Source organism: Sesamum indicum, linkage group LG7 (assembly GCF_000512975.1).
Source record: "Sesamum indicum cultivar Zhongzhi No. 13 linkage group LG7, S_indicum_v1.0, whole genome shotgun sequence".
Taxonomy (NCBI): Eukaryota; Viridiplantae; Streptophyta; class Magnoliopsida; order Lamiales; family Pedaliaceae; genus Sesamum; species Sesamum indicum.
In genome coordinates this window covers 4,430,684-4,502,772 of record NC_026151.1, presented here as the reverse complement: position 1 = coordinate 4,502,772, position 72,089 = coordinate 4,430,684, and the positions used below count along the sequence as shown (strand labels likewise).

Sequence of the window (72,089 nt, the reverse complement as noted above, 5' to 3'; positions counted from 1 at the left end):
AACGTGGGCAATTATGGGTAAGTATAGTTTAACAATTTCATCTAACCTTTTGTGTTTTTAATTAGTTGATTTAAATTAATAGGTACCATTTACCAAAAAAGATATCGACGGGTACCACTACCCACCAACAACACTCCACACCTCCTCCTACATTTACATTTTTAACCTTCCCATTTATTGTTCTAGCAAATATCCCTTTATTTATTAACACTTCAAATCCAATAATTAAAAGTGAAGAAAAACAAATATTTTATTTAAAGAAACTTTTTGTTCGAAATTTTATTTTAGAAAATAGTAATTGACTATGCATTATTTTGAAGAGAATCAAGCACCACAGCAAGCTGTTATGAGGGAAATTATTGTTATATTTTATATTTTATGAGGTTAAATAGAATATAGGTATATTTAAGGGTGGAAAGTGTAATTAGCCCAATTATTAATCCGCTACATGCAAAATAAAAATATTTTTGTAAAATTTTGATATACAAATGTGTCCAGGGTTCATTTTGTCATTTTGGAATAACAAGAAACGTCATTTCAGTTCCTCTCCTCCCCGACCTTAAAATTCCACCTCCGTCCCAGAAGCTCCCTCTACTGGACTGGAGCAGCCTCTAGTTTTCTCTCAAACGCCGACGCGAACATGGCGGTGACGGACTTCTTCGCAGGCGAGATAGCCACCGAGCTCCTGAAACAGCTCATCACCATCTCCAGGAAATCCGCGAGCTGCCGGTCAAGCGCGGAGCAGCTGATCGTGTACATACGGGAGCTCCTTCCCATCATCCAAGAAATCAAGCTCACCGGCAACGAGCTTCCCCAGCACCGCCAGCGCCAGCTTGATACCTTCTCCCAGGCACTCTCCGGCGGCCTGGAACTGGCCAACAAAGTCCTCAACTCTCCCCGTTGGAATGTCTACCGGAACATACGATTAGCCCGGAAAATGGAGAAGCTGGAGAAGACCATCTCAAGATTCATGGAGGGGCCCGTTCAGGTTCGTACTCATACATAAATATCTTTTCTTTTCTTAGTACTTTTTCTCAACCAAGAATTCTCGTCCCATGTCACTGCCGCAGGCGCACGTGCTGGCTGATGTGCATCACGTGAGGGTGGACATGGAGGAGAGGTTTGATCGGCTGGAGTGGCAGTTGGGAGCCATGAAGATTGGTGCGGACGGTGATGGGGGGTGGTTGGGAGCGGCGGTGAAGAGGGTGGAGGAGGAGCAGAGGTGGTGCGAGGATAATTTGGTAAATTTGGGTGGCACTGGATTGGAGCTTGGGAAGATGAAGTTGAAGCAGATGCTGCTGACCGAGGAATTCAGTGTTGTTGGGATTCATGGGATTGGTGGAATTGGCAAAACCACTCTCGCTAGAGAAATTTGCAAAGATGAAGAGATCAAGAGTATGTTTTTCTATCCCTCATGTCGGATTTGGGATAACCTTAAAAGTGGAAATATGAGAGTTTTAACAATTGATTCTGTTATTGTCAGGTTATTTCAACAACAGAGTCTTCTTTCTGACAGTATCTCAATCTCCAAATGTGGAGCAATTGAGGTCAAGAATATTGGGAATGGTAACAGGAAACACCATTGTGGGTCATGGAGATAGATCTCCACAAATGAATCTACGGTATGATGTGGGAGCTTCGGCGCGAGTTCTTCTGGTTCTTGATGATGTTTGGACACAGTCTGTTCTTGAACAACTACTGATAAAGATTCCTGGTTGCAAAATATTGGTAGTTTCGAGGTTGAAATTCCCTCCATCGGTTGTCAATTGCTCCTATGAATTGGATTTGTTGACTGAGAATGAGGCAGTGTCCTTGTTCTGCCACTTTGCTTTCGGACAAATGTCGATACCTCTTGATGCTGATAAGGAGCTGGTTAAGCAGGTAGTGATAAGATTATAACTACTTTTGTGAAATCTGCCCTTTTCTTGGCAAGTTGTATATTAAAATTCTCGATGTTTGATCAATAGGTTGTGGATGAATGCAAGAGACTTCCATTGGCTCTGAAGGTGATTGGAGCTTCACTAAAGGGCCAGTCGGAGATGTTCTGGACGAGCGCCAAGAACCGGTTATCACGGGGGCAACCTCTGTGTGAGTCCCATGAAGTTCAGTTACTCGAACGAATGAAACTGAGCATTGATTATCTGTCTGAGAGGGAGAGGGAATGTTTCTTGGACTTAGGTGCCTTCCCAGAAGACAAGAGAATCCCACTCGATATACTCATCAACATGTGGGTGGAGCTACACGATATAGATGAACAAGAAGCTTTTGCTGTCCTGGTTCAGCTTTCCGACAAAAATCTCCTTACCCTTGTGAAAGATGCAAGGTGTGTTGCCTTAAATTTCGAAATTTGAATAAGTGCCATTCTTTCATATTCTTGTCTGTCTCAAAATGATTATGAACCGTTGATTCAGCTGATTGGAGAATGTTCTGACAGTTCTTCATATGCTCATTTTGCAGAGCTGGAGATAAATACAGCAGTTACTATGAGATTTCAGTTTATCAGCATGATGTATTGAGAGATCTTGCAATACATCTAAGCAATGTGGGCAGTGTAAATCAAAGGAGGAGATTACTCATGCCAAGAAGAGAAGCAGGGCTCCCAAAAGACTGGGAGAGACACGTTGATGAGCCCTTCAGTGCCCGAGTTATTTCAATACATACAGGTGCTTCCTTTGTTCTCTGTGGAAACTTCCATCTTAGAGGGTCCAAGCTATATGTTCATCTATCAAACTTTCAAGCTTAGAGGCTTCATGTGTTAAAATTCTCCGTTGCAGGTGAAATGAGTGAGATGGACTGGTTAAGAATGGACTGCCCGAAAACTGAGGTCCTGGTACTAAATTTTGCATCAGACGGGTACTTTCTGCCTCCATTCCTTGACAACATGCCCAAGCTCAGGGCCCTGATACTGATAAACTGCAGCACTTCCAACAGCGTCCTCCACAACACCACCGTTTTCAGCAGCTTAACTAATTTGAGAAGCCTCTGGTTCGAAAAGATCTCTCTCCCTCTACTACCCGACACCACAATTCCCCTCAAAAACCTGCAGAAAGTCTCGCTCGTGCTATGCGATATAAGTAAAAGCGTTAATCGTTCAGCTGTCGATCTCCCTCACCTCTTCCCCCGGCTGTCAGAGCTCACAATGGATCACTGCATCAACTTAACCGAGCTGCCCTCAAGCATCTGCCAAATGCAGACACTCAAGAGCCTGAGTGTCACCAATTGTGACAGTCTCCAAGAACTGCCGTCGGATTTGGGGAAACTCAGCTTCCTCCAAATCCTAAGACTATCCGCCTGTCCGAATCTGAGGCGGCTTCCACCAGGAGTTGGCAACCTCATTCAGCTCAAATACCTCGACGTTTCACAATGCGTTAACATGGGATGCCTGCCTGAGGGAATTGGTGGATGTGCAAGCCTGGAAAAGATTGATATGAGAGAGTGCCCACAGATGAGGAGTTTGCCGGTGTCGGTGGCGTCGCTGCCGTCTCTCCGCCGTGTCATTTGTGATGAAGAGGTTTCTTGGCTGTGGAAAGACGTGGAGAAGGGCCGACCAGGTCTTTGTCAGGTCCCACAGGAGTGTTTTACCTTGGACTGGCTGGCTGAGTAATCCATTTCCAGTTGTTTGTTTCTTTAGCAGGTTGCCCGGAATCTAACCCCTGTTCTTGGGAGTGTAGGCTGTAAATATGGATAATCCCATCTGGATAAGAATCAGTGAGTATCTACCTCACTGCTTTGATTTTACTCTCACAACTGCATTACCTCATTACGTCATAATACCTCAACTACCGGAAATACGTATTAAAACTGACCACAAAATCTTCATACACAATAGAAAATTCAATCCGAATAAAACAAGCCTGAACAAGAATCGACAGCATCAAAACCAATCACACGAGAAATAGACAATAACTATGCATTTGTCATGCAATTTGCGTAAAATATCAAATTTGGATTTGTTTTTATGTAACTTTTGGGCAGCATCCTGGAACCTACCCATGTCCCACTCATCGTACTACAAAGTCGTGGGACTTTTCGGGTAAGAATTCGAGTCTTGTAAGAGGAAAAACAATATCCCTAAAATTTTAATTTGGAATCTTTTTATTATTTGAAAAACTATAAATATCTTGTTATTTTAAAATTCGTCTAACAACAAGCTCATTTCATTAGTTCACTTTAGGTTTTTATCCAATTTTTATGGTAAATTATGATTAGAAAAAATTATATGATGCATTTTTCTGTTGATATTCCTATATTATTGTGATATGATATTTGTTCTTGGGTATATTTGTGTCGTTTTAGGTGTTTTCTTGGAACTAAAGCATGTAAAATCAAAAAATTCCAGTAGCACCGCTACTAAAATAACTCGTGACCTACGGGCTTTAAAAAATTCAAGTGACAGAAACCGGCTTCACTTTTTCCATGACTACGGGTTATCAGACATGCGATAGGTGGAAAGTGAAGATCCTTAATTTGATTGCTGATGAGAACCATATTTTGAAGCACCTTATTTTTTTGTAATTATTTTGAAAATTTTAGTAGGAATAGGATTAGGAAGGAAATAAAAACTCTTTGATGGTATGTGAATTCCTTGAGAAGATTCTGAAATTCACATAGAAGCACAAGAGAAGACGAGTCGACGAAAACAGATGCACATTAGTACGTAGATGTCCAAATTGATGATTGGATTTCTAAACTCTTGTCGGAGTATGTTATACTTGGAAATATTCCTGAATTATCAGTTGTGAATGAAAATCGGAATATCTCAAGGGTCTAATTAATAATGTGAACGAAAACCTCAAAGAGAATTGCAGATATTGAAAGTCTAAATTGTTATCAAAATATGTTATCTCGGGATATATTCCTAATAATAATGTATTGAAGTTTGATAAAATTAATTTTGATAGATTTTTTATGCGTACCAGAAGGGTGAAAATTAATATGCCATGCTACTTTAGTGTAACATATAACTTTGAAGATGGAAAAATAATTATTTGATTGTTTTTGTAATATAATTATTATGTTATTTAAAAAATACAATCGAAAACAAATATGATCTTTTACATTCGTTTTGAAATAACTTTTATTTCTAATTAAGTTTTAAATCTTTATTTGTGTACGATTAATCTATAAAACCAAGCAAGATATTTAGCTGACAAATATGTTTTAATCCTACTGCTATAATAATAAATAAGTTCTAAAATAATTTCCTGATAAATTAGTTGAACAAAAGTTTATCTTTTTTTTTTTTTTTTGAAAAACACATACAACAAGGACAAAAGATTTTAAACCTCCGTCCAATAATTATATAATTTTATCAAATATCATAAATATTAATAATTTTTTAAACAATAATAATATTGATAATTATACCAAATCTCAAGACAACACTCCGTAATTTACCCAATTCGGAAACAAAAAAATCTCATTTCATCACAAGCAATTACACCCACACATTCTTGACTTCAGCTCTGCATGTAAAATGTTTACAAAAATTTTGTCATCAGCCAACACAAGGCAGTGCTCTTTCTTCAAGGCTCATTTTAATGAAATCAAAGTATACAAGAAAATAAGAAACTGAAGTGCATTCATACATCCTGAGTACCTCACTAACTTAAAACTCTGGAGAATGTACAAGCATACAACTAATCAGAGGAACCTGGTTGGGATATACTCATTTATTCTCAGAGGGAAGCTGTAAAATTCCTCGTTTCTGCTGTCTCCCTTCCGACGTTGGAATGGGACCAACCATGGAAGTCCTCTGTCGTCAACAGTGTGCCTGGCTTCTAGCGTGTTGTCCAGAATCGTCCCGACTATCAGTGCCACAGTAGGTGGTGAAGAAAATATTGTATTCAATATGTCATTGAACTGCAAAAGGATAATAAGATCGATTGTCATCGCGTAAATGAAAAACACATATCCTGTAAGTGTTTTGATTTCAAGAAAATTAAGGAAAGCAGACAGGTTCATTGTTATTACCCATCCTCCATTTGTTCTGACAGGTCCATGCCCAGCCACATCTGTGTTCATGATGAAGTATTGGGGTATTGATATACCTAAGAAGAGGGAGACGCCCAATACGTAGATGTTTCGCATGGAATTGTTGTTTGTGAACTGTACGAATGAAATCCCAATAGCGGCTGTAGAAAGAAAGGGAAGAACTAGTAACTTCTCTAGTTAAAAGAATTGAGAAACGAAGAAGTACCAGTATCGGCAGTCAGGAAAACTACTTACCAACAATACCATATAAGATGCAGTATATGGCAGCAAATATCGGCAAAGGAATTGATGCAAAAAAGGCTCCGAATTTTCCTGCAAAGCAAGAGAGCTCGAGTATAAATTTACAGAGAAATAATACAACTGTTTGTGCCCTTTCCCCTTGGTTCTTTCGCTCTCATTTTCTCTCCTACTATCATAACCAGCCAATGCACCAGAAAGGTAAATAATATAGGGTGGGCAAGGCGACGAACCAAATATTGAGAAAAAGATCATGAAAGCAGTGGATATCTGAACCACTCTTCTGCTCCCAACACGAGTTAGTCCCAGGAGGCCAACATTTTCCCTGCAGAAATGAAGAACCAGAACAATCGGACGACTTTATGGTGAGGTTTGTAATGCAAGAAAGATAAGCGCCTTCTATGTAAGAACCATTCGATAAGCGTATGTATGTATCACATATAAAGACTGGCAGGCAGGTCCAACTATAGTAGAAACAGCATCAAACCATCATCATATTTAGATATCCTGACCTATAAATCTCTATAACTATGAAATGAAAAGTTCAGTTGTATTATACACTAAAATTGCACTGGACCTTCTTGCAATGCTAAATGACAAGATAATTTAAAATGCTAGAAGCGTGTAAAACAAAACAGGTGTAAGAATTTGAATGTTTCAAATGCAAGGCACCAGGTTCTTACACAGAAGCAGTAGAGCCTACGGCAGCACCAAATATCCCTTCAAGCAGCTGACCGATACCCTGAAACAGAACGCGATAATGCCATGAATTATTTGAAAAGAAGCATGTCAGTTATCTAAACAGTATATTGTAAACATCACAGACCTGCAGACCAATGCTCCTGGTCAGCACATGCCCAGGAGGTGAAGTAGCACCAGCAAGCCGTGCAGCAGCATAAAATGTTCCAGTGGACTGCAATATGAAATTTTATGGCATCTAAATACCCGTTGACAGTCAAAGTAGTACTGTAGTAATACAATCAACTTGTCCCAATGAGATTGAAGAAGATATACAATCATCAGGTACAATAAAAAAAAGGGTTAATCACAATGACATCCCCCAAAAGTTAGTATAATTGCAGATCCTCTCTCTCATTTTCCAAAAAACAAAAAGCATTTCCATTGTCAAAAACCCAAATAGAAGATGCAAAAATGCCAAATTATCCTTACTTGAAAATAAAATAAAAAAGATATATCAATGAAAATGTTTTCCCTTGAAAGTGAGCAATAAGCAGAATAATTTGCAACCCACCCTTCCCCTTTTGAACTTACAAAACCAAATTACTACGAGGGCAAGTAATTGTAAGGTTTTAGATATATTGTAACATCTTACTCTTCTTTTAAGAAATTGTCTAAGGAGATGTACTTTTGAAATCATCGGATCGGTAATATGTTAATGTCATGTCTACTTGTGTTAAATAGAGCTTAGAATATCCTTTTTCTTGTAATGTTTGCAAGAAATAGATCCAATTATGAAAAAGGATACATTGCAAATGAGAGTTTGTTACATCATTTTGTAAAAATCATGATAAAAATTTTAATATGATTAAAGAACTAATACTAAAAGATTAACCAATAAATTAGCTAGTCCAATAATTTCAGCTAAATTACAAACTTTAGCCTTCTCATATAATTTCACAACATTGTTTGAGATAGTGAGATGAAAATATTCATTAGTTTTCATATGCAAAGTATGGAAATATAAACAGGAAATAAAAATAATAATAATAATAATATAAGACTAATGCGACATCCAACAGAACGCATAATACAGACAACACTATGACCATTGACCCCCTCGAAAATTTTTATTCACTAGGAATTCAAGTACAACAAACGATAAATTGAAAAAATCAATTAAAATTTTTACGTGCTCTCATTATTCTCCATCCAAAACCCCAGTGGAAGAACGGACAAACAGAAAAACAGAAGAAGGTGTCAAGTAAAAACAGTAAACTTGGATGGAGGTATTGGCAATTTTAAAAGGGGAAGTGTGGCATTCCATAATTACAGGTTTTTGTAATTAACCCTAAACAAAAAGCTTAATTCTTTTATGCAATCATCATAACCACAAAGAAAGCTTATAAAATAAAAAGTTCAAAATAGGCAAAAGCTGGAATAAATGGCAATTTACAGGTAGCAAAAATAAACAAACCTCAGCAGAAGAAACAAGTGCAGCACCCATCATTCCAAATACATGACTTGCTCTGAATATAGGAGTACCCCATTGAAAAGGATATGGAATCTTGATCCTGCAATGAAGTAACATTAGCAATGGGTGAGAAAAAGGTATATTTCAGGAGACAGAATCCCAAAATTCAGAACATACCATGGAGCGGATGACATGAGAAAAGAGCGATCTGTACGGCAGCTTAATTTGGTCTGCTCCCGGACGTTGTTGTAAGCACCAGCAACAGTAAGAATTGCAGCAAAAGCCCAGACAAATCCAATGCAAACAAGCAAAGCAAATCTCTCAAGCATGGGCCGGGCAACTGGATGGATGTGTTGCAAGTACTGCATGTAGTGCATGCTTATTAATGAACCTCTGTTTTAGAAGAGAACAAAGACTCCAAAATGAAACAACAAAATGATTCTTACTTGTTGCGAAATAACCAGCAGTATCAACATGGGTAAGCCAATTTCCACACAATTACCAAGCTGTACAGGATGTAGCAGATAAGTGTAACCAACTAGATTTTCTCATACTTAGGATTAATGTCATGGAGTGAAGCTTTAAGGAAAACAAAGAATACCTGCGGGAAACCTCTAGCAAATAAGCCAAGACCCACTACACAGACAGCTGGCACTAGAACTACTGGACTCATGAACCTGTCAAAAGTAAAACCTAATTGATGAAGGAGATGGTGAAAATGACGGAACCGGCTTGAAAGTGCTTAAGAGAAAAAAGAATAGAGAAAAACTCATTTAAGTCTAGTGCAGACGACAAACTGAAGTCCATATACATGCATTTACCTTGTAAGGTTTCTCCAGACATTGCCGTATCCAAGTATAATGTTCACAAATGAAGATACTATCAGTGACCCTTGAATGGCTCTCATGGTGTGAGTGAATCTCTACAAGCACCAGCAGAGGTTAAGAATAATATCCCGAGTCAAGCAAAGGAACAGTGGTAATTATCTACTTAAAGTAAGCATGAATTCTATTAATTAAGGTAAGAGAACTCAAGGTGGAAGTCTGTAATCCGCACTTGAAATAACGCAAAATTCACCTGTAACTATTTCAATGTTTTGATTAAGAACGCAAAAGGATAATTTTGTGTTAACAGCAAGATAAAGTGAGAATGCATATATGGAGGAGTTATAACAAAAACCAGACAGTAGGCTACTTGTATGCTTCGGATATATTTGACAAAGTAAGAGATTATATTTAAGAAGTTCGAAAAAGGCTAACTAAGAATGTCGGAATGGACATACCAATTCTATCTTTTGGCCTGAAATGTATAGGAAATGAACAAGCAAAGGGAAAAATATTCATGAACTTCAAGCCATTTTGGGACAAAATTTGAAAGGTGATACCGTCAAGTTCAAAAGAAGAGTTAAACATAGCATCAAAAGAGTTTTTACAAGTCAAATATAGGAACATATCAAACAACAACTAAACTTCAACAAATCCAGGTTATTTCCAGTACAGCATTATTAATTTTAAGTAGGCCTGTTAGGGATCAAGAAAGCGTGATTGTCTACCAGTGTAGAAGTATGTTACTATGTTATTTAATGCGTCACATAGATATTGCAAATTCTAGATCACACAGCCAGGAAACCGAAGGAATCTAATCCACAAAAACGATGACGTTACCCTCTTATGACACGTGCAATACAAAATATTGACTCGATTACAGTAATTCCATGATTATAGTCAATTTAAAAAACAACCACATTTGCATACATCTGCAGAGTAGAAGTATGTACCATGTTATTTAATGCTTCACATAGATATTGCAAATTCTAGATCACACAGCCAGGAAAGGGAAGGGATCTAATCCACAAAAACGAAAGTGTGATGTTATCCTCCTATGACACGTGCAATACAAAATATCGACTCGATTACAGTAATTCCATTATTACAGTCAATTTGAACAACCACAATTGCATACCTCATGCTCGCTTTGAAAATCACTATCAGATAAATCATTGATGATTGCCAAGACCGATATAACATAAGCAAATGATGGGCCCATCACGGTCGGAAGTCGCGTGCCAAACCATGTCTGCAGAAGAGTATTCACTCCCGACATAAAGAGCAATGCTTGGATCACTCGAGCTTTATCGCCCTGTTCATAAGACATGGTGAAGCTTCAGCTACCATATAATATGGAATAAACTACTACAGTTAATTTCTCTGCGTTTAACAAGATTTCCAGAATGTGAATGGACGTACAGGGCCACCACCCATCCGAGGCACAAGCATGGAGGCAATCATAACCGTTGTCCCAAGCATAACAATGTAATGTTGGAAACCCAACACCGCTGTTTGTACTGCAATAAGTGCAAGACATCAACAGCTATCAACAGGATTACCATATATAAGTACATACACACTCGCATACGCGTCTGCACAACTAAGGCTACATAACAGTCTGTGTAAGAGATCATGAATACACAAAGAGGTCCTAATTCCAATTCCATTTCTATTTTAAGAACTCCCCTTTCTCATATGCAGACACTTTCTTGGACGAAAAATTTTCAATTGACCCAAAATTCAACAAAATAATGTACTTTGATCTGTAAGTAAATTAAGAGAAAAAGTCCCCACAGGAGCCAATTTATCAAACATCAAGGGCCACCAAAAACAACCCAAGTAAACATGCAAGCCGGAAAAGGTTGTCAGTGAAAAAGGGATATGCCTTTTCAGGAAAAAAGTGAATAAGCATATACTTTCTTAATTCTCTTTGACCAGTTTTAAAACTAAAAGTTAAAAGTTCCCAACAAATCTTTGAGCAGCAAAACCGCAAACCCCAGAAGAAAAAACAAATCCAACCAAACCCATCACACGCCAAAGATGAGTAATTTCGAGTGCAAGAACATGAGTTTTTATATACGCAGCCGCCTGTCAAGAGAACGATTACCGACCCCAAGAAGGGTTGGAGTGGATGCAGTAGTGGAGCTGAAGCAGCTGTTCCGCGGGAGGGAAAAGAGGCCCTCTGGCAGCACCTAGAGGCGGCACAACGGCCGGCGGGGGAGCCGCCTGACTCGGCGGCGTCTGGTGGTTGTGATTTTCTGTCTCCACCATTTTTTCTTCTTCTACACTTGAACTACAAGTCCTCCTCTTCCTCTTCTGGGATTTTTCCTTCTGCCCCAAGAACTCAGAACCCCACCAGCGTACTTAATCACCGACACCTGAATAAGATTTTCCTCTAGCACATGTACACAACCCTGCAGAGCTTTTACTGTGAAATCTAGATTTTCTTGAAAAGGCAGAAAATTTCAAATAAAAAGCAAGAAACTTTATAGCGGAAAAAAAAATATTGTACAGATCAGATGAGTGCTGGATGGTATTAAAAGCCAATTATTATACTAGTTGATTTCTGACATATGATGAAAGAAAGAGAAAGAGAAAGAAATAACGCTGAATTGCTTTCAACGAGTGAGTGATTGATGAGTGAGAAGAAGAGAGAGAGAGAGAGAGAGAGAGGAGGGAAAGGAGGTTGGATTACGTTAAGGTTTTGTCCCTTTCCAGGAACATAACGCATGCGTGTAGCGCGTGGGACCGGGAACTTCGATGTCTGAGTTTCCAAGAATACCCCTCACTCCTGTCTCTATCACTCTTTTGCCCTCATTCATGCATACATACATAACATTTAGATTCATTGTCCGAGCGTTTTGTTATATTTTATGAAGATAAAAAGAAAAATATAAAAATAAATAAGTGCGTGTTAGAGATAGTATGTATATTTGAATTTATTTTTATAAATAATTAAAAATAAATATTATATGTTTAATATTATATTTTTGGAAATAAGAATTATTATTTATTATCAAATTATTATCAAATCATATTTTTTAGATATATTTATGTATATGTGTGTAATTATTATTTATTATCAATTTAATCTCGGAATAGTACATACCCCTATTTAAAAAGCAGGTTCCCTCTTATTTTAGAATGTGAATGTTACCCTCATTTTCCCAACAAAAATGCCATTATTAGACAAGAGAAACTTTATTGGATTTAATTAATCTTCTACCACGTATTTGCTACTTCCCTAATATTATACCCTATTCCAATATTATTTCTAATCCGATTAAGGAAATGAGATGGCTCATTTTGTTATTTTCAGCAATTGGAATAAGGTTTCCATGTAAATTAATTATTACACTTCTATTGAATCTCATGTGATTTATGATAAATTTGAAATTTGAAATTTGATGTGGGAGCCACATATTTATTGGGTTAAAAGACCAAAATGGCCCTAAACCAATTCTGAAATAATCTTACACTTCATAGATCTACTTCATATTGAATAATCTTACCCGTTCTGACGATGCCACTGTATATTTGAATCTATTTTGAACTATAGTGCGTAATTTTTCACGTTAAAGTGATGTGACAGGTTTAAATGAAACATTACTTATTTTTTAATCGATCTATCTGTGTTAAGCATCATAGGATTATTATAATTAGAGCTTACCCAAATATTCTTCTGCTCTTGATCTATGAATTATGATTGCTTGTTTTCAGGTCTGTAATGAATTAAGAGATGCTATACTATACCTTGTTATGATCATGATATTCTCAATAAAAGCGGGAATTAGTCGAACTGACGCTCTTTATTATGCATAAGGAAAATTATACTTTTAATCCCACATGATAAGGGGTTCAATAATTTTAGTTCTTTGCATTACGAGATTTTTAAAATGATCCCAAAATTGATAAAACTCGATACATTTAGCCATTTGCTTTATGGGGTTTTCAAGATGGTTTTAAAATTGAGAAAACTCGATATATTCAGCCTTGTGCTTTATGGGATTTAGGGAACTAAATATGTATAATTTTTCTAATTTTAGGATCATTTTAAAATTTCATAAAATAGATGATTAAAAGTGTTGAACGACGTACTTTATGGGACTAAAAGTGTATTTTTGTTTCATACACATAACCAACTTACGTATTTCAATATGTATCTATGCGTATATATATGTATGTTATCTACCAGACGATTGTTTTTAACTGAAATAGTGTTAATAATAATCGAATCTCGAATAATAATATATTTTATAATATATAAAAAAAATAATTAAAATGGAAGTAGTCCAAGCATACAATCATAAGCTCTCCAAAACTCAAGTGAACCAAAGAGTATTTTAATAGAAAGTTCATGAATCAAGTGTCCATACTATTGATTTTACCTAATTATTAAAGAATCTTGTACTAGGTTTTACCATGTTGATTAAATTCTTTATGTCCTGATCATGTCCAAATCATGGATGATGTGTTAATTAGGACAAATTAGCTTTTGTACACACACACACACTTTTTCAACTCTTCACACAACTTTGTCTGCCAATCTCAGTAACCATATATATATATATTATTATATATATTTACTATTTAGTCATGTCAAATTCATATACCAAATCCTTATCCTTAACCCATAATTAAATATTACCCAAAATACTGATTAAATCAATAATTGAGCAATATTCATACATACTCCAAATATTCTATTCCTAATTTCATTTCAATTGGTCAATAACCCAATCACATACCCTGTAATATCCACAGATAATTAGTTGGTAAGTATTCAAAATTTTAAAATAATTAATAAATAAATTATAGATTAAAATTCGAATATATTAAAATTTGAATTTGGGAGCAAATTATATATAAAAATAAAAAATAGGAACGTAATGAGTATTTTTAAACTCAAATATATACATACACACACATACCCACACACACACACACCAATACACACACACAGCGTCTGTTCGTCAATAAGAATTAAGGTAAGAAATATTCATTTGAATTAATATTATTTATATAATTATATTATTTGATTACTCTATTTATTAAATGTAATTTATATTGTTCAAGGTAGTGTTTAATCAAAAAATTTGTGAGTTTGACTATTTAAATTAGTGTTGAATTAAATATTTTAATTGACTTTAAAATATTATAGTTGGTTAATTAAATTACTAGATTTGTTGTATTTAATCATTATTATAATTAATTTACTCAATTTCTTGGCCCTATTGACGAAATAATTAATTAAGAACGAAGTTATAAAAATATGAGGGATTTGAGTAAATGAATTATATGAGTTGGTTAATAAATTAAATATATACCTGGAAAGTTTAGAAAATTTAGTAAGTTAGATAATAAAGGAACGAAGATTTGAATTTTGATAGAAATAAAATATTAAAAGATTGTTGGAAATTGTACGAATAATATTTAATATTCTATTTAAAAATTACGATATTTTTTATATATTCATTATATTCATTATAACTTGTTATAGGATATAGAGAAATTACGAGATTTTTTAGTATATTTTACTATTTTTACACTAGTTGAATTGAGTTGGAGCCGAACTCGCAATTTTTCATGTCAAGTTTGGTTTGTTAATCGTAAAAAATGGAGTTCAAACTAGCTTTCATCGATCGATTCAAATCGAGTATCGGATAATTTGATTTATTTTTAAGTCCTACATGAGTTCCTAATCCAAATTGGAGTGGGAATGAGTGGTTATATCGTGGTGGCAACTAATGGTAATTTGGAGACAAAAGAGGGGTAATTTGGGGAATAGAGAGGTTGGGGTTGGGGGAGGGGTGGAGGATTTAAAAGTTCGCGCCAGCACGTGAAGGGGTGCATGGTGGAAATGGACTACTCGACTGCACCTAGTCGCATTTTTAATTGATTAATTAATTTATATTATATATCAAATCTTATTTTATTTTTTAATTTATTCTTTGGCACTTTGCTTCTTTTACTAAATTTGACTAAAAAATAATACCCTTTTTTTGTCTGCCTTTGCAAAGTCGACCGAATAAGGTTTTTTTATTATAAATAAATTTAAATGAAAAAAAAAAGAAAAAGAACCGGATATCGTAAATGATTACAGTTTAAAAATTATAATAAAAAATATATTATTTAATAAAATTAAATAAATTAATACAAAATTTTAGATTTTGATTATGATTAATTAAAAGTTTACAATGGTTTCTAGTGACGAGACAAACATCTGCAATGATTTTTAGTTATGATTTATGTTTTAATCTTACTTGCAGAAACAACGATCAATAGTCATTGAGAAATTATGGTGAAACAGTATTTGATGAGATTTTTTACTTTTAGTTACGATAATAATTGTAAAAAAGAATCTTATTTCTTCTAGTGTCGTTTCAAACGTGACTGCAAATATTTCGATCTTCTAAGAAGACACGATGTGTTCCACTCGAACTACCTCCTTTACATTGACCAAACAAGAGTTCGGACATTCTTGCACCAAAAAGTTATTTTCTCGATTTCAGTCATTCTTTTGTGTCGGCATTCATCTTTTTTATTGAAAAAATGCACATACATCTCATGCTATCTTTTAAATATGAGCTACTATTCTTGTTGATTCATTTTGCCAGCATTTTTGTTTTTAACTTTCTAGGACAATATTTCGTTCCTACATATTTTTAATTTTGTAATTACGATTATTTTTTACCGAGTTCACCCTTATCGCTAGTGGAAGTGAAACCCGGTGAGAAAAAAAAATTTTTGAAATTGCGAAACTTAGAAAGATGTATAATCAAAATTCTACCCTAAAAAGTTAAATAACGGAACGCCAAATGACCTAAGTTATGGATTTAAAAATGCATTTAAACCAAATAATTATATTTTTATCGCATTTAATCAATAACGGATTATTAAAGTAATTGTTAATCCATTTCTAATAAAGTTTAATAAAGAAGTAGCCTCACAAATTATTCTGGTGTGTTTTTATGCGTTATGACAAAAATACCCTTAATATTTTGTTCATGTAAGCATGCATACTCCCATGTTGTCACTTACACACCACTAAAATGTCATGGGGCCCCGGTACGGTCACTGGATCATGCTTTATGAGTTATTCCGCCTTCAGGGTCGGATTACTTCTCGCCCGGCCCACTTTTTGTCCAGGTGAGTGTTATGTCTCTATTGTCTCTTGGGGTAATAAACAAAATTTAAAATTGTTTAAAATCGCTCGAATCAAATTGAATCGAATTATTTTTTATAATTTATTTTTTTTAAATTATAATTTAAATTTAGAGTAAAATCGTACCACACCGGTAGTTTGGTTTTAATTTAGAACGTAAAAAATCGTTAAAAATAGAATCGCACCGCTAAATATATTTTTAGATAAAATAATTATTTTTTTAAAAGAATTTCATATTCAAATTATATAATATCAAAATTTATATGTTATCAAATATTCATATTACAAAGGCCGTTTTTGTAAAATATATATTTAGACTTTATACAAAAAAATATATGTTTAATATTTTAAATCAATTTGACAATTGTCTCAATTATTTATTTATTTTTTTTCTCCTCTATTTTTTCCCCATTTTCCTCTTCTATCTTTCCTCATACTTTGTTCTGTTTTTCTGCTCTTTATATCTGTTCTTTTTAAAATCGATCATGGGCTTTGGATTAAGTGTTTTCTTATTGAATTAATATATATATATATATGATCTTATATTTTAATCTACTTAAAGTTGTATAAAGTATTGGTGGTGTATGGTGCATAATGTTGGTTTTTTTTTGCTTGCTGCATACAAACACTTGTTTTATTTTTTTTATTTTTGTTAGTTTTAATGTTTTATTTTTGTTATAAATATTAAAATAGCCAAACCTCACAAATCCGCACCTTTGATTTTGGTTTTAACAGTGGCATTTTTAAAATTATTTTATAAAATCGCCAATAGCAATTCAATGCATAATGTGCTAGTTTGGAGAACACGCCCATGTCACAGAGCAAGGCTAGGTCATATTTAATTTATCTATTATTTTAAAAAAAATACATAATGACTAAAATAACCCCTGCAGCTAAGCCATGTGCTAGTTACATGACCATTTTCTAGATGCATTTTCATTGAAAAAATAGTCAGATGATCGATTAAAATAAAAACTAAAATTAAGAGATGGTTGGATGCTAATGTTAAGAAATGAACTTTATTTAATCACAAACTTAAGGGACCAATTATAATATTGTACTTTCATATAACCAATTCTAATATATTATTGAAAAAAGTACTTTAGTAAGGGTACATGTCTTTTAACAATCTAATAAACACTTAAGACATTCACATTGTGATATATTTTATCATGATCATAAGTTACAGTTATTAGTATTACTTTACCTCCAAAATATTATGGTAGAAACAAAAGTACGAGAAAGTACAATATAAAAAAATAATTGTCAAATCTTAAAAGTAAAATAAAATCATTTAATTAGAAGTTACTCATATTTATTTTCAAAAGCTTCTAATTAATGAGATTGATAAGTTTTATTTAAAATTTCATGATATTAATTTATTTTTGTTTTAATTTTATGAAGTTTATATTAGTATTTTATATATTATCCAGACGCTATTTCATTTTAAATATTACCGTGTCCTAGTAAATTAATTTTTTCTTAAAATATTTAAAAGACTCTTCTAACAAATTAACCGCTTAGAAATATTATTATTTTTTATTTAGTTTTTGGTAATGAATATATTTATCATTGTCTAAATAGTTTAGAGGTTTATTAGAACTATTAAATAGTCTTTTATAATATTTTACACTTTCATAACCAATTCTTATTTATTATTAAAAAAATTATTTAAGTAAGGGTATGAGTGTCTTTTCATACTTTTATATATAGAGATAGATATAGATTTAATCAAATTGATGTGTGAGTTTATAATATATTTTAAATAAATAAATATAACCAAATAGCCTCTTAGCTCCAAGCGGTAGTAGGGATGAAGTGAAATCCACAAATTTGATTGAAACTGAATCACAAATAGTGCCAAAAACCTACAGGGGCACCAGCTCTCTCACCATATATTTATGCTCAAACTCCTAACCAAAGCTCAGTCAGAGGCAGTCTATGCTTTGAGTAAGTACAGAGATAGTTTCACTACAAGAGATGCATTTCAAAATTCAAGTACTAACAAACTCTGTTCTAGAGCAAAGTGCTCCATTAAGCATCAACTGGATTAAGAACTTGCCCGATAAACAGCACGACCCCGGTCATATCTTCTCTTATGAGAAACAGGAACGGGTGGTCAGCGACAAAATCCAACTTTTCGTCAACCTCCAAGGCCCTGAGTTTAACGACAGCAGCAGATGCAGCTGCAGCTTCTGTGCCTTCCTCATTCACCTCGATAAACGACTTGTGGAATATGCTTGAAACATAGAGATTCTGACTAAGAGGTGAGTCCACCATGTCGTTCAGACCATCACCAGAAAATGGATGGTCCAAACCCAGTCCCTTTAGAACGTCGGAAGCGTCAAACCTGAAAGTTATTTTGAACTTTGGAAAACGGAAATCACCAACTTCCACCTTCTGATGTGGGAGGTGGTGGTCTACGAATCCAGATTTTGAGGTGACCTTTTCTATCAAATCTGGCAGTCCATCGTTTGCATCAGGAAGAAAGAAGTACATTGAGAATCTACGCTTATCTCCACCTTGTTTATATGGTAGTCCCAAAACCTTGAAACCATCAAAAGCAAGAATGTATTGCTTCTTCTCACTGGTCATGAAGGGTGCTTGAACTGAGCTTCCATCTAAGAGGAAAAACTCATGGTCCTGTGTTGCTGATTCATCAAATTTTTCGTTCCATGCTCCTTTAAAGTACACTGCGTTTGTGAAGATAAGCCTAGTAGAAGCATCAACTGAACCAGATGGAAGCATTTCTTGGATTAGGCTGTCTGTTTCCTTGTCAGCCCATGTATTCACTTCTTTTGTTACCCCAGCAGACTTTAGAAATCACCAAGATGGACAAAAGTCACAGTTAGCAATAAATTCTTGTCAATATGTATAATAACAGAAGTTTCAGTATATTTTTACCATGATTAATTACCTTTAATATGTTCTCCTTTCCGTCCCCTCCCCACACCACCAACCCTCCCCAACCCACACACACACATGAGGAGAAAGAAGCAAAGTAACAAGGAAAGCACGCTGACAATGTTTAAGCGTGCCAGCTGGAGAGTTGCAAAAGAAACCAGTAAAATTTAGCAAGTTGGTCCAACAGGGCATCAAGGGCAATAACTAGAAGCATATAATTGCACAATATAAGCACATAATTGATGGAATAGTATTTCAAAAAAAATGGATCTCTCTTATCTGTTCATAATTGCACATAAGATGTGCAAACCAGATATCATGTTAGAATCAGAATCTATACTAAATTCCAACATGACGAACACATCAGGGTTTCATACAAGGAGCATGACTTGTTCCATTTACATTGGTGGTATGAAGGACAAACTTTTGATGCCCATCATATACCACTAATTCATTCTATAGCTCATAACTTCACAAACGTTGCCTCGAATTACACTTGAAACCATGTCTAGAAATGGATTGGATGTTAAATATGTACCCACCCATCTTACGATCATAGTGAAAATAAACTAAAGAGTTCGCATATTGGATCAAGATAGATTAGAATAACCAACCAGACCCCACAATTATCTCACAACTTCAAGTAGAACTATAGAAGGAGAGACTAGGGAGCTCTACGACCATCGCCCTTCACTTTCTATAATCTAATTCTCAAGCTTTATATATAAAAATTAAACAGATTTAAGACAATGCCATCTTTCAAATAACTATATTGCATTCCATGCAACCAAAGCTAACTCAGCTCCAAGACTAAAAGTTCAGACTCCATCCCTGAGAAGAACACCAAGCCAGACTTCAACTTTCCCAAATAGAACAAACAACTCTCTTTAAACTTGCCAACATGAGAAACGTAAATGTTATACAGAAGACAAGATGTTTAATTCCTCCTAATTCTAAAGCTCCTCAGCTCCATTCCAGATCATGAAATGTCTCAACAAATTTCCACATAGACCCTTAACAACATCATAATAAGCATACTATGAGCAATACCACTGCACAAATATAAAGAAAACAGGGAGAGAAAAATGAAATCTTTTTATGAATTCAAAAGGGCGCAATCACATGGCATTAATCCAAATCCCAATTCGGTCTACGGACAACTATTATCCCTAGTCTAATTCCCGAAAAGACAAACAAATTAACGTGATCAAAGAAACAAACCTTATGCTGAAAATCAACATGAATAGAAACAGCCCTGTAAACCTTCCGCACAATATCCTCGAAAGAGGGCCTCAAGCTGAGACTTTGATCAACCCAAAGGCCGTTGGCGAAGGTCAATCGAGGCCCACCAAGCGGAGCACCGTCAGCGAACATCAGACCCACAAGCTGCGACGTGAAGGAATTCAGTGCTTCGGTAGACATGGCTTTGAGAAAGTCCAGCAGCTGGTCCCGGGCGGGGCCGTCCGACCCGGACAAGATCTGGCCCAACACGACGTGGATCGATAGCGGCGAGAATACGAGGTTGGCGCCTTTGGCCTCGGTGGAGATGACCTGCTTTGCGATTGAAAAGGAAGCGTCGGTTTGGTTGAGGATGGTTTCACGGAGGTCCATGGTATAATCTCGTGGGTGTGATAGTGCGTGTTCTTGAGGAGACAAAATGAAGCAACTCGTAGACGAATATGGATTGCTTCTGCGCTGAGGTCCGAATCTCACCACCCCGACAACATAAATAGGAAACTGGAATCACATTCCCTTTGCTCCTCCTTCCTTTCCTTCTTGGGCCTCGTTTGGCTTATAAGTGTGATTAATTTATCTTCGCACAAGATTATCTTTAACCATTAACCGTGTGCAATTACATTTAAATTTTTTTAATTTAAAAAATTATATTTTACAATTTTTATATATATTTTCGACTAACAAATAAATTTATTTGATAGTCAAAATTCAATAGATTTATTGATATCCATATTTATTCGAATTAATTTATTACTAACTTATTACAAGTCAAGCATATATTTTTCGAATCATACTACTCTTATACATCTTCATATGCTAAATGTATGGGAGGAGGTATATTTTCATCCCTTGTCAGAAAAGATTTGTTTGACCTGTAATAAGTATATACTTTTTTTTATTTATTAATTTGTTAATATTAGTAAATTTTATAAATTTTACCAATAGATGAGTCTATTTGTTATACATAAATAAATATCAAGCGTACTATATGTATGAATTTTATGTGTAATTATATAAAATTTTAAGGGAGAGCGACATTGATATGGAGGGTAGGCTATCTTCCATAATCGCGACACCTGCAAACTTTGTTGATGCAGCCAACAAGAAGCATTGTTGAATCTCGTTTTGAAATAGTATAGTATCGCCCTTTCCATCTCTTTGATGCTCACTCAATCCCCATATGTCCGTACAAACTTCACTTCCCTGTACATAATAGTCAGAAAGTGTGATTCATGTTACTAAAAACGGGTCGGGTTGTGACCCACTAACAATGTATAAATTTGGCCCATCTCGCAGATCAGTCGACTTGTTTTCAAGCATTTTTAATTATGTATAATTTTATAGGTCGTAATTATTAACGTACTTAATTAAATTTTTTATTCTTTCAAAAGTATAACTTTTATAATTGCTAATATACTGAATCAACTGTTACTAGTTAATATATTGAATGATTTAGAATATACATATATATTAATGAAAGATTATTAAAATAAGACGTTATTATTCATATTTGAATCGTTCAATTCTTCAAACCAATAATATTGAATTAATATCTTTTTTCGATTGTCATTTCATTTAAAAACTGTAGATTGTGATTTGAGGTCCGCTATCATCCTTTGATATTACTAGCTAAGATATATTGTATCTATACTTAGTGTGGTACATATCTCTTAGGAAGAAAAATATATATTATTTATTTGATATATATATATATATATATCTTGTGTTAGAACGATGGGATAGGATTGCAATAATTATATTCATTATACATGTATATATTAGACTTTGAGGAATGAAAACTACGGCATTCACTCAATGTTCATGGTACTAGAGTGTTAGAAAAAAGAACCAAGCTCATTGTTCTTTGAAACAGTATTCTGTTCACCAAAAAAAGAAAAAAAGAAAAAAAGACAAGGGTGATGGCCAACATCGAGAAGGAGGCTACTTCCAAAAATAATTCGATGATTACATCTCCTTATACTTTGTATTTGTCTGACAACTCGGGATGATTATTTCTCCTGTCCAATTGAGAGGAGAGAATAATGATGAGCAGGCAAGATTATGAGGAACACCCTTAGAGCCAAAAAGAAGCTTGGCTTTATTGGAACTATGACTCGACCAAGTGAGGATTCATCAGAAATTGAAAACTGGTGGATGGTGAATTTCATGCTTGTGGCATGGGTTTCTAATACAATTGAACCAAGTTTACATTCTACCATAACATATATGGAGAACGTAAAAGACTTGTGGGAAGATCTACGACAAAAGTTTTTTATCGGGAATGGACCACGGGTTTAAAATCTGAAAGCAGACATTGCAAATTACAACAAGCGGGGCAAGCAGTGGTTTTATACTATGGCCGACTTAAGATGATGTGGCATCAACTAGTGAATTATGAATCGATACCCGTATATCATTGTAGTGGGTGCAAGTGCAATATTACATTTAATGAAAAAACAAGATAATGAAAGAATCCCACAATTCTTGATGGGTTTGGATGATGTAGTATTTGGGGAAGTGAGATCAAATATTTTGAGCATGGAGCCCATACCAAGTTTGATGCGGGTGTATTCTATGATGATTCAAGAAGAACGATACTGTGGTATCACACAAACCAAAGATGAACGAAGAGATGCAGTGCCTTTACAACACAAGTTGGACAAAGTGTAAAAGTGGCAGCAATGAAAACTAAGGATAAAGTTGCGTTGTGCACACAGTGTGGAAGAACGGGACACGAGGCCAAGGAATGCTTTCAAATCATCGGGTATCCAGATTGGTTGGGAGATAGACCCTGAGGAGGAAGAAGAGGCATGGACGTGGCCTAGGTGGGACAATTACGTCTGGACATGGACGTAGTAATGTTGAGAAAATGCGATCAAGACAGCAAGTAGTGTTTCGCAACATCAAACCGTGGTGAATGAAGCTGATAGAAGCGCATTTCCTGGGTTAACCAATAAACAATGGGTTGCGCTCTTAAACCTTTTAAAATTTCATATGACTGGTGCAGCAGAGAAACTCACTGGTAAAACTTATTATCTTGATTGGATATTAGATTTGGGAGCATCACAACATATGACTGGTGATAACAAGTTCTTGACTAATGCGAGGAAGATTTCACCGTGTCCGGTGGGACTTCCAAATGGCCAGCACACCATTGCAGTGAAGGAAGGGACATTGTGTTTCGAGAAAAATATTTATTCGAATAGCATTCCATTTGTTCCTGATAAGAATTGTACACTCATTTTCGTTGCTCGGATGGTGAGAGAGTTAATTTATATCTCACATTTTCTGACAAGCTTTGTGTGATATAGGACAGAACCTCGAGGATGCTGATTGGAGCGGGTAAGCAGTGCGATGGGGTTTATCTTTTCAAAGCAGTGGGAATGGCGCGAGAAAATGAGATCAAGAAAATAGATGTTAGCCATTTGTGGCATTTGCAATTGGGACATCCCTCGAACCAAATTATGTCTTTCATTCCCGAGGTTAGTAGGAATAAAGGAATACCTAGCTCCAAAGCATGTGATGTTTGTTTTAGGCAAAGCAAATGAGAGAAACATTTGTTAAAAGTAATAAAAGAGCAAACGATTATTTTTCGTTAACTCATTGTGACATGTGGGGACCTTATAGAATTCTTGCCTCATGTGGAGCAGTTTATCTTTTGACATTAGTTGATGATTTCTCCATAGCAGTGTGGATTTATCTATTACTTGAGAAAATTGAGGTGCCACAGAAAATTAAAAATTTTTGTTCAATGGCTGAAAAACGTGTTCAAATTATTCGAAGTGACAATGGTAGTAAATTTCTTTGTTTGAAGTCATATTTTATGAAAAATGAAATTATGCACCAAACTTCTTGTGTTGGAACACTTCAGCAGAATGGAAGGGTTAAAAGAAAATATAAGCACATATTGAATGTGGCACGAACCTTGAGATTTTAAGCTAACCTACCTATAGAATTTTGGGGGAATGTGTATCCTAACAGCTGTGTACTTGATAAATAGGACACCTACTCCACTGCTTGATGGGAAAACGCCATGCGAAGTTTTGTTTGGAAAGCCGCCACCATACAACCCAATGAAGGTATTTGATTGCCTATATTATGCGCATCGGCAGACTCGTGATCGGAACAAATTTGGAGAAAGAAACACAAAGTGTATATTTTTTGGGTATCTCTTTGGGAAGAAAGGTTGGCGTGTTTATGATATTGAAACAAATTAATATTTGGTATCATGTGATGTAGTGTTCTATGCGATATACATTAGTAAAAAATATATATAAAATTATAAGGGTAAAAAAGTAATTGGATATATAGGAGACACACCATAAGCAAATAAAACCCACCACACCATATAATTTCTCATACCACTATAAATACCAAAATACTAATTTTTTAATCCAGGTTACTATCATTGACAAGACCCATTCTCTTGAAAATTAGACATTTTGCAGAAATTGCATTTCACCTGGTGCGCACTTCCATCGTGGTAAAATCTCGATTTCATCTTTTAACAAAAAACCTCAACCACATCACTATGAGAAAGTGTTTCCGTTTGAGAAAGATAACAAAAGAAATATGAAATTAACCCTATAATGGTGCATCATCCAGATGGCTCTAACTTTGTTCATGCAAATGAGTATAGATGTTCGTCTAGAGATGCAGATATCATCCTCGACAGGGGGAGAGTGAAAAACACCACTCAGGAGGTGGAAAGCGAAAAAGATTCTGAAACTGAATCGATAATAAGGCGAATTGTGAAAATGAGGTGGATATAGTCAATCCACCTATAATAGAATAGGAGACACTTGGTAGAGGTTTTCGGTTGAAGCAACCACCTGCCATATTGAAGGAATATATCACATATACAGCTCGTCGATTGAGAAACCGCACTACACTTGCTACCGCCCAATCAAACTTCTCAGGTACTCCTTATTTCGTAGCTTATTATGCAACATGCTACGATTTTTCTACAAAATATCGAGCTTTCTTAGCTACAATGACAGCGGGAACGAAGCCATCATGGTATTCGGAAGCCGTGAAGGATGCTAGGTGGAGAGAAGGTTTGAGTAAGGAAATTAAAGCTCTTGAAAACAATGGGACTTGGACTCTAGTTCCTTTACCTCCAAGAAAGATGGCAACTGGGTGCAGGTGGGTATACAAGATAAAGTACAACTGAGATGGAACTATTGAATGATATAAGGCACGACTGGTGGCTTTGGGCAACAATCAAGTCGAGGGGTTGGATTATAATGAGACATTTGCCTCAAATACCAAAATGGTGACTGTTCGTACTTTTCTTGCAATGATGGTGCTAAGCAATGGGAGTTACATCAAATGGATTGTGCATAATGCATTCTTGCATGGACATCTCGATAAAGAAGTGCACATGAAATTACCACCGAATTTCACAGTCTCGATAAATAAAGTATGTAAGTTGAAAAAATCACTTTATATGTTGTTGGTTCTCTAAGCTTGCAGCATCCTTGAAACGGTATGGTTTCATACAATCCGACTCTGATTATTCGTTGTTGGTTTATAGTGCAAATGGTGTTCGATTGCATGTGCTTGTGTATGTCGATGACTTGATCATTGCTCGCAATGACTCTGAGGCAATAACGAAGTTTAAGATCTATCTAGGTGATTGTTTTCATATGAAAGATTTGGGTTTCAATATTTTTCCGGACTCGAGGTTGCATGCGGCTCAGATTGGACATAATTTCTAAGACTAGTTTATTGTGTTCAAAGCTTGCGTTATTTCCAATAGAACAAAACCATCACCTAGCCTTAGCTGATGGGCCGTTACATGATAATGTCGAGCACTACATACGTTTGATTGGCAGATTGATTTACATGATGATGTCGAGCAATCAAATTTGATGTTATTTGAATCTTATGAACTACAGTCTTTGGTTTGTTCTGTATAAACGGGTTAAATACAATTTATCTCTTGTAAAATGTGAAATAAATAAATACAGCCCTGTAAAAATAAATGAAGCACGTCTCTATCAATGATTTAAATAGGAAGATATTTTGCTTTATTTTCCAAAACACATGAGATAATTTACTGTTATATTTTTTATGAGTTTTTTACTTATTTATCATATCACATGGCAATAAAAGGCTTCTCCCTCAATTGGCATTTTTTCTGAAAGCGTGTTCGCAAATATTTTTTGAGGAAAAAACTCATATTTTTTATCCTATATGTTAGGTGTCTTTTTATTTATTTAATTCCACTTATTATGGTTTTTTCATAAACTGAACATCTTTTTGATTTTTAACTCTCTTATGTATTTTTCATTCAATAATTAACAGAGTCGTTAGTAGTTTCACGTATATTCCCATATATTTTGTTGTTAATTATTAGATGAACGTAAAGACTAAAGTTAAAAAAAAATCAATTTATAAATTACAATATGAGAAAATCATAACAAATAAAATGAAATAACATATGGTATTAAAAATGTGATTTCCCCATTTTGAAGCTTGTCACTTTTATGGTCGAAGGCTGCAAAAATTTTAAAACCTTCCCTGGTTTGGGCCCATAGTGTTAATAAACCCAAATTTTAATTATTCTATATCCCATTCATATAATAATATTATCTTCACCTTTCCTCTCCTGATTCCCGGATATTTTGGCCTTTTCTTTTCCTGAAATAATTTATAATATCATTTATTAAATATTGAAATATTTTACAAAAAATTTTATCATTCATTAAATATATTATAGTTCGTACAACTTTTTTTCTATATAAAATTTATTCTTTACATTATTTAATACATTATAAAATAAATAAGACGCCTAATCGATTGAATATTTTGGTCATGGTAAGGATCAATTTGAAGTACTAAACGAGAATTTCATAGTTATAGAGATCAAAAGTAATATCGAAAACTCGTCTTCTTAGAGAGTATTTAAATAAATTTATTTTAAAAAGATCTATATTCATATTATAAGTTTTTTTTAAAAAAAAAAAAAATCAATCACCCATATAACACCTTAAAATCTTTTAAACGACTCATAAAAGGTGTTGAAAGGTTATAAACACACCTAAACATCCTCTCGTAGGACTGAATTTATTTGAATGATTTTATAAGTTTATATATTTTGCATCAATTACACTTAGACTCCTCTAAAAATATAAATTATTTTTCCCCCAAAAAAATTTAAAATTATACTTTTACCTCCTCCAAATATTCACTATTTATATCTGACCCTCTTTTGTTAAGATTTGGACAAATATGCTGATGTTAGCGAAAGAAATTGCATAAATTTATAATTTTACTTCTCATTTGATGTTTTCATGTAATAATTTTATACTTATGAAGAGAAAAATATAACGATGTTTATTTCACTATATATACACATTACATTTATCCCTTTATAAATACAAAAATATACATGATAAATATTAAATGAGAAGCAAAATAAAAAATTTATGTATTTTCTTTACTTACATTAATATTTTTCATCCAAACTCTCACAAAGGGGGATCAAGTGTAAATCGAGAATTTTAAAAAAGAATGTAAGTATAAATTGAAAATTTCTTTAAAAAAATATAATTTAGCATTTTCAAAACAATCTAAATGCAATTAACCCTATATTTTATAAAACGATGTTCTTAAAGTTTATAAGAGATCATATCTTATTTTAAGAAGTTTGCTAAGCTCTTAAAAATGACTTTGAAATTCATTTTGAAAAGAGTTTACAAACTCCTTACATCTTATTTTTCAAACATATAAACTCTTTTCTCTGAAAAGTTATGAAACGCTCTATAACATTTTATAAACTCTCGATCAGTCTATAATAAATTTTAAAAAACTTATAAGCTCACCAGGATACCCTCTTCGCCCAAAGTTTATAAGAAAATCGTGTTTTTAATGTGCTCGTCTAGCAAAACATTATAACAAAGATTTTGATAGACAAAAAAACCTAAAAATGATATAAACAACGCGAAAGCAAAACCTCAAACCTTCCTTTGATGAAAGGTTGCAGCAGATAGAAACAAAGATGAAAAACAAAACCAGCACACAAGGAATCTACATGTGAAATAAGTGTACAAAATCCTTAACTAGAATAATGTCCTGACCCCATCACCAAGCATTAGGTTTAGCAGTTCTTAGAAAAACATGTCTTAGACTAATAAATCACCATTACATCACCACTCCAGCACACTTTGGTCTCAACAGTGAATCTTGATTTCTACTCCCTACCAAATATATGTAGACTCATGTACTCACTTGTAATGAAATAATATATGTGTAGTTGTCCGGGCCTAATGCTGACGCTGCAAATGTTCTAAAATAATAGATACGCTTTGACATTTGAATGTGCATACATGTATTGATTGAGAATGTTGCAGTTTAATATTCGTTGAATGAGACTAGGTACTTACTTTGAAGATGAAATATCATGTGAATAGAAATCCTATGTACATTGATGCCATGCAAACCTAATTCATGATAACACAAAAGTTCGTTTTTATGTCGATGAAAGATTGTAAGCAGTAACAAGAATGTAAGAATTTATACAGCAAAGAGAATCAAAATTTTCTGAATTTAGCTGATCAGATCATATATATATTTTTGCGTGTGTGTGTGTGTTTATCCTTTAAGTCACTGTAAGTTGTAGAATTCGAAACGGATGGCATCTAATGAATTTGAAACTACTTCATCACACATCAAACAATGCAGAACGTACCTAAAAGATGATCCTGTCTTAAGTCTGTCATCAGCTGATCATTGTCATCCAATTATGTGGCAAAACAAAGTCAAAACAATCTTAATTTATTAATGTTGATTAAGAGATAGAGAGACAGACACACACACACACAGAGAGAGAGAGAGAAGGTTCCAACCATAAGAAACAAATTAGCCCCAAGTTGACTGCAATATTTCTAGCAAGTATAGATTCCTCGTTCTCATGGGCTGTAACTTTTGTCACAAAGGCATTTCTGAACTCTATATAAGCATTGTAGAAGATGTTAAAATCTTCACCCTACCTTTGCACCTTAATTGCAGATATATATACACACACAGAGAGATAGATATATTTGCAGAATAAAGCACAGCTGCATGAAAATGGTAAGCAAACCAAATCTACAAACTTATCTTCCTACAGCCTTTCCTAACTAAAAATCCTAATGCTTCTTCCAAGACATTTGCCAAGAATTTTGTTTACTTCTTCTTACATTGTTGTACCATAACTTGCAGGGGGTTCTTCGGAATTTCAACATTCAAAATAAACAGCAAGCAAGGCTGGGAGGACATAGAGCTACTATATTCGTGTTCGGTGAGTAAGAGAAAAATGCAAGTAATTTCTTTTTAACCTCGAAAAGAATGTTGTTTTTTCCATTTGTTTTCTGTACCGGCTTATGATTTTCAATCATTCTTGATCGTGCAGCGATGGCAGCATTGGAGACAATGGCATTTATTTCAAATGGTGTGAGCCTAGTGACCTACTTTTACGGGTACATGAACTTCAGCTTAACCAAATCAGCAACTGCTCTCACAAACTTCATGGGGACAGCATTTCTGCTGTCGTTATTCGGAGGATTTATCTCAGACACTTACTTCTCAAGGTTCAAGACTTGTGTCATCTTCGGCTGCTTGGAAATAGTGGTAAAAGACTATATTTTCACACACTATATATAGTCTTTATCATGAATTTACAACTATGAAAAAATGATGTTATCATCAATTCAACAGAGAACATATTATCAATTAAGGGATAATGACATTGGTATTCACTTAACTTCAAGCATATTATTATATTCCTTCGTAAGAGATGTTAGTGTATTAAAATCATTGGCATAAGACTGAAGATAAATGGTTATACTGTTTTCAGACAGCGTAGTAGCTCCGTCGTATAATGTAATGAATAGTAGCAGCTCAACATTCAATGAAAAGATAAATGCATCAGGTATCTTCATCATGCATGCATCAAAAAAGAGAAAAAAATGAAGAAATGCTATCACTGTTGTACGGAAATCATTTTATAATTCTACGATATATAATAACATGAATAATATAATGATAAAATGAAGTGGTTGACAGTCACTGTAAGCAAAAACAAGATAACGAAGAGAACTTGAAAATGGTGTTGCCTCCAATTTCTTCACTCAAAAAGTTGGAATACCGAAGTCATAGTATGTGAATAATCATCCTAATACTAGGCAGACAGTTAGCATGTCCTAATCATAAAGTTGTAAGTTTAGTTGTATTAAAAGTTGGGAGGATTTGAAAATAAAAGTAAAAAAGAAAGAAAATAGAATATATGGAAAACAGCTTGTATTAAAGCTACAAATGTTGGTAGGAAGTTGCTTATGACTTTTAGCTTAAATCATTTTAATTGCTCAAACTGTAAATAAAATTTACAAAAAGGTTGATAAAAAATCAGTTGTAAATACTCCCATACTCTTTTTAGCTAATAGCTAGTCTGCTGAAACTATTGGCAGAAACATATTGACAGCAAGATCAATGAGCAAAGATTAGCATCTTGAAACTTGAGCAACAATGAAAAACAACAGGAATCTCACCAAAACTAACTTTGGAGTTCTGGGATTCTCGGAATGTAGATAAGTTATAACTATATATATATATATATATATATAAAGATTATGATATCTAGGATTTTCTAAGAATAGGATTCAAGATTATAAACATTATAGAAAAGAAATACAGCAATTAACAGAAGAAACTCTTTTCTTACCTTCTATTTAGATGTCTGAATCAACAAAACCTTTGGATTTCCAGGGGTATGTTCTGCTAGCAGTGCAAGCACATTTCAAACATCTAAGGCCTTTTCCTTGTAAAGATGTGGACCTGAGCAAAACGGCCCAGTGCGAGCGTGCAACTAGCAGTCAGGAGGCAATACTGTTCACAGGTCTTTATTTGGTGGCACTGGGAACCGGAGGAATCAAAGCGGCTCTGCCTTCTCTTGGAGCTGATCAATTTGACGAAACGGACCCCAAGGAGGCTGCTTCTCTCTCAAGCTACTTTAATTGGTTAATGTTTTCAATTACGTTTGGAGCAATGCTTGGGGTGACGTTTTTAGTCTGGATAAGTACCAACCAGGGATGGGATTGGTCATTCGGTGTCTGTGCTATAGCTGTTGCACTGGCTATTCTGTTCCTAAGCATGGGGAAATCAGTTTATCGAACTAACATTCCCAAGGGAAGCCCTTTAGTTCGAATTCTACAGGTACGAGGCTTATCATGAATTTCTTGAACCAGAACTTTCTTTCTCAGGCTTGGGAAAGTTTCCTGATTTCCTGCTTGAATAGGTATTTGTAGTAGCCGTTAGAAACAGAAATCTCCCAGTACCAAATATGGCGCAAGAATTGCATGAGATTTATGATAAAGAAGCTGGACGTAACGAGATTCTGCAAAGGACAGATCAATTTAAGTAAGTCTTTTATGATGCATTATTAACACACAAGAAATTAGAACTCAGACAGGAGAATCTGCAGAGTAATTCATTCAAATCAGACGTATTTCTTGTCAGAATTGAAGGCATACCTTAAGACTTAATTAAAGTAATTAACCCTTTCAGGTGCTTGGATCGCGCTGCAATTCTGAGGAGCTCACAAGATTCCCCCACATATAGTACTTCTGGCTCCTGGAAATTGTGTACTGTCACACAAGTCGAAGAAACAAAGATTCTAGTCCGGATGCTCCCAATAATACTCAGTACTGTTTTCATGAACACCTGTCTGGCCCAGCTTCAGACGTTCTCAATCCAACAGACTACTACTATGGACAGGAAGATAGGAAATTTTCAAATACCAGGACCCTCACTTCCAGTAATCCCCCTGGTATTCATGTTCATCCTACTCCCAATTTATGACCGTCTTTTTGTCCCTTTGGCACGGAAGTTCACAGGAATCCCCACTGGAATCACACAACTCCAACGGGTTGCAGTGGGATTGGTTCTTTCAGCCATCTCCATGGCTGTGAGTGGAATTATTGAGACACACAGGAAAAGAGTAGCCATAAAGCACAATATGGTGGACTCACCAGGGCCCTTACCGATGAGCATATTCTGGATAGGAATCCAGTATGCTATTTTTGGAATGGCCGATATGTTTACAATTGTGGGGCTAATGGAATTCTTCTATGGAGAGAGCTCACTCGGCATGAAGTCGCTGAGCACAGCCATTTCCTGGTGCTCATTGGCTTTCGGATACTATACGAGCACGGTGGTGGTTAATTTGGTGAACAAGGTGAGTGGAGGATGGCTGGCTAATAACAACCTGAACAGGGACAAGCTAGAATATTTCTACTGGCTACTTGCAGGAGTTAGCGTGGTGAATTTCGGGGTCTATTTAGTATGTGCGTCATGGTATAGATACAAGAAGGTAGAAGTGAAACAAGAACAGAGTGGTCCCATGGATTATGTTGAGGAGAGAATTGACGTGAGCGTTAAAAGGAGTTCTACCCCTTAAAATATTATGTACTATGGGATCCTTCCCTTTGGTAAATCAACAGCTTCAGCAACTATAACAGGGTCCTTGATCAAGTAACTAATCTCAGAATTCTGAGAGAGGCAAAGAATGTGTCTAAATATCCATCATATGTTATCAGCAAGTTGAATAATACTGTCTATTTGCTAAACTGAAAATGTAATGTTTTCGACTGAAGTGAGAATCGGTAAATAGACAGAAATCACCTTCTACATTTATACACTAACAGCACAAATGAAAGCGTACTAACTTTCAGGATTTTAAAACGCCAGATGTGTACACATGCAAGTGAATACTTACACAAAGAAAATTTGATCTTGATGAAGAAAAATCTGTAATTGCATTTCATACAGGTGACTTGGTTTCACTGTTCCTTTACAAATCAAGCGATGTGCTCGAGCAGATCATTCTGTATATATGAACAAGTTTTTATACAGAGGAGGAGAGAAACACGCTCGACAATCACCATCACTTTCCTACCATTTCACATCCAGTGTCAGTGCCTCAGGTGGGACAAGGATAGACGGAAACTTGGTGAAGGAAAGATTCGACAATAAACTACTCCAAGAAATTGAGTCTATGTCAATAAAAGGTCTAACCTTCTTGATGACTAAGGGCTTCAATACCTCACCATCAAGCCTCGCCACTACTTCAAACCATACACGCTCAACAATAGGCCTTGTTCTCCACTGAGCTAACGTACTCCAGTAAGTATCATTGCTTCTGATATTCCTTTCCAGTTCCAACTGAAAGCGATATATGGTCGATGCTCCAATCCTTGCCCTGAAAGATCGCAACAAAACATTTGGATTGGGTTTCTCATCCAGGAAACTGCTCAGGACTTTTAAAGCTACTCTAAGGCTCAAAGGACTAAAAAACTGTCTTGGCTTCTCATAGTTTGGCCACAGATAGCACTTGTCTGGTAGTAATTCAATCGCATTTCTGGAGGAAAAGACAGTCCTGAGAGCAGCTGATTTTTTACTTCTGTAGGCCACTACTGATGCAGAACCCAGAATGCGTATAGGGAGTAATTTTGTGCATGATGCAGGCCAAATAGATTCAATTTCATTCCACTTTCTATAAGTGAAAATGCGATATAGAGGTTGATGAGGATCAGGAGGATGAAATGTAGAAATTCCTTCAGCACCTTGTACTTCAACAGTGACGCCTTCACCAACTGATATTCGCCTCAAACCAGAGTGTGTAGTATTAAACTGAAAATATACAGCGAAGGCAAAATAAAGACAAATCCCAGTGAAAGCACTATCTCGTACTACAAACACAGTTATTACAAAACCAGATAAATATTTAGCATGTTAACACCAAAATTGCCTTCGATAGTTGAAAATATAGCGAGTGAGAAGGCATGACCTTGATGAGAGAGAAACAAGAAGCACAAAACTATTTGCAGTACCACATCCACAAAAATGCCAAGTGCCAAGACAACAATGAAGCATAAATGACGACTTGAGGCAGGCATTGTATCTCCCGCACTCTAAATCCAATTGTCATTAATGGATTAAAAAGTCTTTATATCTTACACTCAAACCAAAAGAAAAAGTTCTCTTTTTGCGATAATTTAATTTTCTTTTATCCAGAATCATCTATCCAAGAAAATAGCCTCCTCCAACATCTCAAAAACATTGAAACATATCAATTGATATAACTTAATCCTAACTGTTTCAATACTATTTCTTTTTTCAAACTATATTTTCAATTTCAACTCCAGAACATGGTATTTCACTTAAACATTAACTAAATAACAAAATTCAAATGATGAGTCAATAACTCACCGTCAGGGGTAAAGCTTTTTAGATTAGCATGCAAATGATTGGCAACATCAGTATGACGAGAGAGAAAATGTACATACAGGCAACATAAGTGAGAGCTGATCATCATCTCTAGCGGCCTGCAACTCGAAAGGGCCTTCAATCTTAAAACTATCAACCACCGCCTTAGAACCAATTTCCCTAACCAAACTCTCAAAGTTTGATGACCCATTTTTCCTCAGCACCGCAAGTTTCTTCCATTCCGGCGCTTCCTCATACACCTTGAACACAATTTCACTCTTCCCAATCCGAACCCGGAACTCCCGTGTTTGCACCGTACCATATTTCGCTTTCTTCACATCTAGTTCTGAAACTCGAATATCCTCCAATGCCCACTTCTCTTTATTGGTAATAGCATCCAAAACACCCTGAAATCACACAAAAATTCCAACTCAAAAGGAAACCAATGTCGTCCAGTTTTCCTTTCCAACTTCAAAGGCATAATTTCTAATTAACTAGTTTAATATCAAGAAAGAAACAAAGCCCGGAAGGTCGCAATTACCAAAATCAACTGAAAACGCTTAAATTGAAGAATATAACTGACCTGTAAAAGATGAGGGGCTTGAGGAGCGACACCCGATTCAATGAAGGCGGTAACTTTGGGAAAGAGGAAGTGAGAAATGTTGAAGGGGGGTGGCGGGGGAGCTATTGATGAGCGAACCAACAGAAGTTTTTGAACACTTAAGAGCAAAAGAAGAGTAAAAATTCGGCCGCGAATTGCAGCAGTGGGAGACATGATTGAGAAATGAATGAACAGAATTATAGGCAATAGGATCCTCGGCGGGGGGCAGGGGTAGGGGGACTGGGAGAGGGCTTGCACGCTAACTTGATCGGGGATCTGAGTCAAGTTAACGATAATGGGCTTTCCGTGAGAAGTTTTGACATTTGGGTGTCAACTCTACAAAATTGCTTAAGACTAGATCCACTTCGATCTCGCTTTGCATTATCAGTAAAAATGAGAAAAAAATAAGAATAATATTTATTATTGGAATCAATATATAGTTTAAATAATTGATGTAATATTTTGTAACTTGGATTTCCAAACAAGTGGAGTAATTAGGGACTGGATGGACAATTCTTACACAAATCAAATTTAGCCAACTACAAGCATAATAATTTAACATATAATTAGTCACTTTTCTTAAATTATGCACCATTCTTAATGCAAATATATTGTATTTGACATATAATTGATTCAATCCATACAAATTTGATCTGAATTAAAATTTTCTCAGGCAAGAGTCCCAATTTTTCTAATGGGATGAGTATACCTACTCTTATTATCCAAGTCAAATTCATGTTACACCCGGTTATCGTTCATGTCATCCTCCTAATTTTCCTACAGCTGTCGAAGTGGAAGAAAATCACTCAAGAAAGGAAAATTTCACGTTGAACCGGACCTGTTTTACAGACACATTACAGATACGATGCGGTCTTTACAAAGCAACTGATGAATATAATCAGCAATAGCAACATCTCCCAGAACGCCAGTCTCACCAGACTACTATCAGTAGTAGTTGGTTCTGCTTGCAATCGGCAGCACTTGCATAGGTGAAATTCTTGGATGGACTTAGATCATTGATGGCAAGTGGCAGAAAGTAGAAAACACTGGCAGCTGTTATCTGATTGTCTCGACATGGTACACCGCGGTCTGGCCCTTTTTCCGAAAACTCCATCTGCCACCAAAACAAATGACTACCAAAGAGTAATCTGCAAATGTGTTGCTTGTGATCAAACCACCAGGCATCCCATATTCAAATATATAGACCAATTTCAATTTTCATCCCAATAAAGCTGCTGAACGAAAATGGAACTCATCATATGAAGAATTCAGGACTAGCCACTCTTAGGCTATTGGTGGTAGTCTCGACATTATGATGGATAAAGATGATCCATCACCAAAAACACTCGAGTACTAAGAAGGTTGAGTAAATATTCACAGGAACCTGAATTAGCCCAGTGGGCTAGGGGCAATGGTTGTTAATACACAAACTCGGTGAACAATCTGAGAAACAAGAAGGTGAAGTATCACGAGAATGCAACAGCACTACTCAGCTGGGATGTGTTGTACAGAGTGTCGGATACTTTTGAAGGGGGCCAATATCGGAAGACTGATCTACCAACAATGTTTTTGATAGGCAGTGGACCCCTGAAAAACGCAACAATTGTGACTCAAAATCCATGCACTTCTTAAGATTATAGAAATCCAATTGGTAGTTAAAATATATAAAGCATAGTTCTTTCTCTCCAACTTCATATCTGTTAATTTGTTATAAATTCAGATTTCATGCACAAGTTAGGTCAGATACTTTTCACACCCATCACCAGCATAATATGTATGCTAACCAGAGAAGGAAAGGAAAGAAACAAAAAGAACGATAGATTGATAATGTCTTTCAGATTTTTAAGAGGAAACATAACTAGAATACTGGCAATGATTAATCATACTGCAATATATTCATTACCAGTTATGAGAGTCGAAGCTGTTATTCCGGTTGTCTCCCAATACAAACACATAGCCTTCGGGTACACGCTATAAGAATAAAAATAACAAATAAGTTCACCCATTTCATATGATGCCAAGGACACAAGGAGAGAAAAAAGAATAACAAGCACAAAGAGTTACCACTGGGTCCATTTCATATTCAAGTGGCTCCAAGATGAAATCCTCATCTTGAGCAATACCATTGACCAACAATTTCCCATCACGGACCTGCATAAGATATAAATATTAGACCCATTGAAGGAGAAGATGAGACCAAAAGCAAATAGACTTGACAACCAATTGATGTTACTTACTTCTACATAGTCACCAGCTTTTGCTACAACTCTTTTTATAAATACATCGGATGAACTAAATCCAATTTCCTGCGCAGAACATCACAACAATCAAGAACATGTCAACTCCATGATCAGACAATCAGAGTGAACAATCTGACAATGCATCACATACGAAATACAAAATACCTGAAGAATTGAGGGAGCCTTAAAAATGACGATGTCCGAGACTTTAGGCTGCTTGAAAATATAAGAAACCTGGAAACCTCCCAAATAAACAAGAGCAAGCAGGGTTTAGCTCGCAAATTCTAATTTTATGATCCCAATCTCTCGTCTGAAGCTCAGTAGGAACTAATCAAAAATCTGATATATATGATTGCATCTAGACTATCTAAAGTTAACTTCTGGCCTTTAAGACTGAAGCCTACTGTTGCTAAGAACATGTTATGATTCAAATCTTGAAATTAGTTGCAATCATCTAGTACCATTTTACACCTCAATAAAAACTAAAAAATAACATAACAGCACAACTATTGTGATGCGGCATGAAGAAACATCACTACTATCTGATTGTTTTCTCACAAGTTGCAAGTTTGAAAGTTTTTCCTCGGAGCAACAGTTTGATAGCACTGCCATCAACCTAAAATACAGACATACAGAATATGTAAAGAAGCAAGTGGGTTATCATAAAACAAAATATCCAGAACTGCTACGTAAATCAAACTAATGCACCAGAAAACTGATTCTGGTTTCTGAGCACAAGCATCTTGATCGAATACTCTGTCTTATTCAGATCCACATCCAATATTCTACATAAGAAATTGTATTTCAAAACTTTAGTTAAGCAGAGGTCTAGGTTTCCCATTTCTTTTGATGAAAATGAGTGATGTACTACGCAGCACAATTCAACAAATTATAATCCAGTACGACCCAGTTAGAGATACTCATGCTACTTGAACAATTAAAAGTCATAAGATGATACATTAAATCAGAAAAAACATAACCTGCATCAAAACTTTACCTTCTCGGCTAGAATCCGATCGCCCACATCAAGGGTTGGGTACATAGAGGTCGAGGGAATCGACCTCGGCTCAGCCAAAGTCGACTTAAAAAGAATGCTAACACTGAAAGCAGTCAGAGCAGCCTTAGCATCTTCAGAGCTCATGCACATGTTCATCAATTTCAACAGCCAGCTATTACTACTGCTACCACTACTCTGTGGCAAAACGCTCGGGCTACTAGCACCACCACTCTTGGCCATGGCAAATGCCTCTGAACCCTTACTACCACCACCACTTACACTTTCAGTCTTGGGTGTAACTTTGCTGCTGGTGGCGCTGCTGCTACTAAGAAGGGCCCCTCCTCTATCCACCTCGGTGCTCGTGGGTTCATTACACGGTAACCACTTAGAACCTGGTAGGAACGGAATGAACGACGATGCTTTAAGCGGCGAAATTCCCAAAACACTTACGCTAGAAGAAGTTCCCATTGACTGCTTCATCAAAGAGATTAATCCCATAACCACAGGCGACTGCGTCTCTCCACCAAGAATTTCCCTGGCCAGAGTCGAATACATGGATGCAGTCGGATTGACGGGAATTGAGTCCGATTTGGGGCGGCGGAAGTCGGAGTAACCGGAGTCTGGCCTCTGTGAGGGCGAGTGTTGAAAGATTCGTGATCGCCCTGCGCACTCGTTGAAGAACCGGGAGGCGGAGCATTTCCCGGAAGCGGCGAGGTTTGAGGCGACGGACGCCGAGAAGGTGACGGTGAATCTGATAGCCATAACGGCGAATTCTACGAAGATGATCAAGAAGAAAAGGAAAATTTCGGGTCCCGCAAGGTCCCTCGAGATGAGCGACTGCTCTAGAAGGCTAATAACGCCATCGGAACAAAAGAGATCAGTGATGAACCAAACGGATAAGAGTGGAATTGAAAGGTGAGCTTATATCAGTGGGTAGAAGCGGAAGCTGAGAAGGGTACCAAGTAAAAACCCGGAAAAACGTAGCCTCAGACGCGGCGGAGACAGGGCGGAGCTTTTCCGGAGAAAGGGGAGGAATGGCTAGATGGCAGGAGGGGGGGGATTTGGGAGTGGCCAAAAATTCAACAACGTAGACTGGAATTGGGGTTTAATAAATGAGATGGCCGCTACTATTACTCATTTAAATTTGTGTAAAATATACTCTGCCCCCTCAACTATTAATCTCGTAACAATTATCCCCACAATTAATAAATATAACACTTATTCCTCATAATTAAAATTTTAGATAATATTACTCTTATATTATTTATATATATTTAGTTCAAAAAAAATTATAGTAATTTTTCATTATAAATTTAATCAAAAATTTCTTAATTAAAAAAGATATCATTTATTTACAACAATTTAAAGTAAAACATAATTAGTGAATTAAATACTTCGAATTCTATTTTTTAGTTTTTACAAACTTAAAGTTAATAAATGAGTACAACAAATACACCAAAAAAAATTATGAAAATATTTTATTGATTTAATGACAAAATTAAGTTATTAACTATTTATTCTGTTAGATAAAAGTGAATAGTTAAATATTGATTCTTTTAACATATTTTTTCAAAAAAATATGACAAAATAAATTTATTTATTTATTTCTAAAAATATTTAACTTTTGATTTAGCATATGTATATTTCTCAATTTTTTTTAAGAAGCATATATGGGTTGTTGGTTATATTATATTTATTGTGAATCTACTATATATATTAATTTATACTCCACTTTTAATGTAAATTATTCACTTATTAAAAAAATAATTTGATGCTAATTTAATGTGCAAAATACTAAAATATATTAAAAATAATATAATTGTTCAAGATACGAGGAGCATTTTTATCGAACCAAGGGGGTTAATGTTACATTTGTTAGTTACGAGGTAAATGTCACGTGACGAATAATTCAGGAAAGCAAAATGTATTTTACCCTTTAAATTACAATATGCTGCTAAATTAAATTAAATTATTCGATACTCAACTAAAATTATTCGATAAAATTCGTCTGAATTCAATTAGTTAAACTTAATAAACTAAATTTGACCAAAAAAAAGAAGTTATTTGGTCAATATTCAAGTTTGTCTCGAGTTCATTTCGATCAGTGTAAAATAATAAAATATATTTAAAATTATTAAATTATTCAAATTCAATTGATATTTAATACAACTTGCTGAATTTTTTAAACTCAATAATAATTCAAATAAAATTAACAATGACATGATATTTATTTTTGTATTTTTATACCTTATCTATGTATTTTTTTTATTTTCAACTTTCGATATATAATATATATATATACACACTTATATATAATATAAAAAGACATGATTTGACAATAAACAGTGATTTTTATCTCTCTAAAATACAACATTAAACATATAATATTATATATATATATATAATATAAAAATATATTATAAAAGAGATATGATTTAATATTGAACAGTGCTTTTTTGTTTCCTAAATCTCAACATAAAACCTACGCCACTATTTTAAAATATTTTAAATTGCCTCAAAATACAAATTCAAACATACCATCTATTTTCAACACACTTACTTATCTTTATTTATCTATTTTCAAACACAAAACAAAACACCCAAATCACAAATTCAAACACTATGATTGGATTCAGACCTAGTTTAGACATGGGATCCATTAAGATAGACTCAAAAAAATTTTAAAATAATACTAATATAAAAAATATGAGATAATAATATTAACTTTATTTTATAATTTATACGTACATATTTCACACGATGAAACATTAATTTAGAATATGTGGAAATTATATAAGTATAAAAGATTTGTAAACTATTTATATTATTATTTTAATTTATAAAAATATTAAGCTCATGTAGTATATATAAGTATAAATAAACTATACATATTTATATATATGTACAAATATATTTTATATAAAAATATAAAAAAAATATTTAAAAAGATTACAAAATGATTAAGATGAGTTCGAATCAAATCACTAACAGCTGAAATCCATCCTGAAATTTATTTAAAATTTCAAATTTGCTCCAATTAAATCGAGTCTGAGTTAATCTGACTTATTGCCATTCGTAAGTTATTGAATGTTAGTTTTTTTTTTTTATTTTTGATCGAAAAAAATAAAAATAAAAATAATAATAATAATTATTAAAAAAAAACACTATCATTGAATGGTTGTTTGAAGCAAGTAGGTAAGCGCATTTTGTTTACTTGACTTTTCAAATATTTTGACTATGTTCTTTTAGTTGACTGGGTGAGGAGCATTGCTCCACACCTGAAATCGTGTTTTATTTTTTTTAAATAAAATTTAGCCACAGGCAATAGTTATTCATTTATAATCAGATGAATATGACACAGATATTAAAATAAAAAATTAATATATAATTAAAAACAGAATAAGTGATATACATATGTTCGTAAAAATATTTAAATGTCTAAATGACATTTTAAATTTTAGTATTGCGATGTCATAAATTATTAGCTGTGAACAAAAAATGATACGTCTCAAATTATTTAAACTTCTTTATTTTTCATTTTAAGCTATTTTTAATAATATTTCGATGGAATTTAAATTCATTTAATATAAAATCATTTGAAAACAGTTTTTCAAATCCCTTTTTCAAATATAAATCCGTAAATCCAAATGAAGTCTGAATGTATCTAATTAAAATACATATTGACAATTAAAATTAGTTATTCTAAAACCCTTATATTTAATAAGGGAAAAATGCAAGCGATCCCTGCGTGATATTGTAAATGAACAAATTACCACTCTATAATTTATTTATTTTTTCAATTTACCCTCCTATACTTTTTTTAAAATGCAATAATTTATCTCCCTATATTTTCTAAAATAAAGCAATTTACCTCCCTAGATAAGGAGTAAAATTACAGTATTTTAAAAAATATAAAGTACTAAATTGTTATTTTTTTCATAAAAAATAATTTATTCATTTATAATATCACATAAACATAAATTGCGTTATCCTTTACGGAAAGGAGAGGCATGTGTAGGGGGAACCTCCCGCTGTCTAGGTGGTCGCCATGTCCGCAGCCTCTTGGGATTTCTCGAAACTCCAATGGGCCTTCCCGAAACTTTTCGCTTAATGGACCCCTCGCATGGATTTAGGGACTCTTTCTTGGGCGTTATATTTTTTGAGACATCATTCAAATTAATAATTTTTTTTTATAATACTTTGACACGACGTTACTAACAATTCTAAATTATATAAAAAAAACTAACTATCAATGCATTTAAGTAGAAAATATATTTGATTTGACATCTCTAATAATAAAAATATAAATAAAACTATTATTTTTGTAAAATAAAAAGTATAGATTTGACACCATTAAAAACATAAAATAATCTCATTAACTAATTAAATATATTCTTATTTTCACCTAAAACTCTATACAAAATTGAAATAATTCATTTCTGGTCGAAAATTGAAAATGAAAATTCGGGCTATTTCTGAATTTTCTCCTAATGAAAAATATAATATGTAATTTGGATTGATTCATTATAATAATTCTCATCATCATCATCATCATCATCTTTAGATAAATTAGATTAATTCATAGAGATGTTCATAAAATAAGTCAGCTCAAAAAGGTTCGAGCTGCCCATGAAAGAAGAAAGAAAATGAAAGCTCACGGCATCCTTTAGGAGGCCCAGGACATGCCACGCTTATAACGTTCCCAGGAAACCAAGGATGTCCTAGCCCACAATTCAATTAGGCAGGCCTAGACATCCTAAATAGCCCAAGAAATCCAGGAAGAAGGAAGGAGATCAGGGACATCCCCGACTCGGATCATGATTAAAGCCCAATAAAGTATTCGCTCTAAAATACCCACACACGTAGCAGTCCACTCTCCCACGTGACTTGTCAGCAGTCACTTGGATCACATCAGCTCTAGCAAGGAGAACCCTCCTCACGGCTAGGATTCTTTGCAGACAAGGGGTCTTCTTAGACAAAGAGGACTCCTACTAACTCACATCCAGCTGCAGATAAGGACGACATACTCCTCATCCTAACAATCTCAACTAATCTCTACGAATATCTAAGGAGTGGAATAGACCCCCAACTGAGGGAGGCACTCCCCTATAAATACAGCTTTGGTCCCTCTAGGCGAGGGACTTCTCACTCTTTAAACACCTCTCTGACTCTCTAAACTATCTTTTAAGGTCTATCTAAGCATATTATCACGTGTTCTTACACTTTTCATCAACTTTATTCATAATATCCCGATTTTAATTAAATTCACTTACTTTTTCACTTTATTCAATTTCAAATCCAATACTAAGTGCTAACACCTTTTTTGCAAGTCCCCCCTTCAAGATTCGCATTCATTTAGGCCCAAATCTTGAATGATTGTTCAATTTCATTGAACCCGTGCGTTTTTTTAACACATAACATATGAATCACTAAATTTTGACATAAATTTATAAGTAACAAAATAGATTGCATAACTCATACTACATACCTCATATAAATATAAAACTCAAAAATAGATATAAAAAATCATAAGTTAATTATTAGGACTTTTCAAGTTAAAAAAGTATAAGAGATTACAAATATATATTAAAATATAATTTAAAATTTAAATGTGTCATATGAAATAATTACTTTTAAAAAATATTAAAATGACTAATTGTTGATTAAGCTTTTGATTTCATTATATATATATATAAAATAAAATAAAATAAAAATAATTAAAATTATTCAACCATCATCAATATTATTATTGTTATTATTATCCTCATCTTTAGATTAATTCATAAGAAGAATAACTAAATTTTACATAAATATATACGTAATAAAATAAATTACATAATGCATATTATGTATCTTGATATAAATATAAAACTCAAAAATAAATATAAAAAAGCATAAGTTAATTGTTAGGACTTGTCAATTTAAAAAAGTATAAGAGATTACAAATATATTAAAATATAACATAAAATTTATATGTGCCATATTAAATAATTAGTTTAAAAAAATATTAGAATTTACTAAGTTGTTGATTAAGCTTGTTTTTGTATAAAGATTAAATATATAAATAAAAGTACCATAGTTTATTATTGTCTAAAATAAAATATATGATATTGATTAATAATTATAATATATGGTCAATTTTGAGTATAAAATTGATAAAGTATTGAATATAAAATAAAAATTTTAAAATTTTTAAAAAGAAAAATATATATAAAAATATTTAAATAAAATTCACGAGCCGATGAACTGAGGAACATGAGCTCGAGCTCGAATAGCTCAAAATCGAGTCTCGCGAACCGACTCAACTCATCTGCGGCTTCTAATCTGAATCTATGGATTTGACTTATGTGATTTATTTCAAATCTAGCTAGGAATGAAAACGGGGCAGGTTTCGCTCATATGAGCCCTACCCACCTTAGTTTAAATTGGATCCAGAATCCTTTCAAGGACCCGCCCCGAGTGTAGCAATTTTTTTCAGCGGACTTGCATTCTGTGGAGCTCTACATTAACCCAACCCAAAGAAAACAACTCCATGGACTGGGCCATGAGTTCGTATAAATGGGCTCTCTAAATCCACCACCGCAGAGACAACCACTCTACCTATGCTTATATAATAAAGTATATTATAACGACTTCTCTTGATATTTGATATAATTATAAATATTTTATTATAATATAAAAATTTACTAATACTTTTAATTTTAAAAGTCATTAATAACTATTTTAATATGTTAGTTTCTGAAAAGTTTTCATCTATTTTTTTTATCTATTTTTTTGTGATTAACTGACTAAAATGCAATTTATAGGCAATGGATTATAATTTAGTTATTTTTTATAAACAAGTATTAATTTTTACGAACTAAATGGATAATATATTTATAATTTTTCAAATTTTCCCCTATGCCGTCTAATTTTTTTATAATTTTTAATTTTTTTAAAAAAAATACAGTAAGGGCAAAATTGATAATTTCAGACCTTCATATAAGGATTACATAATTTTATCAAATATTAGAGAGTATTAGTAATTTTCCACACAACGATTGGGTATTTGTAATTATGTTAAATCCAAATGAGCTTCTTGTAATTTACCCTATATAATAACATTATAAATGTTAAAATCCCAGCAGCTATTTATAATAGGATAAATTATATTTTGTCATCCGAACTATGTCTGTTTTCACACTTTGTCATCTAAATTCTTTTTTGTATCAATTTACCATCTCAACTTTGAAAAATATGCACTTTGTCATATATGACGCTTTCTTGTGGCTTTTTTGTCAATAAAACATCACACGCAGTGCAGATGTAAAAAATATCTCATAACATTGCCCTTAAATATCATATATGCACTGCATGTTGTGTTTTTTTGGCAGAAAGATCAATTGAAAAACGATCATATGTGACAGAGTACAAGTTTCGCAAAGCTAAAATGACAAATTGATAAAAAAAAAAAAAAAAAGAGAGAAAGTATGTAAATGAGTATAGTTCAAATATCAAAATATAATTTGCTATTTATAATATAATAATATACTTTTCATTTTTATGATAAAGATTAAGACATGATCATCGGATCCGAAGAACAAAGTGACAGGACCCATCTATATACAGCACAACGACGGTGGATTAAATTGATTCAATTTTAATTAATTTTATTTATTACTAAGAAAATTCTATTTATTTTAAATTAATAATTTAATTTATATTTATCTACATATTCATCTACACAATATTTTACTTATAAAAAGAAAATCTTATTGGAACTTAAGAATTTAAAATTCGTTGTGACATTAAATCTTTTTTTCTAGTTTTTTTTTGAAAATTTTAATTATTTAGAAATTTATATTTATTTTAAATTAATAATTCAATTAGTATTTATCTACAAAATCATCTACGCAATATTTACTTATCAAGAAAAAATCTTATTGAAACTAAAGAATTTAAATTTTTTTTGCAGCATTGAATTGTCTAAACAAGTTCGCCAGATTTATTACTATAAATATGAAATTCTTGATTTAAAATTTATTCGTCCAAATACAACACGAGATAATATGAATATTAGAGTGTAACGGAGAGGACGGGAACATTAAACTTTAATTTTTTTTAAAAAAATAATTTTCCGTCTACATATACATTTCAAGTATTTATTTATTTTTAATTCAAACCGACATTGTAAAAATATTAAACAATTAGAATATAGTTAAATTGGTATTAACGACTGCCGTTGAAATTTAATTTAATCGACGAAATTGAGGTTCTATAACTTTATGACCTATGTAACGATATTTTTATTTATTGTAAATATTTGATATCGAGAATTAACATATCGATTATTGATTATTAAAAATCACAATGTAATTGATTCATTTGAAAAAAATAAAATTAATATTATGTTGGAATTGCATAATGTATGTGATTTAATATGTTTGGTAATAATTGTGTCTCCACGGCGTGAAGAGAAGCAGCTGCTGAATTTGGCTTTTTGGGTAAAGTTATTATTATTAATTATGGTTAATTATAGTTAGACCCCTCTAAAAATATAAAATTACACTTTCTCTAAAAAAAATTTAAAATTATACTTATACCCCTTCAAAAAATTCAAGTGAGGGTTCTTCATAGATAAGGTGGCTTAGAGCACATGGTTGTATCGTATTATTTGTTTTTTTTTTTTATTTATATCTGACCTTCTTTCGTTATGATTTGAACGAAAAAAATTTGACTTATAAATTTTTAATTTTGTCCTTTCATTTAATATACCAATGTGTATTTTTATACTTATAGAGGGATAAAAATAATGTACATATATACATAGTGAAGTTAATATTATTATATTTTTTCCTCTTATAAATTTAAATTAATACATGAAAATGTTAAATTAGCGGTGAAATTAAAAGTTTATGTAAAACTTCTTTGACTAACGTCAGCATCTTTCATTCAAGCCTGCATGGAAGGGGATCAGGCGTAAACAATGAATTTTTAGAGGGGTGTAAATGTAATTTTGATGGTTTTCAAAAAATATGATTTTATATTTTTAAAAGAATTTAAATATGATTAACTCAATTAATTAATAATTATGTTGTAAAAGTAAAATAGCATGAAAAAATCCCATATCATATTCATATCCTCTGCTCTCAAAGTTGTGTGGGGGGGCTGTAGCTTTTGTCGGCTAATCCTCACAATTTTTTTTCCCAAAAGCACTTTTGCTGGATTCAACAAACACGCTTTTATTTATTTCAATATGGGATCACCATTCCCAAAATTGATTTATTATTTATTTTATATTTATTTGTCATCTAGTTGCTTTAGAAAAATAAAAAATATTGCATCAATGACACTACAAATTCTTTCTTTTTTGTGGGAAAATTAAATTAAGTTGGCTATAAAAATTTAATTTTTTTAAAGTATCCGCACAAGAATAGAAATAACAACGGAACTATTTTAATCCAACTCGAGACTCAAAAATTATGGCATTTTTTTTAAATGAATCCGATAATTCGGTATTAATCCATTCGATTTTCAGTACACTATTCCAGCATACCGAATGAAAAATCGATTCGATTAACCGAATTAAACAGCCCTACGTAAAAACAATCGTTGACACAAATATGATATTATTAACTAATACAAATACGAGATATGGCAATTTTTTAATCTTAAGATGCAACGCTATTCTGAAATAATTTTATTCTTTTAATATTTATATACACACAAATATATACATAGACATTTGTTAATAAATTTAGAAATAATCACATCTATACCTCATGACTCATAATTTATTTATATAAATCATTCTCGTTTTTTGAAAAAAGTATACATACATCAAATAGAAACCTTGACATTATTTATACAAATCACCAATTTTTATACAAAAATAATTACACATACACCCCTAAAAAATATCAATAATATTTCACAAATTGCTCGTATTTTTTGACCGTTATGGTAATTTTTGTAATTACCTAAAAGAATATAAATAACTTATATAAAAAAATATAGATTAAAGAATGTAAATGTAATTATTTTATAAAATTTTTGAAAATATTAATGTAATTTATATAAAAAATAATTATTATCTATGGAAAAATATAAAAGAGAGGAAAAGTTATTAACACGCGCGCACACACAGCGAGATCCACTACGGTCAACTTCAAAGTCCTAGGTAGATTGAGAAAAAAACTCTTTTGTTTCTAGCAAACATCGTTGTCCGAAGCGTTCTATTCCCACTCTCACGCGCTTATGCCGCTTAACTCTCAACCCTCAATTTCCTACCGGAATTGGAATATATGGTAGATATATTTATAATGATTTAAATTGATTGTTATTTTAAATAATTTATGGATTCAACTAATATATTAATATAATTAAAATTATTATATTGATTCAATAAATAGTTAATAATTTATGCTGGTTGGCCTGTTCGTTTGTGTTTTAATTTTTTAAAAAATAATTAAATTAAAAATATATTTCTATATAAGTATTCGTGATAAAAATATATTGATTTGATACAATGGTATGATATATAACACGAATTGATTAATTAAGGATCATGTTCTCCTTTCACATGAAAATTTATATAAAATTAAAAATACATTATTTTTCACTGAAAAATTAAAAAATGTATATATCAGCTTATTATTGAAAATAAGCTGAAAATAATTTTTTGTATTTACAGTTTTTCTTTTTAAATTATTTAAATTGAATTGGTCTAAATTAAAAGTTATAAGCAATTTTTCTATCAATTTTTTCAGTTTATTGGTAAAATTATAAATATTAAATTATTTTTCAAACACTTTAATTTTTTTTTTCCAAACACTTTCAACTTTTGCTATTACTTGAATCGATAATCCAAAATTATTTGAAATCAGCCAATACAAATTTATCTCTGGCTAAGTAGAGGAATTCTTATTCAAATCAAATTGAGAGAAATATAACTGATTCGATAACAAATATAATTACTAGGGATTATGACATTGTTCTCTCATGATGTTTAGTGTAATTATATCTAATACTTTTGACATTTGTTTTCATTCAATAAATAGATTCATACGTTAATAAAATTCAAGAAAATTGCTACACATTAAAAAAAAAAAAGAATAAAAATCCATATTATACCCCTATTTGACTTATACGTATTACTACATATTATACAGATATTTCGTGACTAAGTTACTCTTATGAGGATGTAGATATACCTTCCTTCATGCATTATATGTGAAGACGTATAAGGGTAGTTTGGTCAAAAAATACTTATTTAGCCTGCAATAAGTATGTAATTAGTAAGTTAATATGAGATAAATATGAATTTTCATTCAACTTTTTTGTTGATATTAGCATATTTCATGAAATTTTATTAGTGAATAAATTTATTTTTTGGACGGAAACAAACGTAAACACATACTAATATAATTTTTCAACCCACAAACAACTATGTATAATTATATTAGAATTAGAAAAAGAACAATATAGTTATTTTTAATTAGGGTAAATTACAACGACCTCCCCTGAGATTTGTCATAATTACAAATACCTCTTTTTATTTAAAAAATTATAAATACCCCTGATGTTTGATAGAATTATATAATTATTGGATAGATGTATGAAATAATCAACTTTGCTCTTACTATATTTTTTGTTTTTTTAATTTAAAAATTTATAAAAATCCAATGGAGTAGATGGTGAAGAGTTTTAAAAACTATAATTATTAATTTACAAGGGCATATTGGCCATTTTATCAAAAAAATAGATGAAAATTTAATTGATCGAGCTAATTGTTAGACGATCACTAAAATCAGGGATATTAATAATTTTTCAAATAACAATGGGGTATTGATAATTATGCCAAATTTTAAGAAAAATAATAATAAATTTTCTTTTTAATTATTATTATTAAATTATAGATTAATCATATAATAAATATATAGTAATGATATAATTATTTAAGATGAATTAAATCGGATTGGAGTTGAAATTTTGAAATAATAACAAAATAAAGTAGACATGGGGTAGCATTGGAGTCCCAATAAACCGAGACATCTGTAGCTGTCCACGAACAGCATGCCAGAAATTGGCATGATTTGGCATCATCAATTTCTCAAATTTCATCTGCATGCCCTCTCGCTCTGCATCATCACACTATCCCACTTCGGATTTTTCTGTATTTATTATGTCTTTGAGACTCAGATTTACAGAGCTCAAAACTCCAATTTCACCTCTGCTTTTTGCTTCTCTCTCCTCACTCGCACTCAGAGAGAGAAGCATCGCCACCCTCCATCAACCATTGGGATTCGAGCAAAGAGACAGCGAGCAACAGTGAAGATTACATCTCCCCAAACTAAACTTGCAACACCCCACCATTGAATTTGCATGCTCACTGTTCAGTGGTCTCACTCTCTCTCCAAATTATTCTTCACTTGACTTCACTCTCACTGACACATTTACATACACACGCCGACTCCGCTCCGCAATTGTGACCGCTCTTTAACCTTTTTTAGCCATTTCATCAATTATTTGGCAGGCGCACTGCGTTATGGAGGAAAGGCCGGAGACGGAGCTGATATCAATACCGGCGACTCCACGCGCCTCCACGCCGGAGATACTGACTCCCTCTGGGCAGAGGTCTCCGAGGGGCGCGGCGAAGGAGGCGGGTTCCGGCACCGCCAAGTCATGGACGCCGACTTCCTTCATATCTCCGAGATTCTTGAGCCCCATTGGCACTCCCATGAAAAGGGTTCTCATCAATATGAAGGGGTATTTGGAGGAAGTGGGCCACTTGACCAAGCTCAACCCTCAAGATGCTTGGCTCCCCATTACTGAGTCTCGCAATGGAAATGCCCATTATGCGGCTTTTCACAACCTCAACGCTGGTGTCGGCTTCCAGGCATTGGTCCTGCCTGTTGCCTTTTCTTTTCTTGGATGGTATGTTTTCTTTCAAGCTTAGTAAATTTCTTTCAACTTAATTGAACTAGCTATTTTCTCCAGATTTATCATAGTTAACTTTGTCCAGTTCTTGCAATTTCTGCTCCCCCTTTGTCTGTTGAAGGTGAAGTGTGCCTTGTTCGATTTACTGCTCCATTAATTAGAAGGGTCGAGAGTCAAATTTCCTGTTCTCTTTTTCCTTAATCTTTACCCGCCTGTTCTTGGCAGCATGTCTGTTAAATACTTTCAAGATTGCTTTTTGACGATTTTGATCTTTGACTACGGTCTCCAATGCATTGGAGAATGTATTTAGGGACTAGAGCTTTTAGATTTCTGTTTCATGTATCTGACGCATTCTGCTGCTGTTATTTTTACCTCGAAATAGTTGATTCCTTCTCTTTTCCTCAGTCTTTTCTGGGTCTGTTAGATTTAGTTCTTTAAGACTTCAAAATTTGTATCTAATTATGGGCTGTTAGGCTGAACATCAGAGGACTTTATTCCACTTCTGCTGCTTATAATAGTTCAGTATCTGTAGTTTGAGTGCTCTTGTTTACATGTGTAATCTTTAAGCCCTCTTGACCAAATTGCAGAGTAGCAGCATTGTGTTCTTTAGAAAACATTTTATTTTATCTCACGTCCAATTTTCGGTCAGAATTATCATAGGCCAGTGACCCTAATTCTCTTCTCAATTCTTTACCTTACTTTTTGGAATGCTATCATGAATATGATTTGAATGGAGCCCAGAAATATCTTTGAGCAAATTATATACTTTTAGCTTTTGCTTTTCATGGAAATGCCACTTTACTTGGGGTCCAGAGCAATATCTTTTTATTTGTTTATTTTGATCCGTTTTTTCATCTCATTATATCTTTTTCTCCTTTTGTACCTGCTCCCAGCTATATGCATCTTTTCCCTTAGTTAATAGTAACATATAGTTGAGCAACAAAAGTAATCAGTGTTTTATTTGGTCATGAGAGACACAGGAGTCCTCCTTTCCAACTCAGTCTTCAGGGTTAATAATGAATCATGATGTAGAAATGCTAGTTCGTTTATCATTTCACATGGAAAAACTGCGGTGGCATGGTAATTGTTCTTTAATTTCATCCAACAACGGTACAGAAATTCATTACCAGCGACAAATATTAAGTACTAGTCGACTAATTTTAGAATTCACAACAACTTCTCAACTAAAGTTACTTCCTCAATACATGCTATTAACTTGGTCGGATGTGGATGCACATATCAGTAAACATCTGAAGGTAACATATGGTCTAGTTCAATGTTGTTAGGTCTTGACAATTTGTGTTTCGTGCTCCCTGCTGACCTATTAGAAATTTGAATGGTTGGATAGAAATCATTGAAAATGTGGAAACTTCCTCATATATATATTTTGGTTTGTGTAGGAGTTGGGGCATAATCTCCTTATTCATAGCCTACTTTTGGCAGTTATACACTTTATGGATTCTTGTTCAGTTGCATGAAGCTGTACCAGGAAAGAGATATAACAGATATGTGGAGCTTGCTCAGGCAGCATTTGGTGAGTACTGTTACAACTGAGAAAATCTCCAAATTTAACCTGCTGGATAAATCATAGAAGCACTAGAGAGTCTTCTGCTGGAAAGAAATACAACATGTATCTTATTTCAAGAAACCACATTCTAATAACCATGATTAGTTTTATGTTAATTCTTGCTTAGTTCTGTGATCAAAATACGAATTCTAACTACAGATATATCATGTGCTTTTTTCTCTTTTGTGCGTGTCGTATGGTTGTTGTACAATGGAAAGATTGAAGGGTACATGAAGCTATGAATTTGAAGAACTGTGTAAGTTTACATGAAGGACGAGTGGACGACAGATGCAAAATGTGTGAAGATGATTGGAGTCGATCTCACTAGGATGTAGAAATTCATCATTTAACAGTACATAATCTTGAAAAAGGTTACTATTACCAATTTTTTGGTGGAACAAAGAGAAAGTGAGAAGGAAAAGGCAGAAGTCTTGCAAATTGGGAAAGCAACCTAACAATTCCCAACACAGTAGAATTTATATGAGTCTAGGGCCAGTACACCACAAATATGACCCTAAATTCTAGCTGTGTCTAAAGTATATAGGACATAATTGCTGATAACATTTTATCTGTGTTTCTAGGAGAACGCTTAGGTGTCTGGCTTGCGCTCTTTCCAACTGTGTACCTATCAGCTGGAACTGCAACAGCTCTAATTCTAGTCGGAGGGGAGACCATGAAATTGTTCTTCCAGATTGTATGCGGTCCACTTTGTTCCTCAAATCCTCTGACAACCGTTGAGTGGTATCTGGTATTCACATCCCTCTGCATTGTGTTATCCCAACTCCCTAATCTCAACTCGATCGCTGGGCTCTCGCTTGTTGGTGCTGTGACAGCCATTACATACTCCACCATGGTGTGGGTGCTCTCTGTGAGCCAACAACGACCACCGTCCCTTTCCTATGAACCACTTTCATTGCCTACCTTAACGGCTTCTGTCTTTTCCGTCCTGAACGCACTTGGTATCATAGCATTTGCATTTAGAGGCCACAATCTAGTCCTGGAAATTCAGGTCTGTTCTCTCTACTTCCTATATGAATGTATGTACATTTTTTTTGAATGAGAATAGTAGGTGTGGAGTTTCTATGTACTTGATTATGAAAACCATTGCCTCTGATGTCATTTAGGCAACAATGCCGTCAACCTTCAAGAAACCAGCTCATGTGCCAATGTGGAGGGGGGCCAAGGTTGCATATGTCTTTATTGCAATGTGTTTGTTCCCTGTTGCCATAGGAGGTTATTGGGCGTACGGGAACCTCGTAAGTCATGCCACTTACTCCTTACACAGCCCTCGCTTGATTAATTTTGACAATACGAAGTATATTTCTTATTCCTAACCATAAAAACCTTCATGTATGCTTAAACATATCCCATTTCTCTATACTGCAGATGCCTTCCGGAGGAATTCTCAATGCATTATTTGCATTTCATAGCCACGACATTCCTAGGGGGCTTCTCGCCATGCCGTTTCTTCTTGTCGTATTCAACTGCTTGAGCAGCTTCCAGATATACTCGATGCCGGTATTCGACAGTTTCGAAGCTGGCTACACCAGCCGGACCAACCGGCCTTGCTCGATATGGGTCCGCTCTGGTTTCCGAGTGTTCTATGGATTCGTCTCTTTATTGATAGGCGTGGCTCTCCCATTCTTGTCGAGCCTCGCCGGTTTACTAGGAGGGCTCACTCTCCCGGTCACTTTTGCATACCCCTGTTTCATGTGGGTTCTCATAAAAAAACCGATCAAATACAGCTTCAACTGGTATTTTAACTGGATCCTAGGTTGGTTGGGGATTGCTTTCAGCTTGGCATTCTCCATCGGCGGCATTTGGAGCATGGTGAACAGCGGACTCAAGCTGAAGTTTTTCAAGCCAAATTGAGAATCGGAACTATCTCGTCCGATTCTTGCTAAGATGTTCTGAGTTTGTATTAGTGAATGTTGTTGTTGTATGGTTTTGATCGTAGAGACTGCCTCCAGGTTTCAATCAAGAACTACTGTGAAACTTCTTTATGTAAATTTATAATATTATAATCAAATTTTGAGGCAGTTGTTTTTACCTTTGCTTAACCAGTTTGTACGAGGATTGTGAAATCCGAGTTTTCTTGGTTCGATTTTCCAATATTGTCTTGGAATTTCAAAAGCAGCTATAAATGTTGGAGGTGTTTATAGTTTGATAAATCACATTGAATTGTAATTGTATGTATATATAGCAAAGGGAAAATATATTCCAAATCGGGCCTGAATTAGTTGGATATAATTTAAAAAAAATGATCAATCATGTTATCGTGTATCACTTGAAAGAAAAAAAGAAAGTATTTTTTACCTTTTCTACTCATGTTTTTTTCTAACCATTTAAAATTTTGTATTGCTCCAAACCTAGAACACATATATTTCTTAAAATTTAAATACGACCCACATCATTAATTTTCTATTAGTGGTTGGAGCACATTTAATGTATGTGTATTATTCAAATTTTATATATTTGTTTAATTGAATAAAAAATGAAAAAAATAAATAGATGGGCAAAAGTGAAATAATTTTAGATATATATTAATAAAAAATTATTAAAAACACCAATTAATATAAAGATCGTATGATACGAACAGTACAACCAGCTCTCAAGAATCAAGGAAGTGTTTGGAGAATTTTAAAAAATGTGTTTTTTTTCTATTTTTAACTCCAAACAAATAATTTTGAGGTATTTGGATGTCAATTTTAGGAGCTACTAAAAAAAAATATTTTTAGACTAAAAGCTAAAGCACTGAGTTTGGGGGATGTTTCTAAGCTGTTTCGGCTTATTTGTAAATAAATTTAATTTTAATTTGAATTGTTTTACCTCGAAAATCTTACCTCTCACTCTCTTTAATTTAATCTTCAGAACTTGCGCCTCTTAAATTGATATTGGAGTTTTCAATTATTTAACCCTATTAAAATTTATACTTTCACATATTCAATATTTTAATTTTTTTACATTTTATTTACTATATTATCTAATATTATTCCTATACGATATATAGGAATACATAAATTAAGTTGCTATGATTAATTAATAATATTTTAATTTTTCAATCAAGTATACCTTTTGTGAATCAACGACCAATTATATTATTTTTCAATCAACGCCTTTTAATTTTGCTATAATTTTTATTTTTTACAAAAAATTACATCTTTGAAAATAATTTTTTTTGCAAACACTTCCTTAGTGATACGTAGAAAATTCAAGAACCTCAACTCCTAATATTATGATGGTATTTGTTTTCTTTTTCTTTGGGGATACATTTTATAATACTTTTATTTTATTACAGTAATATAATATATATTTTCATAACCATAAATATACATATAAATATATGTTATATTTGTATATAAATATGTATGTGTATAAAAATATCTATTTTCTAGGAATTTTTAATTTTGTCTAATAAAGATATTGTATCATTTAAATATTTGTAATAGAATAAAATTATTAGCAATAAAATTCTCTACAAATTTATTCGGGATATCTGTTCCATTTCCATGAAAGAGACGGGTTCGGAGGGACTTAGGTTTAATATATTAATACAGATAAAGATATTATATTTTTCTAATTTAATACTATATTAAGCATAATTTTGAATTAATTGATTTGACGTAGTAAAACAAAAAAAATACAACAACCCATAAATCTGCAAATCTTTAAAATGTATTTTTTTTTAATAAAATTTCATTCATTATATTATTCAGTACATTCAAATTAAAAAATTAAATTAATACATTAATATTTCAAATCAATAAATGTGTTCAAAGGAAGCAAATAAACAATATTTTTTTTCCATTTTTTCTATTTATTTTATTTTTATTAAAAGGTTAGGAACAAAGTACAAATGATTCCATGCGTTGAGGATTGTTTGCATTTAACATTTATAATTTTTTTTTGGGTAAATGTAAGTTTCATTAATAAAAGAAGATCGTACAGTACAACAATGCTCAACTGATGGTTTCTCCCTCGACAGGCCAAGGGATACGCCATAATCTATATAACGCACATGAACTAACAGAACGAGATAGATTAACACTGATAATCCTCTGTCTAATATCTTCCACGATAATGGTGGCTATTATATTCGGTCGTCGCTCTGTATGCTCAAAGCGTCTCAAATTTCGTTTCCTCCAAATGTGGTAAATGCAAGCAGCCAGGAGTGCACGATAAGCCAAGTTAATCATATGTTTTCCTCTCCATTTCCTTGCAGCCCACTCAACGTCCCGTGACCACTCTCTATTAGGCCATTCAAACCAAACAATCCGCCGAATCGCTGTCAGGCAACTTCTGGCATAACGACATCGACAGAATAAATGAGTATGTGTCTCCATTGCGCCCTCATCACATAATATACAGGCGCCTAGATATGATAGCCATGGTTTATCAGCTGTGGATAGTTTCCCTAAAATCGCAAGCCACAAGATGAAATTATGCCTGGGGATCTTCAGAGAACCCGAGAGTAGTGAAGACCAACCTACTTTGGGTCCCGGTGGGTCCAATAGCCTGTAAAGAGATGTAATTGTAGGTCGTCCAGTCTCAAATCGCCAAATAATACGATCTGTCTCGCCATGAATTATTGGCAATGCATGTAAAATCTTCAAGCACTCAATATTCATAACGAGAGGCCAATGCCATTGCCCCTCTATAATAATACTATTGAGCTTGTCCGTCGTCCGAAGCCCAAGCATACGTGGACCCTGTGGGAATCTCTCAATGCCATTTACAATTTTACCAAACCCAAAATCGCCTTCAGGGGCGTGCAAACAAGCGGATAGAATATTCAGTCATTATTTTCTGAAAAATACAAAGTGCAACAAAATCAAAAGATTGGGTGGAAAAGTGTAAAAAAAAAAAACAGAGAGTAAAGAGCAAAGTACAAATGACCCCATATATAGGGAATTATCTGCATTTTACCTTTATAAATATTCCATCAATATTTAAAAAATTATAACACCTCTCGAAAATTAAAATTCGTCAAATAAATACTCTTTATGATAACTTATTGTAATTTTAAAAAATATTAAAAATATTTATAATTACGACGAATAAAAAAAAATTCGATTGTGATCCATGGTTGTAAAAATGAAAATGAGGAAAGAAGGCGTGTGGTGATGAGATGAAGCAAAGCAAAGAGAAAGAGCGACAGAGACGCAAGTGGAAAATGAGGAAGCAATGCCCACTCATTGTCCGAAGCAAAATTGAAAAGTCCACACATACACAGAGACAGAGACAGAGACCGAGACAGAGACAGAGACAGCATCAACATGCATTGCATTGCAGGGCTTTGTAATTTTCAGGCTCTTATTCCACACGCTGCCCCACTGGTCGGTGATACGTCACTCATCTTCTCCTACCTGTCTAACAAAATCAACCCTCTCCACCTCCACAACCTAATCAAATCAACCCTTTTACTTTTTTTTTTAAAATTCAGTTCGTATTTGGGACGTAAATTATACTTTTAGTCCTATAAAATAAGATGTTCAATATATTTATTCATCTGTTTTTAGAATTTTTGGAATGCTTTTAATATTGGGAAAGCTTAATATATTCAATTCTCTACTTTACAGGATTTTCGATATGGTTTCGAAATTTAAAACATCCGGCTCATTTAGTCAGATATCTGCTTTACGGAATTTATGGGACTGATTTTTTTTATTTTTTGGGTCATTTTGAAAGTTCCGTACAACATAGGACTAAATGTGTCAAGTTTTTCAATTTTGGGATCATTTTAAAAGTTTCTCAAAATAAAGAACTAAATATGTGGAATTCAAACCATTCAAACTCCAATATTTTTTTTATTTTAAATTTTTGCTTTCAAACATTCTCAATTTTTACTACTGATTTAATGTATAATTTTCTATATAACTTATTATTCTCATAATAAAAACAGAAGTTATTGCAAAGAGCCTCTGAGACGATGGGTATATTATGGAATATTGTAAAGTATATAAAATATTAAAAATCATTTGGTCAAGTTTTGATAAAATGAGCTTATAAAATAAAAAAAAATAAGATGTTGAAAGTTTATAAGCTTTATTAGAGAAAAATACAAATTTTCCTACTTATTTTAAAAAAAAATTCAAATTTCTTCGATTTTGAATATATTACTATAAGATTTTTGTTACTTACATATCATAAGCTTTATAATTTTATGTAAGTTCTAAAAATTTTAACATCTTATTTAAAATAAAATTAGAACTTATTAAATATTTTAAATAAGTCTAGCTAAACATCATATGGAATTAAGGGATAATTACATTATTTTTCTTTGAGATTTGGTGTAATAATTACACATAAATTACCTATGGTTTGAAAAATTATATTTAGTATTTTTAAAATTTAATTCCGTCTAATAAGTAGAACCCACATCAGTCAAAATTTATCGAGTTTGTTGATATTAGCAAAACAATTGAATGAAAATCTATATTTAGCCCCGATTAATATATTCTTTGATATCAATTGTATATTAACCATGTGACAAGTGAAAAATTTATAATTTTAGTCCTATTATTTTAGGGAGTTGGCATCTTCGATCCTGCATAAATTGATTTTTGCAATTTAGTCCTATATCTTTTCAAATTTTGCAATTTTGATAATTCTTCCGCCACTTGACCTAAAAATTGCATGTGACTTGCAAATAATCAAATTATTTGCAATTTTAGTCCTGTGGCCAAGGGAGCGCTGGCATGTTTGGTCTTGCACTAACTTTTGACTTAATATTTTTGGTCATATACGAATTGATTTACATTACTAAAATTATAATTTCATTAGATCATGTGCATATCACATGTAATTTTCTGACCAAATTATCCGAAATAGGACTAAAATTGCCAAATATTGAAGTTACGAAACTGAATTGCAAAAATAAATTCATAAAAAACCAAAAATACGACTTATTACAAGACTAAAATTGCAATTTTCTGGGATGACAAGTCTATAACAATGTTTTACAAGAGTTGTACATTTAATGATATTTAAAGGATGAGATTGCAGGAAACATTCCCTCAAATAATAGATTTGAAGGGGGGTTGATTCACGTGGAAAAGGTGGTGAAAATAAGCCTTAACCTATAATCCACAGTCATAAGTGGACCCATAGTGAATGATGCTTAGCTCTACTTATTAAGTTGGTATATTTTAAATAAAAAGTATAATCAATAAATGTTAACGAGGATAGCCTCCATGGAATATATCCATTTCTTTTAATAAGATAATTAGATTTTTCCTCCTTAATCTATAATTTATTTACACAAATTATTTATAATTTTTTGTAAATTATAAAAACCATCCACACTAGTTAAAAATAAATTGTATAATAATATTGATTTTTGGTTTTTTTTCCTCTAGAGAGAAGGGAATATTGTATAATTTTTCAAAAATAAAAGTAGTTTCTGTAAACAATATTAATTTTTTTTACAAATATATGTATAATTATTTAAAAATAAAAATAATTTATATAAACACAAATCGATCAAGAAGTGTAAATATAATTATTTATTGAAAATGTAACAAGCTATTTTCATCAACACCTGCAATGCATACATCACGCCACGCGTATAAAATTGTTAACTGCATAGTGAACTCAAACCAACAAAGATGAACTAACTCATCAATTGAATTCTCATTCTTATAAACTGTCGGAATGTATAAGATTTTATAAATAAACTTAGCCAATCTGTCAGAAGGACCAACAGATTCAAAACACTAGTATTTTGAACACACACGTCCAAGAAAGAAACACACACATACACATACATGCATTCAACTGCATTTGCTACTTACTTCTATTCTAAATATATATATATATATATGTATGGTTATAACATAATCATAATCATGATCATCAGAAACAGCAAAAAGATTCTTAATTTCATGATCCCACATTTCAGCCATGGAAATGGCTGTTCCTCTGTAAACCTATCTTACATCTCGATCTACTCATCAAGGTGGGGGTGGGGGGGGGGGGGGGGGGGGGTGTTGCTTATAATTGTATCCCAAGAATTCACTTGAGGGCTTTTCCCGGTGTGGAAATAGCAAGGTCCGGCCATGAAAAGTAATCGTCCTCGGCCACGCCGCCTTCGCCGCCACCACCCACCTGCCACGTGTTGCAACCTGGAGACTCCACGGCCACCGCCATGGCGCCTTGCTCCATGGGCCAGTCTAGAACCCCGTGCCCGTAACCCAGCCCCGAAGCTAGCCCGAGTCCGTAACCGTTTAAGGGAAGAAGCCCGCACTCCACACCCATTACTGTACTAGCAGTACTCCACCAAGGAGTTAAAGTCACAGGCTTTGCCGCCGGAGCGTCCTGTATGGACCCGGAACACAGACCCGAGCCCGGGTTTGAAGCAACCCGGTCAGGCCTTCGAGTTTGACCTTCGCTGGTGGTGGTGGTGGCCGCAGGTGGTGTAGGAGTGGTGGCTATACGGTGGCGTTTGTTGGAGGAAGAGGCTTTCCGGGTTCCCCCTCCGATGGGGACGTTACGCAGCGCGCCGCCTCGGGTCCAGTAGCGGCGGCAGGACTTGCAGAAGTGGCGGGGCTGGGTGAGGTTGTAGTTGTTGTAGTAGCAGAACTTGGTGTTAGTGGAGTCGCAGCGTGGGCAAGGAAGCTGCTCCGGCTCCGGCGCCCGAGACGGGTATCTTGACAGCCGAGGGTGGGTGGAGTCTGATACAACCTCCGGTGTATTTGGTTGCGGGATTGGAGTGAAATGGTGTTTTGTTATGAGTTCCGGCGAGAGGGAAGTGTTGAGTAAAGAATCCATGAAGGAGCGGAGAAAGATATTGAAAGAGTGGGAAGGGGGAATGTCTTCCCATCCAAAACTGGACTTATATACATGACAAATTCTATACCAAATTTGTTCCAAACTTTCTGTCCATTACATGACAATTATATTAACCATAATTTTTTTTTTGTAATTTGAAATATTACACAGTTATTTTTAATATTTATTTTTATTTAATAAATAGCTCTTGTCACTAGATAAATTTATCGAATTTAATGATAGTAGCAAAAAAATTGAATGAAAATTTAAACTTTTATCATTCCTTGACTTATTATAAATTTATTGTAAGTCAAACAAGTCTTTTCTAACCAAAACTGTCGTTATACATCTTCATACAATAATTCATGTAAGGAGGTTTATCTTCACCCTTAAAAAGGAGTATTTTCATCAGAAACGATTTGTTTGAACTGTACGTTGTGAGTAACAAATCAACTAAGGATAAACATGAATTTTCGTTCAATATTTTTGCTAATATTAGTAAATTTTGACTAACGGAAGAATCTAGTTGTTAGATAGAAATAAGCATCAGGGGTTGAGTCATGTAATTTTGAAGGTCCACGTGTAATTATATCAAACCTCATAGAAGGAAAGTGTAATCATCCCATTGTATTATTTTATACTAGAATAAATTTAATCAAGCTTTCTCAAAATCCGTTATAATTGAAAATACTTTTGTTGTCTCAAAAATTATTAATAATTAATTAACTCTAATTTTATTTTCTAATGTTTCAATTGAATTTTTCTTACAATACTCTCAAAATGAAAATGAAAGTAAACCAAAACATCGAAGATTTTTTCCCCCAAATTGATTATTTGTTGACTTGGAAAAAAAAATTTCAAAGATTAAAATGGTCACTTGAACCAAATGGATCAAATCCAAGGCTTGATACAGAAAAAATTGTCGAATTTCCACTCATGGGACCTATATTTGAAACCACAAATACAATTAGAATTGCTCAATTTTCCTCGGACACAGACTTTCTAATTAACTAAATCGGATAAATACAAATACAATATCATTTTTTAAAACTTGGCGTAATTATACATAATTTTTTTATAATTTAAAATTACTTAATACTCTTAATATTTATCTTCATCCAATAAATAAATCAATCTGTTAGTAAAAAATGAATAAAAAACTCTAATTAACTCAGAACAAATTTATTATAATTTACAAGTCAGATAAATATTTTTTACCAAAATATTCTTTCATGAGTGAAAAGTATATGTTTTCACATGCATTTTCATCAAAATATAAAAATTTATATGTAACGGCACCAAAATTCAAAAAGGAACAATGTAATTGTCCCTAATTAAATTTGTGTATGAGGTCGTAGGAAGTGGAGGGAGACTAATAAGATCATGTTCATAGGTTAGCATGCAAGAGCTAGCTCAAGTTTTTGGATTAAAATCTTATAATTAAAAGATTATGAATTTTTATCTTATAAATATAGATATATATATGGGTGCTTCATAATAATTCTTTATTTAGATTTTTAATTCATTCCTATTTTAAAATTATTATATATTTGATATCGACTTTTATATTGAAATATATAGAGTGACATAGTGATAAAATGTAAGATCATCCACATGTGTTCATGAGCACTCTTATTGTAACTTGTATGTGTCGATATCTTAATTATCGTATTATTATCAAATTAGGGAACAATCAAGATAATAGAAAAGGTTGCGTTAAAAAAAGAATAGCGATCAAAGTTGGATCGTCCTCCAAACCGTCGCTCTTATTGATAAGATAACCTAAAAACAACATAGGGCTAGAGGTGTCGGGACCTTCTTCGACTAAAACATTTCAACGTTCTAGTCAGTGAAATAATTTAAAAATCGTAAAAACAATTCAAAATCGTTTATATTTCAGGTTTGTAATATACTTATTATAAAGAAGAACTGAAGCATTATTTACAGGTTTTGGGCTCCGAAACCCATGGAGCATGTTTGGATGCGCCACATGTCACATTATCAATGATCGAGATTTTATGCATAGTATTCAGAATAAATTACAACGACGATCTCCAAGATTTATTATAATACAAGTACTTTATTATTATTTAAAAAGGACTCCACGAAAATAACAACGTATAACAAATGAACCTTATAATGAATGGCCGTCAATTCTAGAGTATTTATAATTTTTCAAACAACGAAGAATAATTTCTAATTAAAATAAACTTTAAGAATTGTTAATTCTAAAGGATATTTACAATATTTTTTGAATAATCAAAAATAATTTATAATTATTTATGACAAACTTTAAAAAAAATTATATTAATTTACTCTAATTTTTATAATAAGAGGGCTTTTGAATATTTATATACTAAAACTAAACAAGAAAAAGAGAAAAGAAGAGAACAAAAACAAAATATTCGAACAGTGGTGTATAAATGAAATGAAAGAGGGCGTTGCCGACGGAGAATTTGGTGGGTTGGACAACATCATTGCTGTCGGGCAGCGTGGCCAGGATTTATTGGGTGGTGTAGGTTGAGTGGGTGGCTGCCGCCGCCTCCCGCCGCCGGAATTAGCGCATTTATGCACATTCTTCTTTCCCACCACAGTGGGATTCTTTTTTTGTTTTGCTTGGAAATGAAGGAACTTGCAATTATAGGGAAAAAGACTTTATTGAATATAATGAAATGTGAAAAATATGATTTGTGATGTCTATTCTTTTTATTTAAAATCACTATAGAAAAATATAATTTTTTATTTATAATTAAAAATAAAAAATTATAATTAATAGTAGTTCACGATTGTTATTTTTTAGGATTAATTCTAATTAAACCTACTATGAAAAAGAAAACGTATACTTTTTTTAAAAGGAAGTTTTAAAATTATACTTATACATCTTTCAAGAATGAACTCTTTACACCGGATCCCATCTCGTTCGAGTTTGAACAAAAAATAATGAAGTTAACAAAAAAAATAATATTTTAATTTTATTCCTAATTAATTTTCTCACGTAATAATTTTGTACTTATAAAGGGGAAAATATAATGCTGTTAACCGTACTCTACACATATATATTATATGAAAACAATACAATTTTAATTCTATAACTTATGAGGGACGGCATTTTTAGTCCTTACGAACCGATTTTCATAATTTAGTTTTGTAATTTTGAAATCTTAGCAATTTTCATCAATTGGCCAGAGAATTACATGTAATGTGCACATGACTCGATTAAATTATATTTTTAGTCATATAATTTAGGGGCAATGACATTTTTAGTCTTATAACTCAAGGCAATTGACATTCTTGATCCTGCATGAATTTATTTACAGGACTAAAATTGCAAGTAAATTGCAACTTCCCATCAAATCGGCTGAAAAAGGATTAAAATTGCCAAATTATAAAGTGACAAAAGTAAATTGCAAAAATCAATTCGTACAGGACTAAAAATGTCACCCTCTTAAGTTGCGGACTAAAGCAATATCCCATATTATATTTATTCATTTATAAGCACAAAAATATATATATATAAATGAAGCAATTTATCTTTCCTATTTTAAAGAAATTAATTATTTCATTTTAAAAAATATAGGAGGTAAATTGCTATTTTTTTAATAAAAATAATTTGCTCATTTACAATATTATAAAGAAGTTCGCTTGCACTTTTCCCTTTCAATGTGTGATTCACATCATTTTTTATAAAATATATAATTAAATTAAAATATAAAGTACATGGAAAAAACGCAATTTTATTATAATTAGGATGTAACATTTTTGGTCCTACATATTTTAGTTTTATAACTTTAATATTCGGCAACTTAGGCAATGTCCCAGCCAGTATCGATAGTAAAATTACGTGTGACTTATACATGACAAAATAAAAATTATAATTAAAATTACGTAAAACTTCCATAATTTATAAGACTAAAATTATAATTCTCTCAAATAGATACTGTTGTAGGTTTGACCAAAGCCCAGACATGCGGTCAACACGGAGTGCTGGCTCAGCTTTGTGCGAGACATGATGCGCTTATGTGACATGAAAAGTGAATGCATGTCTAGAGCATAGCAATATGATTTTTATAGGTTAAATAAATTCTATCCTTCTTAATTTTTTTTGAAATATGAGCGATAAATTATTATTAATTAAAATACATTAATTACAATAATTTATATTGGATATCAATATCTAACAAACTATTACAACAGACATACTATGATCAATAATATCAAATACACTAAATCAAATCAACGTCTACTGTTATAGTAGAAATACCACATACTATTTAGTAGAAAATAACATCACACGCATAAAGCATAGTTCAAACCCATAACCTCTAACTTCGTGGGGCCTCATTTTCGCCTACTAAGTTAGGCTCATTGGCAAATTCTACCCTCCTTAATTGTACCCTAAGTTTTGTTCATCTTCTGAACTAATAAAACATAACACTATTAACGAAATAGCCCTTATGTCGTATATATTTATATTGCTCCTATTGTATTTTGGTTCTTCTCGTACTAAATTAAATAAAATTTATTTTTGATTAGAAAGAATATTATATTTCAAATGTATTATAGAAAAACTATTCATAATTTAACTAGTTCAAATTAAAATTAAAGCAATAAAATATTTTCTTGTATTTATTATCTCACTTATTATTTGACCTTTAGTCTTTCAAATTTAAATTACATAAGTTACTGTACTTCAAATATATTTTCTCTAATTAAAAAAGGTTTGAAGTTTAAAATAAATTGTAAAATATTTAAATAAAAAAGTGCATCATACATGTACATAGTGTAAGGGTAATTTTGTTTGAAAACCTATCTTGTCTACTGTGAAAAAAATATTCATCACGACTTTTATTCAAAATAAAAATATTTTATTACAATAAATATTTAAATCATATTTGTAAAAATCACGACCAACAGACATTGCATTACCGTGGTCAATGGCTATTGACTTCGACTATTTGTTTTTATCCATTGCAATTAGTCATAATTAAATACACAAATTTTTTATTATGTTACCTACTAAGTTCAGATTTCTTTCTTATTTTCTACCATAAATTAATATTAAATGAAAAATCAGTGAAATCTATACTATTCATAAAGTGGGGTTCATTTCGTACACTACGAAGATTTTATCAAAATTACCACCGTCGAGCATTTCGTATTTGGAGGGTGGAGATTTCAGACATGCAGATCCCCACAAATACGGGCATTTGTCTCATTACACTCCAGAGTTATTTGGGGCTATGTCATTCTATTGAGAGAATATTTTTACTTTTCTTCTGGGTCCTGTACCGAAACTGACTTAAGTATAAAAAAGTTTTAGCTAGGGACTTCCCAACAAATCTAAAGTATACTCATTTTTTAAAATCCCAACTGTTATTTGAATTGGACTGCCCTCAAAGTCCTATCGATCTTGAACAAAGAATAATGCTCCTAATTTTTTTTTTTTTTTTTAAGGAATGATGAATGTACCTTTTTGGTTAATTAAACTTTCACTAATTTTGAAGGCAAGAGGACAGAGTTGTTGGTTTATGGTCTGCCTCATTGAAAAGCATATGATGTTGATATCTCTCCTTTTCCTTATTATTGTGATTCAACTATTCACGACTTTAATAATTAGCGATTTTGATCTGGTTTTTCTTTGTTGTTACTCACTATTAATTTCATGCCAGTAAATAGTCGCATTACATGTTTGACAATTTGGCCCATTCGATGAATCAATCAATTGATCAATACATACAAAATTAAATGCTACTTCCATAATTCAAATCAATAAATATATTTAAAAATAAGATAAAAAAAATAAATTATTATAAACATAAACAAACATCTATATTTTTGGAACTCGAATTCACAATATTTTAATTGTGAGTCACGAATCTTACTGATGGGGTTTGATATTCAAAGGCTGTAGGTCATTCGATTATTGGGCTCAGAGGGGATGCGAACAAGCTTGGGACTTGCACAATAAATAGGTGCTGGACTAAACCCGACGTTAGCACTTCGACGTTAGATCGTGTAAGGGACTAGGCCGTAAGTCGGTATTATATTATATATAAGTTTGTTTGTGAATAATTACCTTAACTTTTATAAATGTCAGGATAGATATGCCGAAAACCACTCTGACTGACGACATCTGTCATCCCTGGTTATGCGGACACGTGCCCCTCATCCAGCATCTCCCATTGACCTGTGTACTTGTGGGCCATGAAGGGCCTCACTTGTATTGTCATTGGAATATTTTGGGTCCATCTAAGGTCTAGTTTTACTGCCATGGGCATCATCAATTTTAATCATATCATTTATAAATAACTAACCAATAATTATTATTATGATATACCAACAATTACTATTAAAATAAATAAATACGAACACCCGTGCAAAACTTTTATCTCATTAATGATAGAAAAGACTGATATTGCTAATAGGGTGTTTGACTAAAAAATATTTAATTAATAATATAAATTTATAAATATTTGTAGAACTTACACATTGTTGAATCTTATGTTAAAAATAAGTTATGAAGTGTTTAATAAAATAAAATTGATCTGATATAATAATAATAATAATAATAATAATAATAATAGCAATAATGTAACTGATATGAATAAATAATTTGAAGTAACTTAAAGTCTAATGATTGAAGGATTTGAATTTTAAATTTGTGGAAATGATTTGGGAGAAAAGAACTTCTATTATTATTTTTCTAAACCGACATTTATATGATGTATCTGAATAAATTTAGGGGATAATTATAATAGCCTCCTATGAGATTTGGTATAATACACATAAATTTTCTATAATTTGAAAAGTTATATCAGTATCCCTGAAATTTGTTTCCATTTGATAAATAAGTCCTTATGTCAGTAAGAATTCATCGAATTTGCTGATATTAATAAAAAAACTAGATGAAAATTCATATTTACCCTCAATTGGCTTATTACTGACTTGTTGTTGGTCAAAAATAAATCTTCTTATGTTCAAACTACCCTTATACATATTCGTACGTTATTGCATGTGAACAGGTATCCTCACCCTCATAAGGGTAGCTTGGTCATAAAAAAAAAAGATTTGTTTGAGCTACAATAAGTTAGTAATAAGTCAGTCGATGGTCAATATCGATTTTTGTTAATTTTTTTTTTTTTGTTAATGGTAACAAATTCGGTAAATTTTGATCAACAGAGAAATTTATTTGTCAGATGAAAGCAAACCTCACGGATACCAAAAGTAATTTTTCAAACCACAGAAGGTCTACGTTTAATTACACTAAAAATAATAAAATAAATCACAATAAACCCACATAACATGAGATAAATATTCATATGTTTGATAGAACTTAAACCTATAACTTCGAATTGGTTCATGAAACCTCAGCTATAATGATAATGTTAATTTTGCATATCTTCCATGTGACGTCTATTCCTTTAGAGAAAACGTGTTTGATTTTTTTCAGTATCTTTTGAATTCAACCATTACACATTGTCTGTATATTACATATTTCAATCATTTATGTAAATTAAATAAGATATGAATGACACGTAGTTTATATTAACCAAACGTGGGCTGGTCGAAAATATTAAAAAAAACACTAATTAAGGTGAAAATTGGAAATGAAAAGACAAATTTAAATTAATTATATGACAAGTATGATATACTGATGGTATAATTGGTGTATAGTTCAAACAAAATGACGATCATATAGTAAATGTATTACACTTATTTTATAATTAATTTGATTCGATCAAATCTGACTTGCGTAACAATTTTTGGTTGACTGGCTAATTTCGTTGCCACGCATAAAGCGTGAATGACGCTGAGTGACAATTCTAGCATAATCTCCATAGTCAATGATGCGCTTATACCGATTGCCTCAACCAAATCTGAATGAATATGGAAGTGGGCGGCTGATTGTAGCGCTATGTTCGTCCTCTCTTCAATTACTTGGATGTAATCAAATCTAACACGGAAGCAAGAGAGAAACATGCATCCCTATCTATGCACATTCACTATCATATGTGTATACATTATAGATCCAATTATGGGTCTACCATTTTATAAAATCGAATCCAATCAAATTGAAATTTTGATAAATTAAAAATTTGGGATATTGAAATACTAAATTTATCAATATTTTAAAATTTAGATCGGACCGATTAGTTGGACAGGTTGAACCGTCGCTTTATAAAATATTGGTCCAACCCTTTAAATCGAACTAGCCTCAAAATCGTTCTATTTTTTCAAAATTCATCGGACCGATGATTGAATCAATGACCTGGCCTAAAATCAATGAACCGATCGATTCATGAACTTTTTTAAAATTTTCATAATTGGTATAATCCAGAATTGAACGCACGAAATTTTATACTAAAAAAGTGTAATTATTTGAGTTATATATTAATAAATGAACAAACTCATCAAGGCGATAATCTGGCTAAATTTTTATCTCCTATGATTACCTAGATTTCTATTTAAATTACAATTAATAGAAAAAAAACTATATATCATTTTAACTGTGGGAGATATTGACTATCTATTGACAATAACATTTAATTATAACTTAATTATAGTGGTAAATAGATTGTTATTTTGGTGCGCAATTCTTCTATTCTTATTCTTGACCTTAATATATGCATTTATACTATCAAAGTTTTGTATTTATATATTATTTAAATATAGTTTTATACATTAATTTTTATTATCCCATAATTATGATATCACTGTCCTTGATTGAATTAGTGCCCTTTGACTCAGTCAATTTTTCGAATGGATCGACGGTCCGTGTTTTAAAATATTACTAAATGCTTAATAGAATTAATCGGTTTGGCCTTTTTTATCTAGCGAAATTTTACAATATTTCAGTGTTCTGTAAATTGAATTTTTTATTTTTCCATCTAATTTATTGAATTGTGAACATATTCCAGTAATTACAAAAATATAAACTAAATAACTGTTCAGTTCTTCACAAAACACCATTCACTAGCCTAGTTGGTGATCAGTCAGCTGATCCATCACCAGGAAGGTAAGAGTCACATGCCTACTTTCCATTTCACAAAATTGGCAGGTTCAAGAAACAAGCACATTTCAGTAGGCATATCATTATACATCTGGATGGATCCATCATATAATTTGTCAACACATCAAGACACACCATACTAAAAGATCTCACTTAGATTATAGATTGAATGTGAATTATGTTAATAAGCCACTAGTAACAATTTTTCAGAGATATCGACATACCTAGCATGACTTGGTAAAATAGTTATATCTCTCTCAATGTTTATCCAAATCACAAACTGTTTTATTGGATGATACCCAACTCAAAAGGTTTTCTAATGGTATACGACACTCAACAACAAATTTCTGAATCTGACTCTACAAAAGGCTATAAATTGACCTATTCCACAGTCATTCGGGGTCAAATTTTGATAACATCTAATCAACATTCTCTCTTTTGCAATTACACACTCTTACACTCAGTTTTTACCACTTGCCAACTAGTTTTGGCTCATTTTTACACAAACTCTATCACTCATGCAAATGATCATCCCTCTATTTTTCATGAATCACCATTATTCTCATTGGTTTGAAGTTTTCATTCATCTTTTGGATATTAGTGACTTAAGTATCAGAGTGCTAATATTTTTTTGTAGGTTAGTCCCCTGTTATATCAAAATTTGCACAATTTGCAGTACCATTGAACCCAAATACGCATCAACTAGGGTATGATATCCCTCAAATGTTGTTTCTTTCTTTTGAGCCCAAAGTTAAGAATGTGGACCCCTCAAGCAGTCCAACATGCCTGACCTTGCTGACCCACGAGCAAAGTATCAACCTTATAGCCTGTTTATTCTTACTCACTTGGAATACAAAAAACAATGAGCCTAATCCAGTAAGATGACTCACCATACAACAAGGACGATGCATTACCTATACCCACAAACATCATAAGACACATCATACTAAAAGTCTCTAAATCACTCCATCTAAACTGGCTGAAGTCAACTTATCAAGTAACAGGTAAATGGATTCCAGATTCCTGGGTTGACTGGGCAAGACTCGTTCAAAAGATTATATCTTTCGTCAGATAAGTCCAAATCTCAATCCGATTCTTTTGTTAATTAACTAGCACGTGAAGCTTTCAATGTTATATGAATTGCCCTAACGACCTCTAGAATCCTAATATAACGTCTTCCTATAAATAGAGACCCTTGTGCAATGTTCGAGCTATGTATTCTCAT

General features: G+C 33.0%; 8 protein-coding genes across 9 annotated transcripts; 3 read left to right on the top strand and 5 right to left on the bottom strand.

Moving 5' to 3' along the window:
- On the top strand, positions 535-3,738 carry LOC105166220 (probable disease resistance protein At4g33300). The gene is made up of 6 exons (XM_011085491.2): positions 535-988; positions 1,071-1,395; positions 1,484-1,881; positions 1,968-2,323; positions 2,458-2,663; positions 2,775-3,738. The coding sequence occupies exons 1-6, from the start codon at positions 641-643 to the stop codon at positions 3,602-3,604; spliced, it is 2,463 nt and encodes an 820-aa protein (XP_011083793.1). The 5' UTR covers positions 535-640; the 3' UTR covers positions 3,605-3,738.
- Positions 5,393-11,481, bottom strand: LOC105166219 (nucleobase-ascorbate transporter 3). The gene is made up of 14 exons (XM_011085490.2): positions 11,322-11,481; positions 10,630-10,727; positions 10,346-10,522; positions 9,205-9,305; positions 8,985-9,060; positions 8,830-8,889; positions 8,561-8,745; positions 8,387-8,483; positions 7,058-7,144; positions 6,915-6,973; positions 6,465-6,556; positions 6,229-6,306; positions 5,974-6,134; positions 5,393-5,862 (listed from the first exon to the last, which is right to left on the bottom strand). The coding sequence occupies exons 1-14, from the start codon at positions 11,479-11,481 to the stop codon at positions 5,644-5,646; spliced, it is 1,650 nt and encodes a 549-aa protein (XP_011083792.1). The 3' UTR covers positions 5,393-5,643.
- On the bottom strand, positions 18,186-21,067 carry LOC105166218 (serpin-ZX). Its single transcript, XM_011085489.2, has 2 exons — positions 20,501-21,067; positions 18,186-19,189 (listed from the first exon to the last, which is right to left on the bottom strand). The coding sequence occupies exons 1-2, from the start codon at positions 20,888-20,890 to the stop codon at positions 18,410-18,412; spliced, it is 1,170 nt and encodes a 389-aa protein (XP_011083791.1). The 5' UTR covers positions 20,891-21,067; the 3' UTR covers positions 18,186-18,409.
- LOC105166309 (protein NRT1/ PTR FAMILY 4.5-like) lies at positions 29,439-33,123 on the top strand. The gene is made up of 6 exons (XM_020695497.1): positions 29,439-29,593; positions 29,723-29,801; positions 29,913-30,130; positions 31,265-31,711; positions 31,794-31,915; positions 32,063-33,123. Exons 1-6 carry the CDS (start codon positions 29,585-29,587, stop codon positions 32,952-32,954), a joined length of 1,767 nt encoding a protein of 588 aa, XP_020551156.1. The 5' UTR covers positions 29,439-29,584; the 3' UTR covers positions 32,955-33,123.
- On the bottom strand, positions 33,283-35,724 carry LOC105166216. The gene is made up of 3 exons (XM_011085487.2): positions 35,346-35,724; positions 34,843-35,169; positions 33,283-34,186 (listed from the first exon to the last, which is right to left on the bottom strand). The coding sequence occupies exons 1-3, from the start codon at positions 35,535-35,537 to the stop codon at positions 33,449-33,451; spliced, it is 1,257 nt and encodes a 418-aa protein (XP_011083789.1). The 5' UTR covers positions 35,538-35,724; the 3' UTR covers positions 33,283-33,448.
- LOC105166217 (thylakoidal processing peptidase 1, chloroplastic) lies at positions 36,050-39,697 on the bottom strand. Its single transcript, XM_011085488.2, has 6 exons — positions 38,601-39,697; positions 37,769-37,837; positions 37,601-37,669; positions 37,428-37,514; positions 37,267-37,334; positions 36,050-36,950 (listed from the first exon to the last, which is right to left on the bottom strand). The coding sequence occupies exons 1-6, from the start codon at positions 39,360-39,362 to the stop codon at positions 36,830-36,832; spliced, it is 1,176 nt and encodes a 391-aa protein (XP_011083790.1). The 5' UTR covers positions 39,363-39,697; the 3' UTR covers positions 36,050-36,829.
- LOC105166215 (lysine histidine transporter-like 8) lies at positions 50,696-55,197 on the top strand. 2 transcript variants are annotated; one of them, XM_011085486.2, is made up of 6 exons: positions 50,696-50,980; positions 51,115-51,515; positions 52,919-53,052; positions 53,667-54,094; positions 54,210-54,341; positions 54,472-55,197. In XM_011085486.2, the coding sequence occupies exons 2-6, from the start codon at positions 51,127-51,129 to the stop codon at positions 54,955-54,957; spliced, it is 1,569 nt and encodes a 522-aa protein (XP_011083788.1). In that variant the 5' UTR covers positions 50,696-50,980; positions 51,115-51,126; the 3' UTR covers positions 54,958-55,197. The 2 variants fall into 2 exon arrangements, with proteins under 2 accessions (XP_011083788.1, XP_011083786.1); XM_011085484.2 differs by having other exon boundaries at positions 50,697-51,515.
- LOC105166214 (dof zinc finger protein DOF1.6) lies at positions 61,081-61,910 on the bottom strand. Its single transcript, XM_011085483.2, has one exon. The coding sequence runs from the start codon at positions 61,852-61,854 to the stop codon at positions 61,099-61,101; it is 756 nt and encodes a 251-aa protein (XP_011083785.1). The 5' UTR covers positions 61,855-61,910; the 3' UTR covers positions 61,081-61,098.

Excerpts from the sequence above, each read along its gene's own strand:
- LOC105166217 (XM_011085488.2), bottom strand. The coding sequence starts at position 39,362 with ATGGCTATCAGATTCACCGTCACCTTCTCGGCGTCCGTCGCCTCAAAC. Across the intron at positions 37,670-37,768 it reads AGGCTCCCTCAATTCTTCAG|GAAATTGGATTTAGTTCATC; the intron begins GTATTTTGTATT and ends TGTTCTGCGCAG. Across the intron at positions 37,335-37,427 it reads AATATGAAATGGACCCAGTG|CGTGTACCCGAAGGCTATGT; the intron begins GTAACTCTTTGT and ends TTATTCTTATAG.
- LOC105166220 (XM_011085491.2), top strand. The coding sequence starts at position 641 with ATGGCGGTGACGGACTTCTTCGCAGGCGAGATAGCCACCGAGCTCCTG. Across the intron at positions 1,882-1,967 it reads ATAAGGAGCTGGTTAAGCAG|GTTGTGGATGAATGCAAGAG; the intron begins GTAGTGATAAGA and ends TTTGATCAATAG. Across the intron at positions 2,664-2,774 it reads AGTTATTTCAATACATACAG|GTGAAATGAGTGAGATGGAC; the intron begins GTGCTTCCTTTG and ends TCTCCGTTGCAG.
- LOC105166309 (XM_020695497.1), top strand. Across the intron at positions 30,131-31,264 it reads TCGGCTGCTTGGAAATAGTG|GGGTATGTTCTGCTAGCAGT; the intron begins GTAAAAGACTAT and ends TTGGATTTCCAG. Across the intron at positions 31,916-32,062 it reads CAAAGGACAGATCAATTTAA|GTGCTTGGATCGCGCTGCAA; the intron begins GTAAGTCTTTTA and ends TAACCCTTTCAG.
- LOC105166219 (XM_011085490.2), bottom strand. The coding sequence starts at position 11,481 with ATGGTGGAGACAGAAAATCACAACCACCAGACGCCGCCGAGTCAGGCG. Across the intron at positions 8,484-8,560 it reads CTCATGTCATCCGCTCCATG|GATCAAGATTCCATATCCTT; the intron begins GTATGTTCTGAA and ends ACTTCATTGCAG. Across the intron at positions 6,135-6,228 it reads CATCTTATATGGTATTGTTG|CCGCTATTGGGATTTCATTC; the intron begins GTAAGTAGTTTT and ends TTCTTTCTACAG.
- LOC105166214 (XM_011085483.2), bottom strand. The coding sequence starts at position 61,854 with ATGGATTCTTTACTCAACACTTCCCTCTCGCCGGAACTCATAACAAAA.
- LOC105166218 (XM_011085489.2), bottom strand. The coding sequence starts at position 20,890 with ATGGACCTCCGTGAAACCATCCTCAACCAAACCGACGCTTCCTTTTCA. Across the intron at positions 19,190-20,500 it reads ATGTTGATTTTCAGCATAAG|TCTGCTGGGGTAACAAAAGA; the intron begins GTTTGTTTCTTT and ends TGATTTCTAAAG.
- LOC105166215 (XM_011085486.2), top strand. The coding sequence starts at position 51,127 with ATGGAGGAAAGGCCGGAGACGGAGCTGATATCAATACCGGCGACTCCA. Across the intron at positions 51,516-52,918 it reads GCCTTTTCTTTTCTTGGATG|GAGTTGGGGCATAATCTCCT; the intron begins GTATGTTTTCTT and ends TGGTTTGTGTAG. Across the intron at positions 54,342-54,471 it reads ATTGGGCGTACGGGAACCTC|ATGCCTTCCGGAGGAATTCT; the intron begins GTAAGTCATGCC and ends TCTATACTGCAG.
- LOC105166216 (XM_011085487.2), bottom strand. The coding sequence starts at position 35,537 with ATGTCTCCCACTGCTGCAATTCGCGGCCGAATTTTTACTCTTCTTTTG. Across the intron at positions 35,170-35,345 it reads AAGCCCCTCATCTTTTACAG|GGTGTTTTGGATGCTATTAC; the intron begins GTCAGTTATATT and ends GTGTGATTTCAG. Across the intron at positions 34,187-34,842 it reads AGCTCTCACTTATGTTGCCT|TTTAATACTACACACTCTGG; the intron begins GTATGTACATTT and ends GTATATTTTCAG.